Genomic DNA, 66,236 nt, shown 5'->3' on the forward strand with positions numbered 1-66,236 from the left:
TCCTCAGGAAATTCATTACCATGTGCTTTGAGACATTTGCCCAAATAACTATACAATTTGCAAAACAACAAGAGTTTCAGAGAGGATCTTAACAAAAGCTACAAAAATTCAGAGGGAATGAGAACATCTTCCAGCAGGGAGGATGAGTGACCCTTTCCAGATCAGGAGGACATTCTACGGGGAGGAAAGTTGTGAACAATTGCCTCGAAGAAGAAAGTGTAGAGGGTTTCCACCAAGAAAAGTGATGCAAAATGCTAGTAAACTGACTTTTAAAACTAAGCAGGGAAAGAGAAATAAATTTGGGAGAATGGGGATTAGTGGGTGGACAAAGTTTGATAGGCCTTCTTAAGTTCACCATGATGGATGGTGCCAGAAAGCACTATACAAGACCAAAGGGGATAGGGAAGCCACAGATCACCACCAGAAGATAGAATGTGATCATCAGTAGAAAGCACACACCACTTGGCAGTTAAAGGAAATGAGATCTACTTCCTTCTCTTCCTCCTACTAGTCCTGGGGAGATGTTGGGCAGTTCTCTATGCTTTTCAGGACTCCACTCATGCCAACTATAAAATAAGAGATTGGGATTAAATAATCTCCAAAAACCCCTCCAGCTTCAGTATTCTAGGACTCTGCAATTTTGCTAAGAGCTGAGATGCCTCCCTTTCGGCCCTGCCTTTTTGCCCACTCACATACTTTTCCCAACCCTTCCATTCCTTCATTTGTGCACAGGGAGATAGGACACAAATAACAACATACCAAGAAATAACCCCAAAGTGAAACCATCAGCAAAGAGTTAAAAGTATGAAAAGCAAAGGTAGAGATTGAAGTTGAAGACCAGACATTTCTGTAGACAGGATGGGAATAATTTTATGGCAAGGCCACCTTTTCAGGACCTTCATGACTTGAAAGTAAAGCTATTAAGTAGCTCAAACCACTCTTTTTTAATGAAGTGGTTCTTTGGATAAACACTTCAGGCTAAGAGGCAATGTTGCTGCAGCTAGAATTGGAGTGTTCTGCAAAGCATTAACACAACCTCTCACTGTCCTTTATCCTACCCACTCCATGTGAAGTTGAGATATTCGAATTAGTATTCAGCCAATACCATTTGGAGTCCTTGTGTTCCCCAAGTTTCTCAATATTTGACTATGTCACTTCTGTTGACATTATTAACTTCTCATTAACTTTAATGGAAGCTGTGGGGAGGTGAAGTCCATTTAGTTATTTGGGACTTTTGCTTCTTATGGGTAAGTTTTGAGCTTTATTGAACTCATCGTTATAAATATACATTAGGTAATGACTACTAAGGGACAGTAGCTCCTGAATAAAATGGAACATCTCCATCCAATTCATTTAATAAACTAATAGATGTTAATGAATAGAAGAATAACAAAGGTCATTGAGTCCTGCCATCATTTGAATCTCCTTTTAACATTCTTACCAAGTAGTACTCTAGTCTCTGCTTGAACAGGTCTAAAGGCTGAAAGCAAACTTCTTTCAAGTGCTCGTTATGTGACAAATATCAAAGATATCACCATTCTGCTTACCTTCATTTGGGCACAGTCCTTTTTGTATTCATGGTTCCCAGTTTGCCATGACCAATGTTTTTCCTAAGACCCATTTTAAGGTTGCCATTGACCTGCTTGGGTCAAGCCCAGTCTTGGAGAAGAAGACCTTGAGAGTGCATCCATGCCTTAGTAATGATCATTTGGTCTTAATCTGTTGGGCAAAATGTAACAATACTCATGGTCAGCAGAATAACTGCTCTCTCCAAAGATGTTTATGTCCTAATTCCTAGAAGCTGTGAATATATTGTCTTACATGGCAAAAGAGACTTTGTAGATATGATTGTGTTAAGAATCTTGAGATGAGAAAATTATCTTGGATTATCTATATGGGTCCAAAGGACAAATGTCCTTATAAGAAAGATGCAAGAAAGTCAGGATCAGAGAAAGAGATATGACAGAGTGATGTGGGGCCATGAATCAACAAATATGAGAAGTCTCTAGAAGATGGAAAAAGTAAAACAAAAGGATTCTTCCCTAGAGCTTCCAGAAAGAACATGGCCCCACTGATATCTTGAGACTGATTTCAGACTTCTGACCTCCAGAACTAAGATAATACATTTGTGTTACTTTTAGCCAATAAATTGTGGTAATTTGTTACAGCAGCATTAAGAAATGAATACACTAATAATAATAAAATCAATTTATGCCTTAATTGGGTGAGTTCACCTAGAGGTAGATCATGTTCTATGGAACTGACCCAAGCTATCCAAATTCACAAGGGTTTGAGAGTACAACCTGACACTAATTTTCTTAATTATGATATATTGACATTGTTTCACCCAAGATGCCCCATCTCTAGGATGAGGATCCCTGAAAATGGAATTAATCATCAGAAGGTTGTCTAGTGATGGAAGAATCAGAGCAGAGGAAATCAGATTATCTTTTCAGATATTTTTTTCTGGTATGGAGAAACTTAATAAATTTCTCTGACCTGTTGTTGCTCAGGTCTGGAGAACAGATTCTGTCTCATTTAGAAAGTACTATAATCATTGGTCAAATTTCCTTCTCCACTTTTCCTTTATTATTTGCCCTAGTCAGTCACAAAAGTACCCTTCACCTTATGCTGGTCCGAGTCACACCTAAACACATCTTCCTGAAAGACAAGACCAGTTAGAAGCTCCAGGCTACCATGCATCTTATATATGTTTGAAACTGGAATCTCTGAAATATCTTAGAGAAATAGAGAGGGAAAAGCCATAGTTTCACTAGCAACACTCATCAGTCATCTCCGAGTGATTATGCCCTGGAAACATTCCATGTACAATAAATGTCATACATTTCTTCTAAATTAAATTCCAGAGACCAGTATTTTTCTGACATTCTCCCCAAATCCTTGAGCTATGCCTTGCTTTGTTCTTATGGAGTACTTATCTCAGTATAGTTTTGAACTATAAAAGAAATCTGTGTGCACACACTTTGGTAAGGAACCTCAGACTAATTCCTCTCCTTAAGGTCTTATGTCTGATTTGTCATCAAATCCTGTCATTTTTTTCCTCCAAAATGTCTCTTGATTTGTTCTCTCATGAGGTCAGGCCTCCAAATCTTACACAACCCAACAATCATTTTGGATATCTGTCCTATCAGGTTGCCTTGAATTCAACCAGTGGATGCTGGGAGGGGTTTTAGAAGTGGCTTCCCCATCTACTGGCACTTTTGCCTATTCCCTGACCTATGTACTCACTCCTCTACCCATGACCATTTAAGAGGTGGCTTTAATTTCACACCAAATCCAATGTATCCAACTGACTTACAATTGGTTCTCCATCTCTTAAACTTTATTTCTCATTATTTACAATAAGTATGTTAATCAAATTGCTTTCCAACAGACCCAATCCAACAAGACCCCCTAGAAAGTTGTCTGTGCTGGATATCAATCCTAGACCCACCTAAGTTCAACAGGAAGAGATGCCCGAGGGTAACGACTCTTATCTGATGCAGAGTTGATGACAAAATATAGTGCTCTGAGGTCAAATATAGCTGGATTCCTGTCTCAGCTCTGTCATAACCTCGCTGAACCTCAGTGTAAAGTAATAATACTTATTTCATAAGGTTGAAAGGATTAAATGAGAGGATCTGTGCTGTTGTTATTTAAAGTCCTGTGCTCTTTTAACTTTATCGTGTGGATTCTTAAATAGAAAAACAAGCAAACAACAGCAACAAAAATTCTCAGGACTCTGAAACTTATCCAAGTTGCTGACACTAAAGAACCTCTTAGATTCAAGATATGTTAATGCCTTATTGGTTTTTGTGTTTTGTTTTGTTTTGGTTTGGTTTTTTCCCTTACTGGTTCATTATTGACTCCACAGAGTTAATGAGAAGACATACTTCTGCAAGCCCATGTAGGGCTAGAATAAACAGAACTCAAAGATGGGTGGTTATCCTGTGAGTTTAATGACAGCAAAGTAGGGCAGCCAGTGATTTTATGACAACAAATTCTTGGAACATAACAGGGTCACTCTGATATTAAAATAAAAGTCACTTTAATGATAGTCTTTGCAGTGTGTTACCACATAACGCAAAAGAAATATTATCTCATACTAAAATCTAGTAATTAACTCTGTCACTAACTAATCTTTGACCTTATTTCCAAGATCTGAAGGATAGAAGACAAGGCCTTCTGTCCAATGTATTCTACCATTTAAGTTTCTTCAGGTTTCCAATGCTGCAAGAACTATGAGAGAGAAAAAGAAGGAACAAGGGAGAGGGAGAGGGAGAAAGGGGGCAAAGAGAGGTAGGTAGGCTTAGAGTTAAAAACTGTCTGCAAAATTGAATTAAAAGCTAAGGTTTATTTAATTATGTGAGGATAGTAATGACATATGCAGAATGATCTTCCTAGTCATCTTAGAGCTGCTTTAAGTCAAGACTTTAAATCATGACTTCTGTTTCCAATGATTACCTCACCTTATAAGATTTGGTTACCACAGGATTTGGGGCTGCCTCATGAGACAAGTAGCCCTGGAAAACTCCAAACTCTAGGATATCTTCTTTGTGTCAAAATATGAAGTTCCAGGCAGGTTCCCTGGCTCCAACTTTGAGCCAATCTTTGAATCAAAAGGCTGGAAGGCAAAGCTGAGCCTATAGATTCCACAATCCCTAGAGGCTAGAAGAAGGAGACTTGTGCTCCTGTGAATCAAGAACACTTGAGGGAGGTCAAAGTCTCTCTACTCCAAGAAATAGCCTTAGGCTGACAGGTTTTTAGCCTAGTTCTGGGAGAATCATTTCTTACCTGAGTCACAGAGAGCACTCAGGCTGAAAGCTCGCTTCTCATGCAGACCCTGTTCTTCCCTTCAATATCCACCTCCTTCCTTGATGGTAAGATGTGCCTGATGACTTAAGAACCTTTGAAATCCATCTCTCAAAGTCTGAGCTAGAACCTAGTCCTTAGTTCTTGGTATTGAGCCTCCAGAACTGGGGTTCTCTCCAGCATCAGGCATGGTCAGCCAAGGAGATCGAGCTTCATGTGGGAAGCCTGGAGAATGGGAGCAAGAGACGGGAAGAAGAGCAGGTTTGTGGCACATTCTAGTCCTTCTCTAGTGAAACCTAAAGATTTAAGGTATTTTGTGATCAATCTGGGGTCTTATGTCCCACGAAAGAGGAGCTCAGCAGAGTTCCCGGTCTCCCTGAAAGTTCTGTCTTTTCCAGTCATTCTGCCATCCATCCAGAAAGAATAGCGGTTGTTTCTGCCATCTAGAAAGAATGAAATGAGCAGCCTGTGCCTCAGGGCTTTCTCTTTAATGTTGCCATCAGAAACTAATAAAATGCATCAGGGTATTATTACTAAATACATTTATTCTAAATCAGACTGGTATGGAGGTCAGTGATTATGTTCACTTGTATTTAAGCAAAGAGAAATTGTATATTTGGTGTAGATTGAGACAGAAACAAAAACCCAGACACTAGAACCTGTGTGTCTAAATCCCAGGGCTGAAAGTGTTTTCTTTCTTTTCTTTTTTTTTTTTTTCTATTTGTCCTTCAGCCTAAAAAAATATACCAAGAGTGACAGGAGTGCCCTGTATTTGTTTCCTGTGTCTGTTGAAAAATTACCATGAACTTTGAATTAATGAAACTAATGAAACCATGAACTAATGAAAAATTACCATAAATAAGAAAACACATACTTTATTCTCTTATAGTTCTGGAAATCAGAAGTCCAGAATCAGTTTCACTGGGTCAGATCAGAGTCTCAGAGAGGTAGTGCTCCTTACAGTAGCTATAACCTGTGTCTCAGCCTTTCCAGCTTTCAGACCTGCATTCTTGGCTCATGGTTCCTTCCTTCCTTTGCAAAGTCAGCACCTTGCCACCTTTCATCAGTATCCCCTTGCTTTCCTCTCTGTCAAATCTTTCTCTGCCTCCTTCCTACAAGGAAACTTGTAATTACATTTAGGGCCCACCCAGAAAATTCAGGATACTCTTCTCTTCTCAATATCCTTAACTTAATTAAATCTGCAGAGTCCCTTTTGTTACACAAGAAAAAATACATGGATTCCAAGGATTAGGACCTGGATTTCTTTAGGGGGCACCCTAAGAAGTAGAAAAGGGTGATGAATCTGACACTTTCCAAAGTAAAATTAATCTGAGGGCTCACCAATGTGATCCTAGGTCAAAAAGCCAGCAGACCCTCTTTCCCAGAGCGTCTCCAAAGGCTACTCCAGCAGTAGGTAAGATTCTCATGGAGATCCAGCACAGCCACTTGGCAAACAGACACACTGGTCAGACTATGGCAATGAGCAGGTAGTAGCACTCCAAAGCTCTGTGCAGTGGGACCTCTCACTCCCATATCTGAGAGTTTGTGCCCTTCCTGGAAAGCCTAGATTTGACTTTAAAGCCCCCTTCTAAACCTAGTGACAATTTCTGGTCTTTCCTCGTTCTGAACCTATCCTGGAAAGAGTGGAAAATAGCAAACATGGTGCTGTAACATGCTAGATGCTCTGGTCGCATGTCTGGCTATGAGCCAGTGTCTCAGGGACAACCAAGGGCAGATGCAGGGATGATCAGGGGCTCCAGGGAGCTCATCAGATCCTGAAGCAGGTGGATGCTGTCTTAGTGTTGGAGCCATGAAGACGACCTTCTGGAACATGTTTGGAGGTTCCTGTGTTTCCTGGGTAACTTCAAAACAGAGCCACTTGTCTGAGCCAGTGCCTTTTCTAGTAGAGACCTTTGTCACAAGATCTCCAGAGCCCGCTCCCAGAATCAGGTAGTCCAGACACAAAGGAGAGGCAGAGGAGGGCACACCCTTAATTCTCAGCTCCCAGGCTGAGATGTATTCTTCTTGCCTAGTGGATTCTATTTCTGCAGGCTCTCTACATTTGAGATCTGGACCCTCTATGTTCACCCTGTGCAATACCTATGTTCCCTCCAACACCCAGGGAGCCTGAGAGCTACCAGAGTCTGTGGTTGGCCATGGTATTCCTCCTCTCTAGAAAGAGAGATGACCTTGCCCCTGGGGAGCTGTTGTCCCCTCCGGACTCCTAAAAGCATTTTTTTTTAAACTCCTTTTATCTTTCTTATTGGAATACCCTTACTCTTGCATGTCTAATATTCTGGGTCCTGGGGTTGCATTTAAATCGAGACTTCTGACTGGCTTATTGGGTCCAGCATTTTAATTGCTTTCCTTTTCTATTATTTGATGGCTTCTTTTTATTTAATGACTTCCAAGGGCTCCCGTGACACCCAGATTATATAAGTGCCGGGGCCGAGATAAATGACGCCAGCAGCTTTACAGCCTGGAAGGAAAACATTTAAAGTGAATTTAATTTCATTCTCCTTTTATTTTAGCACCCAAAGACTAGAGGAAAATGATGTGAAAGTTTTCTGTTTTTCTTGTTCTGCAACAAGGGTAGAATTTGCAAATGGAAAAGCTTTTTTCTAATATCAGTTTATTAATTTTTTTTATAAAAAGCACTCAGAGTATGGAGTGATTCTGCTAGCCATTTCTTTGTTATTCTCAATTTGAACATTCCAACATGATTGCTTTTAAATGCATCTCCAGGGTTTCAGCTATTTTTAATTAGTGAGGCTTCTTTTCTTTTGTCTTTTTTCCTTTTCTTTCTTTTCTTTGTTGTTATCACTCTAATTGATTTGTTTTCCATCTTCCCACTCCACCAGTCCCTGCCTCCTCACCAAACTCATCTGTTTCCCCATCATATCCACTCATGGTTTTATAGAAGCTGGTAAAACTCTGCATTCTCTGCGTCTCTAAAGGTCTCTGGTTTTTCCTCAGGGCCTCTCATCACCTCTCATCCTCATGCTTAAGAACAGAATCAAAAGTTTACAAGGACGTGTCTTTTCTGCAGTGAGGAAAAACCCAATATGCTGTGATACAAAAAAGAATCATAAAATTAGACATGGAAGACTAAACATTTTAGCCTCTCTGCAATTTTACCAGAGAGGAAACTGAGCCCCAGCCTCAGGCACACTTAAGTCCGAGCTGGCCTCTATGGGGTATCTGCCAGGAGAGGCCAACGCAGTTGCCTCCCAGCCACCTAGGACTCCCAGCCCACTCCTGGCAGGGGCAAGGCAGTGGTGGTCACACACCTGTTCTGCAGGTTGGGTCATCCCCTGGGCTCCCATCTCTCCCTCCACAAGAGTTTAGTGGCAGCTCTGGAATTTCTCTGCCAGAGCCCTATTGTGGTGGTGTGCAGTTGAAAAAGGGCAGGCTTGACAGTGAACAAAAATGTCAGTTCTAGTCTGATCTTTGACACTGATCAGCTGTATAAATTTGGATGAGTCATTTCAGTCTCCAAATTTCAGTTTCCTCTTTGTGAAATGGAAAATAAAATCTACCTGGCCTAACAGCATAAGAAATATGGCCAATGTCTTGTCATAGGGATGTAACTGGACACCTGGCAGCTACACTCACAGTGAACACAGCATAATGTACAAGCTTGTCAATTCCCTAAGTTGTACACCTGAAATAAAAGTAACATCCTGTGTCATCTGTACTAAACCAACAAAAACGAATCTACCTGTTCTATAGCACAGGGTGGTGATAAATTCCCTCTCCAAGAGGGAATGTGTGTGCTTCCAAGACACACATCTTTTCTGGTTTTCTCACCTCCATGGCCTTTCCTTTCAACCTCCTCTCTGAGGTCTTTTCCTTTCGTGCACCTCCTACTGTGGGGTCCCCTCAGACAGCTGGCTAGGCTAGCCCTACTTCTCTGCTGACTCTGCACACTTTTCTGGGAAAATTTCACCCCTTGGTATCAATGACTACCCATGAGTTTGACTCCCAAATCTTTTTTTTTTTTTTTAAAGATTTTATTTATTTATTTGACAGAGAGAGATCACAAGTAGGCAGAGAGACAGGCAGAGAGAGAGGAGGAAGCAGGCTCCCTGCTGAGCAGAGAGCCTGATGTGGGGCTCGATCCCAGGACCCTGGGATCATGACCTGAGCCGAAAGCAGAGGCTTTAACCCACTGAGCCACCCAGGCGCCCCATTGACTCCCAAATCTTATCTCCAACCCAGAACTCCCTCCTGAGGGATTGTCTGTCTTATCTGCTCCTCCCCCCTCAGGCTGTCCTCAGCACCTTCCTTAACTCAGCATGCCCACTGCAACCTATCCTCCTTCCCCTAAGCTTCTCTTCCTCTGTTGTTTGTCTTGGGGAATGGCACCTGTGTTACTCTGTTGCTTCCATCAAAAAAGTAGTAATCATGGGGTGCCTGGGTGGCTCAGTGGGTTAAAGCCTCTGCCTTCGCCTCAGGTCATGGTGCCAGGGTCCTGGGATGGGGCCTGCATGGGGCTCTCTGCTCGGCGGGGAGCCTGCTTCTCTTCCTCTCTCTCTCTGCCTGCCTCTCTGCCTACTTGTGATCTCTGTCTGTCAAATAAATAAATAAAGCCTTTAAAAAAAAAAGTAGTAATCATGTTAGCTTCCTTCTAGTCACATTGAGTAGGCTACAATACTCTCTCCTTTCTTTCTCCTGAATTTCTTTCTTTTATACCATTTTATCCATCCCTGTGGTCTAGTCAAGGCTCTGATTGTCTCTTACCTAAACTATTTCCACTACCTCTAACTTGCTTTCTCTTCTTTCAGTTTATCCTCTATCAATTCATCTTCTACATCACCACCACACTTAACTATCCCAAACACAGTTCTCATCATACTCTCAGAATTTGTAAAAGTCCCTCATCCTCTAAAAAAACACAAAAAGGGCCAAACACTTTCACAATGTTCTTCATGCCAACTCTTCAAGTTCCTTGATCTCCCCTTCTCCACTAACACACACACACACACACACACATACACACACACACACACACTCCACACTATACCAGTCTTTGGCATTACCAAAATTCTTAACTCTCATTAGAGGTCTCAGACCAGCTTGTAGCAGACCCCTGTTAGAATCTATTTGCAGTCTTCAAGCCCTTTTCTTTGACGCTTTCACTCACAGTGGAGAGCCTTGGAAACCATCTTTGTACCACTTGATCTTCCCATTCTGGTCATGTTGATAGGGCTGGCATAGATTCTGAACCCAAGCTCGGCCAGATTTTTATTCTTCACTAGGATTTTAGAATTTAGATTAAAGGCTATAAATTAGAGACCTACGGTTCAGCAGGTTCTTTTTCTGTTCTTATTCGATCCCGTTATGTACTTGGCAGTAACCTGCCTTGGCATCATGGGATGCCCAGGTTCCCGATCGGACATTTCCATTCTTGTTTAAGCAAGACGGAATGAGTTTCTTTTACTTGCCACCAAATGAGTCTAAGTCACTTATCAACGTGTTGAACATCTGCTTTTCCTCTGACTGAATCATCCTCCGATTTTTTTCCATCTTACAGATTTTTATTCATCCTCAGGACCAAGCTCCTTTGCAAAGTCTTCAATACTCCCTCTCTTAGAAACAAATTTATTTGCTCCTGCTTGTGAGCTATCCCTGTATTTGCTATCACATTTAGTCATAGCTATGTTTTTAAGGCTGTTTTGCCCCTAAGCGCATGAGTTCCTGATGGCAGGAACTATGTCATATTCATAGGTATATCTCTACCACTAAGGGAGAGCTTCACACCTAGAAGACACTCACATTTATCTTTAATCAGTGAGTTGATACTTATGAAAGGCGCTCTGTAAACTCTTACGGTCTGTGCCAGTATTAGCTGGAAATTCCAAAAGGCAGCTATTTTCTCCCTGTATAAAACACAGACCTTCCTTTTCATATAATCATTAGGCGACCCCATAGGTCATGCCCTGAGTCCTAAACTCCTGATTAATGCTTTGTCCTGAATTTTATATTTGTCATAGATATTATCAAGTGATCAACTTTTCATAAAAATTAAGACAAATACAAGAAGAAGGAAAGGGACTAAAATAGCCAGAAATTTAGAGAAATAAAAGGCTACATGCTAATAGATCAGCCTTCCAAATAGCTCTCTGGCTTTTACTTGAAGTAATTTTAAGGTTGACTTTTCAAAAAATATTTTGACAGCCTACTTCAACATTTCATTTTCATTTTAGAGTTGCAGAGTATGGCAAAAACTTTTATTTTTATCCCTAAAAATGTTTCTTAGTTTCAGAAAGAAAGTGAAAAATTCTCACATACTCTCTCAAAACAGAACTCATTTATCCTCCATTCATTTCAGAGAAAGACTTGTGTCCCTGCATCAACCACCTCAAAAAAGTATGAACAAGCAGCAGCCTAAACTCTTCTTTGAGGTCTAAGAAAAATTCTAGGACAGAGTAATACATCTTAGAACTGATTTATCATTCTCGAAACATATTCTGCATTTTCCCACCTTTGCGTATTTGCTATCTATCCCCTTGACTTGGAATAGCACTCACGTGCCTCTGCTCCACCATCTATGAAAAGCTTAGCTCCTGTAATAACTTCTAGAGTTAACGTATGTCTGACTGATACTTATGAGTACTTTTGGAAAGATGGTGTAATGAGTACCAGTAAAAAAATCAGGAGAAGTAAGCTTTAATCCTGAATGTAACATTGAATATGATGCTTTTCCTCCTTAAACCTCACTTTTGTCATTTATAAAAAAAAGAGTCCTCAGTGTTTGGGGAAATGTCTTCCCATGATTTGGTAATAGTAATGGAACCAAAAGCCAGTGCAGATTACCTTTCATTTCAACCAACAGCTAATCAATGTAGCCAGTGTACCATGAGGCAGAGTCCGTTGAAAAAATAAATTGATTCATTTACCCTTGTAGTTATAATCCTTCTTTTCTAGACCTTTAGATTGTGTTTTTAAAGACTAATGATATACTATATGTTGGCTGGATGAACACAATAAAAAATACTTTAAAAATATTTTATTTATTTATGTGAGAGAAAGAGAGAGTGCACAAGCCAAGGGGAGGGGCAGAGGGAGAAGGAGAAGCAGACACCTTGCTGATCAGGGAGCCTGACCTGGGGCTTGATCCCAAGACCCTGGGATCATGACCTGAGCCAAAGGCAGATAATCAACTGACTGAGCCACCCAGGCACCCCTTTAGAATATTTTCTTACTCTCAGAAAACAAAAACAAAAAAATAGACCACACTCAAGTTTGTGCAGATGGGTTAAAGAATTGGAGTACATGTTACATGCAAAAGAAAAAAAAGAAGAGCAGGAGAAAGCATTGAGGTGGCTAGGAGGGAGAAGAGAGTATGTGGGTATAGTGAGGGGACCAAAACATGGGTTTTCCTGCAAAAATTTAGAGGGCTTTCTTTGAAGCAGTGAATAGATTTGCTCTGTCTAGCCCCAAAGTTCCTCAGGAGGCAGTAAGACCTTCATCACTAGAGGAATTTAAGCAAAGTATAGATGATTTGTGGATAGGTATATAGTAGAGCAAGTTCAAGTATTGAATGATGGGTTAGCACACAGCCCCTAGGACAGATTCAGGTTCTGAATGATGGATTAGCACATAGCCAGAGAATGCTAAGATTCTCTGTTGTCCCAACCACATGTGGCTCTGGGGCAGCTCTCAGGCCAGAATTGGAAGGGCATTGGTGAACCACTAGGATGCCATCAGGATTGCTACAGCAATGAAATATACTAGATATAAGTTTACCAGACTCCCAAAGAGGGATAGCAGGTAATACAGCCTTGGGCTATAATGGTCATAGCCTAGCCCCAGTGAACAACCCAGACAAGGAAAGACTTGGCTGTTTAGTCTCCTAGGTCAGTCTCTCGATTCAGCTCCTTCCAGGTAGAATATTAAATAGCATGTTTCAGCTTTTCAAAACTGGTGTCTTAATTGTTCAGTTGTCTGTCTCCCTGGGACTACCTAATGGGAACTTACACTAACAGGAATCAAGGGAGTTTGAAACACCTGCTGAGATGCAGAACATTCTCTTTATAGTCAATTTCCGAAGAAGCAATTTCAGTGTGGCCAAATCTTGATGGGATGAATAAAGACAGAGTGGCAATAAGGAGACTGACTTCATTATACATACAAATTTTTAAATGTAACAAATTATAATGTTAAAGTTTCCCGGAAGCACGGAATCCTTATAGCTTAATGACAGGGACTGGGAGGCCAGCAGAATTATTTTGCTTTTAGTTTTTTTCTTTGGTAAAGAGAGATCACCCAGTCTCATAGCACCAAGAAAGATCTAAAGACAACAACAGCTTCTCTTCCCTGCACAAATTTGAAAAAAATTAAATGTTTATCAATAGGGGAATGCATAAATTGTTCTGATAAATTTATGCAATGAAATACTATGCAAAAGTTAAAATGACTGAAAAACACAATTGTAGGCTTTCAAAAATATGTAAGCTGTTATTCATAAAGATGTTTAAAACACAAAGCAACCCAACATATTATTTATGATTGTCTGCATACATGGTAAAAATATAAAACTATGGGCAGGAAGAGTAAACACTGAATTGATGATAGTGTTTATCTATAAAAGGAGAGAGGAAAGAGAACATAATTGCAAAAAAAATAAAAAGGAACCTCAACTTCATGTGTGAATTTATTTGATAAAAACATTGGAATGAAATTTAAAAATTAAAAAAATAAATATTGGGGGGCACCTGGGTGGCTCAGTGGGTTAAAGCCTCTGCCTTCGGCTCAGGTCGTGATCCCAGGGTCCTGGGATCGAGCCCTGCATCAGACTCTCTGCTCGGCAGGGTGCCTGCTTCCTCCTCTCTCTCTGCCTGCCTCTCTGCCTACTTGTGAGCTCTCTCTCTGTCAAATAAATAAATAAAATCTTTAAAAATAATAAAAATTGGGGCGCCTGGGTGGCTCAGTGGGTTAAGCTGCTGCCTTCGGTTCAGGTCATGATCCCAGGTCCTGGGTTCGAGCCCCACATCGGGCTTTCTGCTCAGCAGGGAGCCTGCTTCCTCCTCTCTCTCTGCCTGCCTCTCTGCCTACTTGTGATTTCTCTCTGTCAAATAAATAAATAAAATCTTTAAAAAAAAAATAAAAATAATAAAAATTAAAATTAAAATTAAAAATTAAATATTTTTTATCAAGGTGACTTGCCTAATACATTCAAGCCCCTTTTTTCCTTATTGGCTCTCAAAATTTAGTGTGTATCAGAATTGCCTGGAGGGCTTGTTAAAATACAGACTTTTGGACACATTCCCCAAATTTCTGACTCAGTATACCTGGGGTTGAGTCCAAGAGTTTGCATTTTGGACAAGTTACCAGGTAATTCTAATGTTCCTGGTCCAGGGCCACATTTTGCAGACCAATGTCTCATCATATAGCTACTTAGCAGTGAATATGCATTCAGACTTTAAACTGCCTAAGGACGGAGACCTTTAGCTTAATCTTTATAGCTTCCACCTAGCAAATAGACTATCAATAAATATTTTGTAAATTGAAAGAACTCATCATCTAAAAAATTGCAGACACACATGCGTGTGCGTGCACACACACACACACACACACACAGACAGACATACACAGACACATTTTGCACTATGATAGCCACTCAGCAGGATGCAAAATAAACAGTATATTAATGGTAATAACTTGGCAATTTTAGAAAAGCAAATAAAATGTTACCTAGGATGGTAGATCCTCCTCAGGGAAGGCCTCAAGGTATGGTCAACAGTGTTCTCATCCCCAGTATGTTATACTTCTCAAGTCAGAGGACTTGAGAAGTTCCTAGTGAAACCCTAAGTCAAGAGAGTAGATAAAATAAGGACACTATGTCAGAATACTGCAGTGATTTTTTTCATGTAATATCCACTCATTCACCTCCTACTTACAGTCCATGAGAAGATGACAGTTGGACTCCCTGAATCCAGTGGGTGGGGTGAGATCCTAAGATGTGAGGGACCAAGCAGTGGACTTGTGCCTACCATAACAAGCAGCAGAATGAGAGCAGGAATCAAGGAAGTTTGATCTTCAGAGATCTTTAAAATTGCTTAATTGATCAGAGTGTCCCTAAAACTGAAATGGTTGAGCAGCTTTACTTGATTTGTCAGAGGAGCTACATTTAATTTTATAAGCTCTGCCATGTGAGTCATCTATGGCTTTGGCCAAGTTACTCAAACACTCTGAACACCAGTTTTTATATTTGTAAAAAAGCAGAGGTATAAACTTTGCCCTAATGCCTAGTTTATGAATTATAAAATGTATGAATATTTAATGAGATAACATTTGTATAATACTTAAATAAATTAAAAAGGATTAAGCAACTGTAACCAACTCTCACCTTTATTATCAACAATATCTGTTAAGAAACTGGTATAAGCCTGTGACATAATGGGCTTCCAAGAAGACACAGTCTAGTAGAGTCTAAACTTCTTCCTCTCAGAATTTTTATTTTAATAGGGAAGTTAGGATAAGCATAAAAACATAAATAGCTACAGATACATAAACAAAGACATAACCATGGAATCATACAAGTGTGCATGTGTGCACATGCACAGACACACACACACACACACACACACTGCTAACAATATGAGGTAGCATTAATGTCTATATAAGAAAGTCTTGGTTAAAATAAAGGAAAACTAAACTCTTTTTTTAAAAATTAGGAGAATTTATTAGATCATACATATGATAAGTACAATAAAAATGTTGCTGTTGTTATCATTTGGGATAAGCTTAATACTATACTTTGACAAAGTCACCAATGACCCCCTGTCCTTACATGACTGCACTGTGCCTTCTGCAGTGCAGACCTTCAGACAACACTGCCAGTCTCAATATGATTGACAGAAGCTTTCATCCTTCTTTATACATAATCAGCAGAAAAATATGTCCCAACAGTGCCCAAAAGAGTCTTAAGATTTACTGTGATTGGCCGTGTGCCTAGCCATGAACCAATGTCTAGGACCATGGGATGGTACATACTAAAAGACTTAATCCATTCTAAGATCAATACTGGGCTGGAAGTGGAGTTGATCTTGTCCAATTTGGCTGACAAGCACAGGAGACAGTACACCAAAACAATTCAAGATGCTACTGTCAGGGAGGGAATGGGCATCAGAAAAGGACTGGGGAGAAAAAGGAGAAGAAGGACAGCAGCAGCGACATCAGGAATCTGCCCCCTCCAAAGACAAACAGGTGATCCATAAATACGTGTTTTGGTAAATCACAAGAGAGGAAAAGCATGAGAGTCAGGAAGTTCCAAAAGACACTGTGAAGGTTATAGACCTTGCGTGGTCTTATGAGTACACCATGCTGTTACATGTATAATAACAAAAAAAAAAAAATGATGATGAAGATGTTGGGGAGAAGTCTGGTAAAATCATTGCCTTTTGTCCTTGTTTTGGGGAGTGAATGGGAGAATGTTGATGGGAAAAAAGGAAGGAAGAGCTATGTTCTAGTTAAATTTGTAAATCTTGATTTTCTTAATGTGTATTTTGTAGTCAATAAATTTTTGCCAGGGACAGCAATTCTAGTGTAGTTTAATGCATTCTTTCCTAAAGTGTGCCATCTGACCTTAATGTAGCATTGGAACTGAAAATGTACTTTTATATTTTTATACAAGAAAGATATAATTAACCAGCAATTAACTGAGAATGCATTATCTTTCTTAACTATTTGAACTCTACTTTAAAAGCCTGAATATCCTTGAAATATTGCTTATTTTAATAAAACTATTTCATATCTGGATAACAATTTCAGTGTCTTAATGGACGCTATTCCAGGGATGTGTGAAACATAGGAAAGAGAGTACTTACGTGACCTAGAATATTTATCTGAGACCTTGAGAGCTGTATCAGCTTCAGTGGCATAAAAGCCTACTTAGCAAAAGTTGACCTCATTTGTACATTTCAATGAAATTTCTCGGGTCTGCAAATCCCAGCCTCAAGACCACTTTTCACAAGATATACATACAAGAGCAGAGGTAGGAAGATATGGCCACTACCTAGTCATAAGTGAGGCAGATTCCATGGCTTGTAGAATAAAAATGGGGACTAATAGATTTGTAATTGCTTCAGGGGAAAAATGCCCAAGCCTGAGTTGTTGTGAAACCTGTGTGTGAGGAATTGAATAGAAAAAGGAGTGCTTAAATCTGAGGTTGTGAATTTCATTTGTTTGTTTATTCGTTCACTTAACAAAACTCCAACAATGACGTTAAACGTATGAAAGGAAAGATGGCAAACAGTTCCTTGGAAACAATGCCCCTAATTAGGTCACAAAACCAAATCTCAACCCCAGAACCTAAATCCATTTCTCCTCTGACAATAACGAAGAAGTAATATCCATGTGTGTTATATACAAAAGAGCTATATTTAGATGGTCGGGAGCTGAACTGCTCTCAATTTGCCCAGCAAGTCATGATTTCCCTGTAATTCACTTCTTTCCCCTAAGATATAGTGGGGAGAGCACTGGATTGGAAATCAGGCAACCTGGTTTCAACTCCACCAAAAACCAGCTGGTAACATCTTTGGGCAAATTACTTAAACTCTCTGATTCTCGGCCTCTTCATACGTAAAAGAGTATTAACATTTTCAAACCTAACTGAGATCATGTTGCGAAAGTGTGCCTTATATCATTAGACGTATAATTTATTAATTCCATCTAGAATAAAAGCATTTAGACCTTCAAACCATAATTTAAAAACTAATAAGAAGAATAACTTAAAGAAAGAAAAGAGGGAGTTGCTGACACCTCTTTTCTTTCCTAGTACTCTAGGTGAACTTCCATTATAGTATTTGGTCATTTTTAATGACTATGTCTTACCTACTAGACTCAGTTCCCTGAAAACAGAGACGTCGCCATACAAATTCTCTCCCAGTCTCCAGCAAGCCTTTGACACTGAGGCACATTCTAGGTAATGAAAAATTGTGCCTCTGGAATCAAAGCACTCATGTTCACTCCTAAAGAATTTGGGGTGGTCCCTGAAGTGTATGCTGCCTAGTCTTGTAGGTATGGCTCCTGACTTCTCTGAAGATGGCCTCTCCAGGCCCAATTCCATCTCCTTGGTGTGAGTGAGAGTCCCACCACTTGCTGGGACAGCCTTGACATCTTCATTCTAAGACAGATTCATTGTTTGCTTTTGGGGGCTAATTAAGTGAAAGACTATCTCCTTTGAGTTTTCTTTCCCCTTCATCAATACTGTTAACTGTTTCTTCCTATGTCTTTCTATAATTATAGGAAGCTATTTTGTATCAATTGCCTTGTCCTCTCTCAGATGCAGGTCTGCTGCATAGCTGAAGGTGAAGAAATTTCAGGGACAAAGTTACCATTCACATCAGAAATACACCAATTATTTAGATGTGCAGATTACTTAGGGGAAGTGTAGTAGAATAAGAAGTTAGAGAGGGGGAATTTAGGCTTTGCCCCATCTCTGCCCCATCTCTGCACCTTTGGTACTCCCTAGGTAGCTTTGGAACATAATTTCACCTCTCCTTATGTCAGCCTTCAATAAAATGAATAGCGAGCACCAGATGACCTTTGAGCCCTCTTCCGTGTCTGACATTTAGAATTAAAGGTTTATTTTATGTCACCATAAAATAGAATTATCTGTATATTGAGAATAGTCTGAGCCAAGGCCAAAATAATTGGTGCTGCATTAGAATCAAACCTGAATGTGCATGATCTTGAAATCACAAATGTGTAAGAAGTGTTGGTGAATCTTTTCTTGGTAAATGTAAGCCCCATGGTTGGTTGATACAACAGCCTAACGGGGGAACTTTGTAATATGGTTAAAGAAAGCTCAACTGGGGGCGCCTGGGTGGCTCAGTAGGTTAAAGCCTCTGCCTTCAGCTCTGGTCATGATCCCAGGGTCCTGGGATTGAGCCCCACACAGGCTCTCTGCTCGGGGGGGAGCCTGCTTCCCCTCCTATCTCTCTCTGTCTGCCTCTCTGCCTACTTGTGATCTCTGCCTGTTGAATAAACAAATAAAATCTTTTTTAAAAAGAGAGAGAGAAAGAAAGCTAAACTAATTGAAGCTTCCAAAATGGATGAGTCTTCTAATCGCATGCTGCTATGGCTATTAAAATCAAAACCATATGCTGTATCTTTCTAGTGTCATGCCAGCATCACATAGAATAGCCAGTAATGTCACTTTCCCCTGCCAACTAAAGCATTAAGAAAGAATGTTGTCACCTAGTAAATAGAGATTTGTGTCACTTAAGATTCCTCATGGACCATTTATTCTTTAATGAACGCTGAGAACCTACTATGTACAAAGCATTCTATGAGATACTGAGTGAACTATACTTATGAACCAGATGTATATCTACTCACCGGAAGTTTACACACAAATACTTATTCTCCTACATACATTCATACTGTCATGATAAAGGGTAAGAAGGGATAAATAAACACCATGGAAGAGATGCAGATTAAGTATTCAGAGAAAGGAGCTATCCCAACCGAGGGCATAAAGAAAGAATTTTATGAAGCAAGAATATAAAATAAATCTTGACTGTTGGGTTACATTTGGACCTGTGGAAATGACAAGACACAGCAAAAATAAAGAAAGAGGAGCTAGAAAGCATATCCCAGTGACAACAAAATTACCGCCATTAACATTCAATGTTTACCACTACTTATTACATACTACGAACTTCCAATACATGGTCTATTGAATCCTCATAACTCTAAGGAATGGGTTCCATTAGTATGCCTATATTTAGATAGGGAAACTAAGGTCCAGAAAAGAGGAGTACCTTAGTCAAGCCCTCCCGTTATTAGAAGTAGCAGGTTGTTGAGAATTGCTGAAGTCTGTGGCTGTGGCAGGGAGGAAGGAAAATATAACCTAAATGGTTCATTGTGGCTAGCTGATAAACAGGCTGGAATGTTAGACTCTTTCAGTGAATCAAACATAGGAAGAATGCAAATGAACTAGATAGGAAGTAAAAAATAAAAACTTCCATATATTAAAAAAGAGCTATATTCCATTTATTAATTAAAATGTAAGAACTCAGTACCTCCCTGGCACATTTGTCAGTGTTGAAGTACAGAATGTCAGTCACATCTGGAAGGGATATGACTCTCTTTCCCAGTATAACCCTCTGCTTGTGAAGGTGGTAAAACTGAGGCTGAAAGATAATTAACCTTGATCAAATGCTCCATTCAGTTTAGGCTTTAAATAAAGAATAAATATATATGTAGGCTCACGACTGCATAATTCTTGCCAATTATTTTCATACTGCTGTTGGGAATTGACAACTGAAGATGATACTAGAAAGTTAAGATCCCCAGGCACTCATACAATCTATGCGCTGCAAAGAAAACAATTAAGTTGTATTCTCTTCTGTGCTTTAATCATAATAATGTGATTCTATTATTTCACTGAGTTGATTGGTAACCAGATGTACATAAGGCGTTTAACACAGACAGATCTCCTAACTGGACACACATTAATTCCCTCCTAAATGTCTTGTAAATAAAAGATCCACCAGAACCTCAAAGGGTCTTCTATTTTCACAGAGATTAGTAAAGTGGCTCAGATTCTCTCTTGTTTGATCAGCTGTTCAGGAATTAATTCTGCTAAGCCACATTCATATTAAAATGTATATCGTCCAACAGAAATATTTTCTATAAAGTCCCTCTTAGATGTTTATACGCTGCCATCAGTAAGCTCACACTATGGGGATCTATATTGAGTTTATGTATTTATATTGGGTTTATTGTTCTACTGCAGCTACTCAGAAATACAGTTGACAGTTAAAACAGACTTCCCCGAAGGGACATCTATTTAGAGTCTCTGTGAGTTAAATTAGCAACATTTTAATCTCTGTCTTGAGTGGTACCATTCAGTATGTCATTATAATATTAATAATATTAGCTAGCATGTATTATTTTTATTATAGTTTGCATTTTTATTTGATGCTTTCTCTGATCAAATCAAGAGAAGGCTTGAGATCTCTTCTTCAATTACCCTGCAATTATAATATTGTGCTCCAATACCTTCAATAGATAGCATTCACTGGGTAAATAATACACATGTTTTTTTTGCAACCCATATTACTCTCATCTGAAAATTTAGAACAAAAGTAATATTTTCCCCTGAGAAAAAAATTTAAGAGCTTCCTTTTAAAATATGGGCAGCCTTTTAGCCGTGTTCAGTTATGGAGAGGATTGTCAAAGAAGATATAAAGGCAGTGGTGTTTCTGTAGATAAATGTCCACAAATAAGAAACAATTGTTAAAGGCTCAATACTTCATTTTAGCTATTTAAGCCAGCTTCTTTCCCTCAGCTTCTAAATGATTCCTCCATTCCATTTTTCATGTATTTTACATATTAGCCCGGTGGATAGTTAGATATCTCAGCCTGCTTACCCATTTACCCATAAATACTCATTTCAATATCTAATTTTAATTGTATTTAATATGTAATTGATATTTGCTGCAGCCTTATCCAATTATTGCCACTGGGTTAAAGTTAGAATTCATAGAGTTATTTGAAATTATTTGTTTGAAATGACCCAAACTATAAGGCTTTCCATTTAGGGCAGAACTTTTATTACCACTGTGAATTTTAAATATTATGTCTGTGAGATTTAGAGTGCCTAACTCAAGTAACTTGACTGAAATCACAACTGAAACTAATCCCATATTATTGAACAAAAAGATACACAATGAGAAATCAAATTTTTGTTTTTCATAATTTCACCATAATTTTATTTTGTATTTACAGTCTTCAATCTCTAATGCAAGGGTCTTGCTGAGGACTGGGAGATTAGGGAAGAGGGATGAGGTTTGGAGGAAAGGAATCAGAGGTCTTGTATGGACAACAATAATTAATAAAGTTAACAGGATGTGAAAGTCTTCCAGAAGAAATTCTTGCAGCCAGCTTTGCGTTCTCGGGGTGCCATGGCAGGGTTTGAGTTAGCAGATCTCTGCAGTTCCAGCCTCATTTCATCCTGCTCAGCAGCCTGGGACAAATCTTCAGGTTCCAGGGCATCGTTCTCTGTCTGGTTGGGTTCAGACAGCAGCTCCGCCAAGAAGTACTTGGCCAGTTCCTGTAGAGGGTAGAAAGGATATAGAGAGAAGAGATGAGGATGATGATGGGTGATGGAGAAAAAGAAATGGCAAAGCCTAACTTGGAAAGCAGATTCAGCTACACCCCAAACCCAATCTTCACAGCTGTGCACTTTTGCACACTTAAAATCAGTTGAGGATATAAAAATAAAGGTAGTTCCTATATCACTGAGTTACACAGATACACTAAAAATACTCAAATGTTTCTGCATGTTTCCTGCCTCTATAGATGTAACACACGCATACACACAGAAATAGAAGATTGTTAATACAGTTTTGCAAAGATAAAACAGTGCCAACAGTTTAATTCAATTTCAATTCCCAGCTCATGAGCTACACACTGGAATTGTTCTTACCGTTTTTGCTAAGTTAACTGTGGAGAATGAGACCTTTCACAATCTTAAACATACTGTGTTTTGTCTGCAGGGTGCCCTTTAGCAACCTGGAGGGAGGAACTCCTCAGGAAGGGAGCCTTCAGAGGGCCGCTCTTTTTCAGCACCTGGGCCAGCACCTCCGCTTTCAGCCCTGCCGGATGGCTGCCTCATCCCTTCCTGTTCAGCTACCCCGGTCTTGGGATTTTCTTCAATGCCAGAGAACTTACCTGAACTGTGACCGACTGCGCTGACCAGGAAAAAAGAGAGGTAAGAGGAGATTCTGGACTTCAAAAGTTTTCCTGAGAGCTTTGGGAGCTGAGGGACCCAGAAGAGCTCCGAAACTCTTCAGAAGCACCTCCTAAATCCACCCAAAGGGGTAGGGTAAAGGCTAAGAGAAGATTGAGGGATTCGGGAAAGGGAGGGGAAGACGTCGAGGAAATCTCCTTACCTGCTTCCCCGCGGCAGCTGCCAGGGACTTCTGCAGAAACTGACGGAGTCGGGGATCCGAGGGCGCGCCGGTGACACCGCCCAGAGCCAGGACAATGGACAGCGCGGCCAGCGCGCACTGGAGGCGGCAGGACAGCATCTCCGCGCCGGGGAAGCCGAGCGAGAGGACGGTTGGTCAAACTCTAGGAGAGGATCCGCAGGCAGCAGCGATAGCTCTGAAACTCGCGACTCCTAAAGCGGCTTGTGTGCTCTCCACCGGCTCCCCGCTTTTTAAACTCTCTCTCTGACGTCAGACGAGGAGGCGCCCCCAGATCTCACCAGCGCTTTTACGCACCATTACCCTCGTGAAATCAATCACAGAAGTAAGAGGAGGCTACACAATCCAAAGTGGTTTACTTAAAAAAAAAAAAAATCATAATCCTTCACCCACATAGGCCCACATGATTTTACACATACCACAGTATCTATACAATCTTTTATATTGTCACTGCTGTGCACACGTACATTCCATGATTTCACTCATACATATGCACACGCACACACTAAATTACACATACACTCAAACCCCCAGCCTTGGAAGAAGCAAATGCTCCATCACACCCCTGCAGACACAGAATGTACCCAGACAACTCTGTCTTTCATCATACTCAAACATTTTAAGAGGGTCAGACAAATGGAGAAGTATTTGTGTGGGAGAAGGGGGGATTCAGAATCATTCTTCTAAAAACAGATTTGAGATGGAATGTGGATGTTAGGAGTGAATCATTTCTTTCTCCATTATCTCTGTGAAAAAGTCTTGGAAATTAAGACGTGATGGATTCTAAAAGAACTTCAGTTATCTCTACAATGGTGGAGAAAGTACCTTAGCCTCACCCTCCATCCCACTTTCTCAGCAGCTGCAAGATTTCTGGTCTGCCTGCCTTTCTTCTGTGACAAAATATATTAAATATTTAAAAAGTGAGCCTGACTTCATTTTGGTGCCTCAAAACCTGGAGCTGGAAAGCGATCTCAGAAACCATCTACTAACCCTCAGAGTTTGAGTTGCTGAGTCTAGGGATGGGTAGTGCAATGCTCTGGCCCAAATATTGCACAGCTTCAGCAAGGGCAAGATCTCCACATTTCAATACCAGGGATCTTTTCACTCAGCTCTAAGGTATCTATCAGATCCCTGGCCAGGAGGATCAGTTTTAAGTCAAGGACCCCCACTCTGGACATGCAAAATCCAAGAACCCCCTGAACACATGTGACCACTATTCTGTGTCTATGTGGCAATAGAATCAATAGATTCTTGGTTAGATCCAGAACTCCCCTGCTCCCCACACACATTAAAAGGAAAGTTAAGAAATACTGTCCTAGAATTGTGGTTGTAGTCTGGTTGGATGTTTGGTCTCCAGACCAGAATTTCAACAGCTCCCCCCCCACCCCAAATAATTTGTTATCAAGGAAGAACTAGCTAATGTCCCGGCATGAACTAGATGATCTCTGCAGGCTCTTCTAGGGCTAACAGTGTATGTCCTTCAAGCTCATCAAAAGCTAAAAAGATATTCTCTGTTTCCAGGAATCAAGTGAATCAAAGAACTTGACCAATCCTGTCCCCAGCCATGCATCTTGTATATATTCTCAATACTGAGACCAAAAATACCATGTTCAAAGGCAGGAGGGTTTGGGAAGTGTCCTGAATGGCTTGGAGAATTGTGACCATGTCCTTTTGTGTCTGTAAGCCAAGGCTGTGAGAAAGTCCACAAGGAGTGTTAAAGTTTCCAGGGTTTGGCAGGTCCAGACAAGGCCAGCCACAACTGGGGCATTAAAAAGTCACTCACATGTGTTGGAATAGTCTAGGAGGGCAATGAATTTGGGACAGAGGAACCCAACTTAGGAACTATATGTTATTTTTCTCTATATATCCTGGAAACTCCTTGGCCCCTGACAGGAGACTCAGAATCTAGTTATATCAGCCCAATTGTCCACAGGCACCATGCCCCCCCACCCCCTCCAAATAAGCTCATATCTCCTCTGGCCAAGACTTGGTCCTTGGCAGCCCCACTGAGTAGAGAAGAAGAGTTTTCCTATAACAGCAGCTAGCCCAGGAACAAATTACAGCCCCACTCCCTTGCTCTGTGCTCTGGGATCTCTATGACTTCCCCTCCCCAGACTCCTGCTCCTCTCTTCCCATGTCCTTATCCTTTGCCTCTGTCCTTGCTTCTCATTCTTCTTTCTCCTTTTCCCTAACCTTTCTCTGACTTTCTCTCAGGATCTTTCCTATTCTATCTTTTTGTTTTCTCTTTATATCCCCTCTCCTCACTCCTCTTTGCAGCTCCCCCTCTCTGCCATCATTTTCTGACTTCAGTCTGGTTAGATCTGGCTCTTTCTCTCCTTCTCTGCACTTCCCTTCCCATCCAGCCTGGCTGATATCTATCTACCCTAGCCTCTGCCTCTAGCCTCTCCCTCCCTCTCCTGATTCTCAGGAAAAGTACTCAAGGTCTCTAGCTATGTAAATAGTTATATGGGAGTAGTTGGGTCTTGTTACTTTCTTCATAGCCCTGCTGAAGTGCTAGGGCTGTGGATAAGTTGATTTCTGGGATTTGTTTTTGTTTGATTTTGTTTTATAATCCTTGCATTGTTAACCATCTAAGAACCACTGGAGAAGACAAGCCAGGACAAAAGAGGACAGGAATTCTTCCTTAAAAGCCTCCATGATCAAGCTTTGCATAAACATTGATGTAGCCCAGAGGAACCTCATACCTCCCCAACCTAAGCCCTCTGCAGCCAACCTCCAGGGCTTCTCTTCCAAGTTCCAAAGCCTGGAAGGGGGAGAGGTTTGAGGTTGTACTGAGGAGCTATTTCAGCCCTTGGTCCCCAGGAATCACCTCTCCCCATCCTTATGCAGCCCTCTGTGGTTCACAAAGTACTTCCTCATCTGCACATTAGGGCATGCTAGCCCAATCTCCCAAAGAAGAAAATTAAGGGCCTGAGAGCATAAGTTTTTTCACAGAGGCTTGCAACCAGGAAGTGGCAAGTTCAGAGGGAAGGTGTTACTCCATGTTAGAACCTTTCACACCCCCCTCCTTGTTCTTAGGATGCAAGAGATACCTGGCTGAACATCCTGCAGCCAGGAGCCAAGTGTCTACAGAAAGCATCCAGGTCTCTTCCATGTGATAGATACCTGGAAACAATATTCCACCACCATATGAAATGTACATTTGGGGGTGACTACTTGCCAATATGAGGCATAGAAACCCATTTTAATGAGAAAGAGTAAATTGTGAGCAGATATAGATGCTCAACCTTCAGCAATGCAGGGAAGTACAAAGTGTCTGTACTGGGAGTTGAGAGACCTACATTCCAGTTCTGGATCTGCCGTGATCCAGCTGGTCATTGCTTTCCTCATCTGCAAGATAAAAGCCTTGATAGGTAATTTTTGTGGTTCCTTCCAGCCTTAAAAATCAAAGAGTTTAAGTTTGAAGAAATAAAGGGACAAACTAGACTGCATTGTGATATAAAAATGCTGTTTCTTTCGCAAAATGAGGACTTTATATGGAAAAAGATTCTGGCTTTTATATAATATGAAGGAGGAGGCCAGAGCAGTGAACATTTCATAGGCCTATTAGAAAGAACATTTGCTCTTGAGTCTTGCTTCTGCTACTGACCTGCCCTCCCCACTCTGGACCTCAGTTTCTCCTTCTGTAAAATTGATTCACTCAAATTCTTTGCACACATAAGTACTGAGAATCTGCACTGCTGAGAGGTCAATGATTTAGCAGTGAACTAGATAGACAAAGTCCTACTAAGGGAGACAAAACATAACCACATCAAATAATTAATTAGTATGTGTCCAAATTGATAAACATTAATGCAAGATATAGAGTGTGAAGGTTAGAGAATATCTTTCTGAGGAGGAAATATTTTAGCAGATACCTGAATGAGGTGAAGGAGCTAGCCATGCAAATATCTGCAACAAGATATTTCCTTGTCAGGTGGAAGGACAATCAGTGCAAAGGCCCTGAGGTGGAAGCATGCTTGGTACATTCAAATATAAGCAACTAGATATCTAGTTGCTAAATACCTAGGCAAGGGCACTAGAACAGAGTAGGTGAATCAGAGAGGGCTAGCAGATGAGGCCAGCCAGCCAGGCAGGAGTCAGATCACATAGAACCTTGAAGGCTCTGGTAAGGAAATATTTCCTGGGAAGGTAGGTTTGAGTAAGGGACTGACCTGATTTGATATTTTGAAAGTAATGCCTTCTGCTAAGCAAATAATTAATTGTAGAAGGGCAGGCATAGAAGCAGAGACATAGCCCAAGAATCATTTAAGAGAAAAGAGGAGTCAGAATGGAAGAGACACATTCTCCTTTAAACAGGAGTGGCCCAACTGGTTGGCTGAACATAAAGGCATTTCATACCTCCCCAACCCAGGCCTCCAACAACAAGCCCCCCAGGGCCTGTATCCTTGGAAGAGGAGGTAGTTTGCGCTTGTTATTGGGAACCATATTCCCCAGACTAATTCAGGCAGGAGAAGATGGTATTCAGGGCTGGAGTGATAGCCATGAAGGAAATGAGGCCAGATTAGGTTTGAAGGACATGCTGATGGCTTGTTTGGATATCAAGTTAAGGAAATGAGAAGAACCACTGGTAATCCCAAAAGACTAATCCAGACATTCTCTAAAATGTCTTCAAATCCCACAAATTCCTGAGAGTACAGGAAGTGAGTTTCTGATGAAGATTCCTGGATATTTTGCAAATGAAAAGATATTTTATTTCCCAATCAGAAGAGGGTGAAAAGGGCACCTGGGTGGCTTGATCAGTTAAGCATCTATCTCTCTTGGCTTTGGCTCAGGTCCTGATCTCAGGGTCGTGAGATGGAGCCCTGCGTTGGATCTGTGCTCATTGTGGAGTCTGCTTGAGATCCTCTTTCTCTCTCTCTGCCCTTCCTGGTTGTGTGCTCTCCCTCTCTCTCTCTCAAACAAATAAATCTTAAAAGAATAAGGGAGGAGGAGGAGGAGGAGGAGGAAGAAGTGGAGGAGGTGGAGGAGGAGGAGAAGGTGAGAATTTCAGGCTGTGGGAAAAGCAACATGGAATCAGAATGGAATGGAATCATCCTGGCTCGGATGTCTGAGGCCCCTAGACCTAAGTTCTCAGTTTTCTCCTGCTTTGAATGGGTGTGATAATCCTTGCTTTTGCTAAAATAGGATTTAAGAACCAGCTCAGACAATATAAGAGGAAGTGCTTGGTAACCTATAACACATGGTAAAAAATAAAGGCCTATTATTGTTGTTGTTACTCAGATGAACACAGCCAGTTGTAAGCCAATAGGTGACAAAAATGAACCAGGTTTTGGGTGCTCATTGCCCTGCTGATGCTCTGACCTGCCAAGGGAACCAGGCCTGCCTCACACTGAGCACATGTGATTTGAAGGCCCAGGAAGATCTCTTCCATAGAAATCCAGCACACAGATACTGGAATTAATTCATTAGAAAATAGTCTCTTTTCTTTTATATACTTTTCCTTGGAGACATAGACATCAAAACTCCATAACTATTAACACTTTAGTGTGAATTCATTTATTGAATTGTCTCAGATTTATAGCTGTCTCAAGGTTTGACTTAAGTTGGGAGGAGACCAATTTGGAGTATATGACCCACCCAATAGAGGGCAAACTTGGTGGTTTGTGGCTTGGGTGATGAGGCAGTCTATGGTGAGCCTGCAGACTTCTTGCCAAATGGTAGAGTACAGGAGAATTCCATAGGTACCTTCCTTCTATAGCAACCTTATCACCATGGAGCCCTAGAATGAAAATTTACAATCCTCTAAGGGATTCTGTTGAGCTGCACTTCAGCTAGCGCAGTCCCAGCTTGTGCTTCTATAGATGCTGATGGTAGAGGAGTCAGACTTTCCTACCAAATTGGCTTTCACCAACTTCTACAAAGCCTGGCCTAATGTGACTGTATTAGATAATGAAGCATGAGTGTGTTAATGAATGAAGGCTGTAAGGTTAACTTTTTCCATGAGGAGGACTGGGTGGTGACATCTCAGACTGGTCTCTTGCAGAATTTTTCTATCTGGTCTCTATCCTGTCACTTTCCAGCTCAAAAGGTTTCAATGACTCCCCAGTACCAAGCACTTCAATTCAAGCAGATCAGCCTGACAGTCATGTTTCCTCAGCCCCTGACTTTCCCGGTCAGTGTCACTCTGTGTCGCTCCCTGTATCCCAGGCCTCCCAGTACCCTTGGCCACCTGCTCTTCCTCTACACACCCTGAAGTCTCTTGCATCCATTTTATGTGCATGCACCTCCCTCCACCTGGAACACATCTCTGTTGACATAGGACAACTTATTCTAAGATGTTTACAAGAGTCTTTTAGAACCAATATGGCCTTCTCCTGTGCTCCTAGTAGAGACTCTCACAGATCATTTTATATTTCCATTATTTGGGAATCTGTAAGAAGAGGAGAAACCTTGTCTCAGCTGTGTTTGTATCCTCCTCAGAGACCATAAAAATGTGAAGTACAGAGTAGTCCATAAAAAATATATGTTGGGATGAAGATAAACTTCTCTCTCCTTCTATGTGAGGTCTCTATGGATTCTGTAGGTAGGATAAACATCATGAACTTCACATAACTGTGACTACTAGAAGTTCTAAGACTATTAGAAAACAGTCTCTTTTCTTTTATATGCTCTTGTATACCCCAACCCTAGACTGCTGACACTCTCAGGAACACATATCCATGGAGCCCTTAGTCCTCCCTGAGCTTCAGAAAGAGAAACCTTTAAACACTGCTCAGTATAATTATTCCTATATGCCAAGAATGAAGTGAAGGCATAATACAAAAATGTTAATATAGTTACTGAAATTTTAAGAGTTTTTACATCTCTTGAAAGGCCTAAGGAGGACACATCCATGACCACTGACATGGGCTTATGTCCATGGTGCACCATAGGAGTGAATAACAGTGTGAGCCCATGTCTGCATCGTGTGTCACATTTGATGGAGTGTGTTAGTATCAAGCGGACAAGGCAACAGAGGGCCCAGGTTACACAGTATGCAGCTGGGCTGATGTCACAACTCTTTCTGCCACTCCAACATTTCCTGTCGCACTAGAGGTAGGTAAGGAAACTTTGTCCCTAATTGTCCTCTCAATTTCCCTTTCTCATCGTGGGTCCATCAATCTTTCCAGAAGCCTCCCACTTGTTGATTTATGACTTCTCAGCAGGGCTCCCCAGTAAAGTGACAACTGAGCTCTGCCCCACTGTGCCACCCAGAGAATGCTTCTCCATTCTCTTTTCCTACCTGCCTCCTAAAAACAAGGTGTTAAATCTGGGGTCTTCCACGCACCTTCCCAGGGCAGCCATCCATGGAAGAGCTGGGTCTGAGAAGTGAGGCGAGAAGCCAGAGCCCTGTCCCGCAGAATAGTGTAGAACAGATGGTGAAGCTCCTCTTCAGGCTGATCCTAAGACCTGCACTTTGAAGTGTGTGGTAGGGGCTACACAAACACAGAGCTGTCCTGTGGAGGGAAAGTAGCCCTACAGCTACTCCAATTTCCTCACACTCAAAATTACAAATATTCGTCTAGACTAATGATTCTTGAGCCTGACTTCACAACACGATTGCCTAGGAAACATTTTTAATGCATAGATGCTGGGGTCCCCTCTGCAAAGATTCTGATGCAGAGCCTGTATCTTTGAAGAACTTAATTCTAGAAAATGCTGGAGTCATAAACCGCTACCTGCCACTCTCCCTCTCACCTCTCACTCTGCTCTGCCCCTTCTCCCTTTCTCTTTCTCTTGTGTTTTCTTTTCTCGTCTATCTTCCTTGGTCTTGCCCCTGTCTACCTTCTCTCTCATCCTCTTAACTCAGTCATCCCCAACAATCCTTTTCACCTCCTGGGCCTGCTTTGACTGAGCAGAACCTGAGCACAGTGGGCCTAGCTTTGCCTTTGAAGGGTTTACTACTGCCACCAAACCTAAATCCTCCTTAGACCCGCTTTGGCGATTAATGTGTCAGGCCTTCATGCTTTGTGTCTCCATCGTTTTCTGGTTGTGCATTTCCTAATCCCATGAAACAAACAGACCTGCTCTCGCTGCCCTGGCTGAGCATAGCTGCTTTGGCTCCGGGAGACGGAAGATGTTGTTAAACTGAACTCTTCTTCCCTCTGCTGGCTGTATTGGTACATGACAGCTTCGTCTACAATTTCAGGGCCGGGTTTGATTCATTTAATTCTGTCAACTTTTTAAAAGCACTCACTTTGCAAAGAGCACTGTGTTGGTCCCAGAGTTGCAAAGAACTAGGCAAAAAAGACTCACTTTCATCAAACACTCGATTACTGAACACTTTGTAACAGGTGCCGTGCTAGGGATTCAGAGATGACTAAAATTCAATCTTGGCTTTGAAAAGAAGTCACAATCTGATAAATGACACAGAATTTTGCCTGAGCCATAGAATCGAAGAATTTGCCCTAGAAGGGACCACAGATACCTTCTGAACCAGTGTTAGTCATTATAGGCTTCCCAAATTAGGCTTAGAGCTTGCCGCACATGGGACTCAGGGACAGCCAGGATAGGCAAGGGCATGTTGCAGAAATTCTTTCTGGACCTCTGCACAGGATTCTGCCACAGAGTTTCATAGCTACAAAAGACCCAAAGGGAAAACTAAGTTTGGACATTGCAGATCTAATATAAACCACCCTCCTGCATGTAATCCAAATTTCCTCCAGCCTCCTGAACTGTACTCACAATCCATTTCCCATTTATAGCTGGTCTCAGAATCATTGACCTACATAATCTCCCTTTTCACCCACTTGTAAGTACATTTGCAAGGTTCTTTCATGAAGGGGAGACCCACCAAGGATATCTCATGTGTGTCAGGAGCTCCCTTTTGTAGCCATTCCCATCCTCATTCACTGCTGTGTCTGTCCAGACCCATCTTTCCCAGCATTATGCCCAGGACCAAGGACACTTCCCTGGACCATTGCTCTCTCCATGATGCCCCCAACTGCCATTTCCTTATACCGGTGATTCTAAAACTTTTGACTGCACCAACACAAGAAAAACATTTTACATCATTATCCAGTGCACACATACACCCCTGCACATATTCCTCAGAACAATACTTACCTATAATACTGCAAGACCCCATCCCACCCTCCTTCAGACAGACATATCTGAATCAACTGAATTGCACTTATATATGCAGTGGAATTTTTTCCCTGGGAAGTTCCTCAATGTCTGCATATGTCAGTTGGTCAAACTGGAAACCAGGCCTAGGATAGCAGTAGGAATGGTGGGTGGGTGTGCTGATAAAAGCCTGGAGGAGTGCAATGATTTGCCCAAACCACACAGTGAATTGGTAGCAGGTGGGTACTTGTCTGAATGCTGACAATACAAATATGGAGGGTTTGGGGGTTTTGGGATTTTCTCTTTCCCACAGCATCATGGGAAATCCACTTAGCTTTCAACCTTTTTACACCACCATCTTCTTGTTTGGCTCTCTTCCCCTTGCCCTACTTCTGTACTTCCTAGTCATAGATCTTTTATTATAAACTGATGAACCAATGCCATGCCCTGAGGAAAAAATAAACCCTTTAGCTAATCAACATGTGACAGCAGGGGTTAAAGGGAACAGAGTCAGCTTTGGGTTTCTAAAAGGACTAGTGTAGCAGGAAAGCTCCGTTCTTAGATCCAAGGAGAGGTGAAAGAGGTAAGAAAAGATTTCTGCAACCAGCAACAACCTTCTAGTCCTGTTCAGTCCTCAGATTCCATGCCCACCTAAACCTATGTCTTCCAGATCCTTCCAAAGTCCCATTTCCTTCTTTAAAAGAGGTGGGGCATTTTTGTATAGATCTACTTCTGGCAACTCAAGAGGACTGATGCAAACCATATATGGCTTTGTTCTTCTAGAACCCATAACCCAAAGCAGCAGACCTGCACATCTAAATAATTCTGAAATAAGAGGACTATTTGTGTGTTGTGTTGTTTTGTTATGTTTCATTGTGGTAATTACCTTACTCTCTAGCAATATTTTGTTTGCATGTTGGGCTCCTGGCAAAAGGGTTTCCTCAACATCAGAGACTATGGCCGATTGCCTGGAATGTATGAAATATTCACAAAATGCTGGTCAAATATTGAATGAATGTTGACCCTACTGTCTTTGACTATCACATTTACCCCCCCAATAATGCCTAAATTTACTTCTTCTCATATCATATTTCTCTCCCTCTCCTTTTTGATGGCACATTTAAGTAATCACATCTTGTGAATTCTATAGGTCTACATTTTGTTTTTGCTTCTCTCCATTGCTGTCATAGTAGGCCACCACTCTAATTCAGGACCATATTGTGTCTCTTGTGAACTATTTTTAAAAACTTCCTAACTGGCCTCCCATTGTTGGGTCCCATCTCCAACCCCCAACCCAGTTTCTTCAAATATACTCTACACACTTGGCCTGATTCAACTTATAAACACATATCTGATGATATCATTTGTCTCCCTTCAAACCTCCAAAAAAAAAAAAAATCACTGCTTCCTAAAAAAAAAAAAAAAAAAAAAAAAAAAAAAAAAATAAGTCCATGATCCTTATTCAGGTTTTTGAGACTGTGAGAAATGTGGTTTCAACTTCTTCAAGTTTGGTTCGCACCAATGCTTCACCCTCTAGAAAATACATGGGCTCACCAGTCCCTAAACTGGCCATTCACTTTAGTCTCTCTCTTTTTTTTTTTTTAAAGATTTTATTTATTTGTCAGAGAAAGAGGGAGAGAGAGCGAGCACAGGCAGACAGAATGGCAGGCAGAGGCAGAGGGAGAAGCAGGCTCCCTGCCAAGCAAGGAGCCCGATGTGGGACTCGATCCCAGGACACTGGGATCATGACCTGAGCCGAAGGCAGCTGCTTAACCAACTGAGCCACCCAGGCATCCCACACTTTAGTCTCTCTTAAACTGCTCATCCTGTTCCAAGTGTCTGCAGGACCTGTGTTCACATTTCCTTCTTTCAATGTCTACTTGCTCCTCATAGAACATTTCCCATTTCATATTTTCCAAGGAAAAAATAAATCCAGAGACAGTGCCCTCTCTAAAAAAAGAATACAAAATTATGAATACAAAATTCTCTCCTATCATCAGGGAGAAAGTGAATAGAGATTCATAGAACAAAATTATTGAGCCTTATTGAGCATGAGGGACACTGAGGTGGGTGCTCTGGAAAACTGCCAAGCGGGAAGACAATAAAGATAAATGTAAAATGCTTCTCATGCTCAAGAAATTTATAAGGCAGCAGGAGATTCCAAGATATGCTAACAGCTGTCATTCAAGATAGTGTGGATTTGTTAAGTGTAGGCTCACAAAACAGGGTGAGAATGTGCTGGATGACATCCTTAATTCTGTCTCTAGGCATCTGAGACAGCTTTCTAAAAGATGAGCATTTTTTGTTGTTGTTGGACTTGAAGGAGGGGAGTAAGCTAGTTGTTGATGAAGAATGAGGACCAGAGAATTGCAGCCTTGGACATCAAGAACACCAGGGACACATGGTGAGTTTGGGAGGAGCACTTGATGCTATGTGACTCAGGCTCCAATGTGCAGACTAATGAACTAGGACCCTGATGTGTTCCTGGTGGTCTGGTTCAGCTCCAAGTGACCCAAAATTCAAAATAGTCATGGGTGGCTTTAAGAGCTAGGATGTTTATTTCTCTTGTGCATAAAATTTCAGGTTGATGATCCATGGTTGATAAGGTATTTGGTGGTATTAGGTACCAGGTAACTTCTATCTGTCTCTCTGTCATGTGTGGTTTTGGCCTCATGACCACGGGTAGCAGATCTTTGTTGAGGCAGCTGGCTTAACTCCTCCCCCGCCAAAAAAAAATTCAAGGTGAGGAGAACAAAGGACACATGGTCATCATGGTCATCATCTGTAGGAATAACAACAGATCCCAATCCATATGTTTTGCTTTTGGTGTGCCTTTGACACACTCTTATTGAAAGGTGAGTTATTTACTCTCTCTCCAAAACTGGGAAAATTTTGTGATTGTTCTGACTGAATATGGTGCACTGACACTATGTGATTGCCAAGCTAAGTCACAAAAGAAATTTTAAACTTTGCTTTCCTCACTGGGATTCTCGTTCTTGACACCTTCAGCCTGGTGGCCCAATAGCCCACATGAAGGAGACTCAGGACTCCAGGAAAATAGTTACCCAGCCAGCCCTCCATGCTTCAGCTCCAGCAACTGAGTGCAACTGCATGAGAGACAGCCAGTCGGAAGCCCTCAGTTGAGTTCTTTCTGCCCTCAGCAGCCATGAAAGATAACAACTATTACTATTGTTTTATGCCACTAAGTTTCTATTAAACAGCCATCTGTAACCTAAACACTGTCTTTTAAGGAAGTTTCCCCAATGCTTTTCATCTGTAACTTCTGTGTAACTTATGTCGTATTGGCCAGAACTTAGTCACAAAGACATAACTTACCTGCAAAGGGTCTGAGATAAGCAGGCTTTATTCTACGAGGTTGTGTGCCAAGCTAAGATCCTACTACTGTGGAAAATGGGACAAAGGATTTTAGGAGAGAACTAGTGGTCAGTCACACCTAAGAAAAGAACTCTTTGAAGGACCAGAGATGCATGAATACAATGTACTATTTTTTTTTTTAAATGGTTACTTAATGTCACCTAATATGTATCTAAATCTATATAGGTTATTTATTTAACTATCTTGATCTAGTGAAGATTCAAGTAAATTTACAGGAGTAGAATTTTAAAATCCAAATTAGAAGTTATACCTTCAGGTTCAAGGTGGTACATGTCAGCCAATGCACCTATTCTCCAAACCTTCTAAACTTCCTAAATTCCCTATGGCATAATCAAATGTAAAGTAGAGAGAGAGAGATCCGTATTCACTGGGAACCACAAATGTTACATTCCCAAAATGCTGAGAGATATATGTATGATACCGTGGTAAGCCCAATGCCACTGAATGTGGACCAATCTGTGGATCTCCATATGCAAAAAAAAGTTCACCTCAGCACTAAGAGGAAAAGACCACCTCTCCTAGCAGAAGAGTACTTACTTATCTTTCCAGGCTTGGAGTGGCAAAGACAGTGGAAGGACAGTCAAAAGGGGCAAATCTCCACCCCACTTCTGGAACTACACCCGGTCCCCACACAGGAAACATCTAGTCACTGCTCTAATTTGGGATTAAATTTGCAGAAAAGTAAAGCAAGGGAATACCACTATTAAAGTCAACTCCTAATAAGGTATTCCTGGAAGTCAGCGAGAGAAGCAATGACAACAAATAAGACAACAAATTGATCTGCCACAAAATACAGAAAAGGACAGTTTTGCCATACTCCTATGGCCATGCAGGGTAGCTACATCTAAGGGAGGCTCCTTCCCTATCAACCCCTTGATAACATGACCTCTTCTAGTAAACCAAACTTCTAGGAAATAAGGCATTTTTCTTCTCCTTTTGTCAGAGACCAAATAATTTGAAGAGACATGACAGTCTCTAACAGAACACTCCCTCCATCTCCCTGCTGTAAGCATCGGGGGAGAAAAGTCATTAAGTGTATGAAAAATTATAGTTCAAACACATAAAGACTATCTAAAAAATCAGAATAAATGTCTCCCTCTCCTCTGTGGACTATGTTACTACAAGAAATAAAACAAGCAAAACCTCAGAAACTCTCTGGACTGTATTCTCTACAAGATTTGTGAGGCTATTGTACACACACACACACACACACACACACACACACACACACATACATTTTACATTATATCAGGCAATGTAAAAGAAAGGAAAAATTAGGTTGATAACAAAATTTTTCTCTGTCTCAATAAGCTCCAGAAGACATTGAAATGATGCCACCAAGTTTTGAGACAAAAATAAATAAATAAAATATTATGATCACAGAATATAATCTTAGCCAAGCTATTCTGGGGGAATAAGAGCAACAGAAATCTTGGACAGCCAAACCAACCACAGACCCTCTCTGAAAATACTTCTCACAAAAGTGCTTCAAATGAAAGGAAGAAAATAAATAAAAATAACGACCTCAAAAGTGGGGTGGGCTTTCATAAAGACGGTGAGGAGAAATAAAATTTAAAATTTAAAAGTCAATTTCTAAATTAATATTATGAAACATAATGCATGTATCTAATATAGTTCTTGAAAGAAAACATATAAGCCATAAAGGATTTTCTTAATTTAGTAATAAAATATTAGCTCATTCTAACAAAACTGGAAATCCAAGTTGGCAGGGAAGAGGGTATGTGAAATTTGTCCCTATTCTACCAAAAGAATTAATAGCTTATGTAACATTCTTGAAATAGATTTAAGAATATGGGTAAAAATACATTTTCCAAAAATGTGAATATAATCAGTACTAGAATAGACATTTGTTGTTTAAATTTTTTTTTCTTTTTAGAGGAGGAGGAGAGAGAGAGAGGGCATGAGCAGGGTGGAGGGCAGAGAGGGATGGAGAGAGAGAATCTTAAGCAGGCTCTACACCCAACATGGAGCCCACTGTGGGACTCGATTTCACAACCCTGAGACTGTGACCTGAGCCAAAATCAGGAGTCACATACTTAATCCACTAAACCACCCAGGTGCCCCTGTTGTCTAACTTTTTATGGGAAGTAAAATTTTTAAAAGTCTACCAATACTATAAAACAGGTTGTTAAAGGATTACAAAGCATGAAAATAGAAATAATTTTTACATGAAGTCGCACTCCTTAATTTCTAAGTAAAGACAAATACATATATTTCATTTTTATCCTAAGATTTAGAAACACCCTTTTAAAACTTCTAAGTCCTTAAATTTTATTTTACTTGGTTAATTGGTTTTCTCAGTTAAATATCTCAGAGTCAGAAAGAACTCTTTCTATGTATTTCTGTTTTTGAGTTCACGGAGACATCTGAACACCCCATGGATACTAGAAGAAGTGATATATAACCTGCTTGTCAATTTCCAAAGACCACCAGAAACACACTTGTTACCGAACAAAGTTGGGTTTTTTGATTGATTGCAAAGAGCAAGGATGCATTTAGCAAACTTGAAGCATCTCAGTAAGAGGGCATTAGAAAAGACACACTGTAGCACTGGGGCATGTGACAGGTGGGGGAAGGTTTGTGTAAATGGGCAGCTCTCTGGAATGGATATTATCAGAAAGTGGGGATAATTCTATGATGGATATCTTAATTATTCTTATCTACAAGGCCAGGAGATATGACTGGTAAAGAAATAGTGGCCATTCATATTAGCCACGATGGGGGGGGGGGGTTTGGTCATCTTTTGCAGTTTGAACAATGTGCATGCTTCTGTTTTTATTCAGATACAGTTACAGAGTGATCTTATGCTTGCCTTGACCCAGCATCACCCCAGAATGATCCGGCTGAGGTTGGTGTTTTATGAAGTGTTTGTGTTCAACAGGTGAACACCACAACCAGCTGTGAAGGTTAAGGCAGCTCCCAGATGCCAGAGGCTGCTTTTCTCCTTCTCACCTTTTATATAAGCACTTACTGATGTATGAACACACACACACATCAAAAGTTTTGCATATTTTATTCTGTTAGAAACATTTATTCTTGTTCAATGTATCTATGATGGATATGGACATATGTATAGTCAAATATTTAAGGAAGTAATTTGTTTGAATTGTAGTTATAAAAAGGAGCAAAAAAGGAAAAATCATTTGTACCATAACTGTCCTCAGTTGAATTCAACATATGTGAACAATTGGGACCAGAAACTAATTGCCTACTTTCATTGATTATTAAAATAGTTAATTGACCTTATTTCAGTATTGAATAAACAACATTTTCTGTTATGTCACTGAAGTTAATAGTTTTGTGATCTGCAGCCCAGATTCTCATTGCCTGCAGAGCACTTGAAGACATCGTTCATGTCTATCCCTAAAGCAGAGGCTGAGAGTCTTCTCAGCTGCTGGGGAGAGAGAGAAGTGTGGATGGAGATTGCAGTGAGGGGAGGTTAAATGCTTCCTCTCATTCACAGGTGGTGTCAGGTACAACATCTGCAGCCATTCTAATGCTTCTAGGAGGCACCAGGGTAAGATTGCTGTTCAGTATTATCTTTTCATTTTCTTTTAAAGACAAGTTCTAGGGGTGCCTGTGTGGCTCAGTCAGCTAAGCATCTGCCTTAGGCTCAAGTCATGATCCCAGAGTCCTGGGATCAAGTCCTGCATCAGGCTCCCTGCTCAATGGGGAGTCTGTTTCTCTCCCTTCCTCAACCTCTCCCCCTGCTCATGCTCTCTCTCTCTCTCTCTTGCTTTCTCAAATAAATAAATAAAATATTTAAAAAATTAAGACAAGTTCTAAAACTAACATTAAAATGTTTACCATAAATCAAAATATTCCTCCCTCACTCCTTACTTGAGCCAGGAAAACCATTTTCACCCAATTCCAGCCTACCTTGTTTTCCACGTTTTTGCTAGCCTTGTTCCCAGATTCCTCTTGTGCTCCATCCTCCTGACTTCTTCTTGGTACTTGGTTGCTTACCGCTTCCTGGATATGAAATGGGTTATTCCTGGCTCCCTGCCAGCCCTAGTCTTGACCTCCCAACCACTTCCATACATCCTTCAAGACACACCCACTGCATGACTCCTCTTCTAAGAAACCATTCCGAGCCCCGAGCCCCTGAGACATGATTAGGTTGTCTTCTCTCCTAGCATAACATTGATTAGCACACATTATGGGCCCTCCAAGTCAGAAACTGTCTGATTACCTTTGTGATCGTGGGACTTAGGACAGGCAAGCAATCAAATAGAGTAGATGTATATTGACTTATGGAAGAAAATATAACTCTATAACCATAGAATATACCTCATACCATTTTTTCAGGGATTTTTAATGGGTTTATACTGATCCATTCCACTGTATCCTTGGACTAGTACCCAGATCTTGAGTCTTGGTATCACATACTTTTGCATGCCTTACTGTACTCTTCATCAGGGAGTCTGCAGACTGCCAACCAGCAGCCAATGAATGCTATCTGTGCTATTCAATGGTATAAAATCACCACAAAGATGTACATGGGGGTTACAGAGCATTACCTTCCTATAATTCCTAGTACTTGTAGGATATACACAGATGTAGTTGTAGCATATACACAGACACCAAAAACTAATAATAAGAAGAAATATCTCTTTCCAGGTCACAAAGGCCACATGAGAAGTGGGGTACAAATACTCATTCCCCATAACAGCATCAGAGGCACATGATCATGGGGCTAATCTTACACTGAATGTCTACGAGAGGTCTCCTAAACTTCCTGTCATCTATTCCAGTAGACAAATTTTCTACATTTTTCAGACTTCTCTGTTTCCACGTTTCTAGAAATCCAGCCTCCCTTTCTGTCTTCAGCTATTGGTCTGAAGTCCAGATGTCATCCAGATGTTAGAGGGTGGCTCTGCCCTCTGGGCAAGGTGCTGGGGGTCTCAGTACCTGTCATGTTTTAAGCCATACAGGCTTATTTCATTTCTCATTTGTTGGCCATCTGGGCTCCTCCACTAACCAGCTCCAAGCCTTGCAAAACTAAACATCTTGCTCAGACTCATTTTCCCCTCTGTAAGTGTGGATAATTATAGCGCCTATCTCAAGAGTTGTTAGTAAGGGTTTGAAGTTGTACATAATAGCTGGCAAAAGTCAGTATGTCCTTCCCTCCCAACTTGGGGGTACCACAGTCCACAAAACATACGCAGGATGGTTCTTGGTGAGAGGGAAGGTGTGGGAGATATTACCGCATCCAAGACAAGAAATTAGTCCATCAAACTTCTGATTAAGCAGTTATTGTGTGCCAGGTACTGAGGAGAGGTAAGTTAAAAACAAGTGACTGTGGTGAGCAGACACACATGCAAACAGCAGTGACAACACAACATGACAAGCACAGTAGCAGAGGTAGTCCCACAGGGGTGAGACGCTAAGGCTGCCTGGGGCTGTGAATGAAGGCTTCACACAGGAGCTAAGGCTCCAGCTGACCATCCCCAGGAACAGGATAGCCATAGAATTGGCTGAATGGTACTTTTATTCAGGATGGCAGAGGAATATCTCCCTGCATTGTGTAATTAGTGGTAATTAGCTGTAGCTCACACATTCCTTTAAAACACAGGAATATATTCTCCAAGACACCCCCCATTAACCCCCCCCCCACACACACACACAGTGAAAGTAAGAGAGATTGAGCGCCGTCATCTTGTGGTGAATTTCAACAGCGTCCTCCTTCCCAGGAGATAAGTTTAGACAAGACTGGGAACCACAAATCCCAATCCACTGACAGCCAAAAACACAGAGATTACAAATTTATTTGTGTATCTCTAACACATCACATCCCTACCTGTCCCCGTCCCTAGAAGGCTCCATGATACATCCTTTAAACCCATGCCCCCCTCTAATTTTTGTGAATTCACATACATTGAAGTGAGACTTTCAAGCTCTAGACTAGTGCTGTCCTGTAGAAATTTCTGTGATGATGTTCTAGGTCTACATAGCTCAATATGGCAGCCTCTCACCACACATGGCTACGGAGCACTTGATATGTGGCTGGTGCAACTGAGGAAATGAATTTGTAATTTTATTTCATTTTAATTGAAATGTAAATAGTCTCATAAAACTAGTGACTACCAAAGTGGACAGTGCAGCTCTAGCACCAAAGTCGAAATCTGCAACTTTCAGAATGGTGGGAGCAGACTCTCCAAAAGAGGGACTAAATCAAGATGCACTGAGTATTGATGTATGGGAGGGATCACTGCTACTCCAAGGGGAACAGTGGCAGGTCAGAGGCTGAACATGAACCTGAGATGAGGCCAGGGCATGAGAGGACCTACTAGGGTCCCAATGGGGTGTGGGAGATGGAAATGGAGCGAAAGGTGGGGTAGAGATGGGGGCGGAGGAAGTGGAGGGAGAAGAGACCTCCCCGTGGGTTTACTACTACCACGAAGCCTAAATCCTCCTTAGAGCCCCCCCCTCTGTAAATTTTAATGGAAGGAACATTATATATCCCCGAAAGCAAACCTCCCATTGTGCAGAGGAATAAACTGAGGCCAAGAGAGAGCTGTCCAGAGCATATATTGACTGCAGAAGAATCACAACCAGAAGGGTTTCCCCCACTCCCAGCCCACATGTGCGGCTCCACTAAAGGAAGGAAGAGCCACGGAAGGAGAACTGCAGGTAGACAATGAGCAGGCAAAGGGAGGCCCCGATGAGGCACCAGCGAAGGGAGAAGAAGTTAAAGCCCGAACCCTCCTGGGTGCTTGGCTTGGAGGCCCCTGAGAAGGTGTAGGTGGTCGCCTCCTCCTCCAGCAGCTTCTCGCTGGGCTTCCAGTGCACGATGCCCTCCTGGCAGGCCTCACAGAACTCGCTGCGGTGCGGACCCCCGTCGGGGCGGCTGGCCACGTGGATGCGGTACTGGCCGCCATCTTCATCGTAGCACTGCTCGCGCAGGCTGGTGATGAGGTTGTCCACCAGGCCCTCGATGTTCTCCTCCAGCATGCTCGACTCGTCCAGCCGCGCGGTTCCGCACTGGTGGCATAGCTGCTTGAAGACGCGCATGCGCACCGAGCCCGCCCGCTGGGCGCGGTCCAGGTACATGTGGAAGAGGATGACCACGTTGGCCGACTGCCAGGTGTGCCAGCACCAGGAGCAGTGGAACCTGCGGGGAGGGGAGGGAAGGATGGAGAGCGTCCGCCTCCCTCCCAGCGACAGCCTGCCCTGGAGGAGCCCAGAAAGAATGAGTCCTGTGTGCCTGTGCCTAGAGGTAAAGGCTGTTTGTTGGCTGTCCCTTGGGTTCCTTAGCGCTCCATACGCTCTGTCTCCTCCCAGTGAGCTCCCCTGGGACTCGAGCAGTGTCCTCAGGAGCCTGGCACTGGAGCCATCTGGCTTCTAGCAGTCTCTCCAGCCTTCCCCCTGCACACCTTCCTGTGGCCTCAGCTCCCCTTAAGCCTAATGAACTCGGGACATGCACCTGTACCTGCATAGGGCTTACCCCCCAAATCTGAGCCTTATTTTTCATCTGTGAATTGCAGGATTATGGTGTCCAATAAGGCTTCTTTCACTCAGACCTCCCCTGCCTCTACCTGTCTCACTCATGCATCCTGCCTGCTCTGGGGAGGAAAGGAGATGCCTCCAATGACTTGAGCATGGACCACCAAGGATAATTCAGAGAGTAACCTCCAAGAATCCACCAGATGGACTGGTGGAAGGGTGATGGACCGATGGATGGGTGATGGACCAACAGGGGGAGGACTATAAAGTTTGGTCCCTGTACCTTCACAAAGAACACCCTCTTACCCCTTGACAAGTCATCCCTAGACCCCACCCTAGCCTTGCCATAGAGACTGGAAAAATGGATGCTAGTCTTCAGCCTCCTCCACACACATGCACAGGGGCACACTTACATACACACAGGACACACTTGAGACAAAGTGGGTCCCCTTGAGTCCCAGCCTTAAGCATAGTGGGAGGAAGTGGTCTAGGTCTCATAGCCAAGCCCCACTCCCTCAAGTGTCCCTTGTTCACCTTCAGTGATGGAACACTCATTACCTCCAGGACAGTCCCTTCCTTCCTGAGAGGAACCTCTTCCAGAACCTGTTAGAACTGCTTTACAGTCGAGCATCTACTGGGTCTGGCCTCACTGATGACTCTCTCTGGGTCCCCTGTATAAGGGCCCAAAGGACTTCTGATGAGGAACTCCATTCAGTGCAACAGACACCACTTAGCACCTATGTTATGCCAACCACCACACAGTCCAGGCTATGGAGTAGAGATGAAGCCAAACCTGACCCTGAGGCCTGGATCCCACGGACAACATAAGCACAGAACACTTTCAGTATAGCCCAAGGCCAGGCTGGCCAGTGAAACAGCCTGATTGGTCCCCACTCATGCTGGGCCAGAGCTGTGGGGCACCAGGATTAAGCTTACAAGGAGACTTACAAGGAGAGTGAGTCTGTGCATAGAGTAACATAAGAGCCGCAGTTCTGAAAGCCTGCCTGAGGCCAGCTGGGAGCCACAGGTCACCAGCCAGGAACAGGACCAGCGGAGACTTGAGGCAAGGAGCAGCCACAAGCCCGTGGAGCTCAGCCCCTAATCCCCCAGGCCCCTGGGCTCCTGGGCCCAAATTCCCAGCCCGTTGCAACAGCCAGCTCAGGAGCTTCATGTGTTCTGTCTCCTTCTTTTACAGCTTTTAAATCAAACCAATGCAGAGTTGTTTCTTCTCCCTCAAGCTAGATCTCAGATCTTCAATTTCTAAACAGCAGATCTAGTGCAAGGGGACCTTAAAGATCATCTAGTCAACCTCATTTTATTGTGATGAAACAGAAGCAGAGAGAAAGAAAACTATCCACAGCCAGCCAGAGACAAAGCCAGGACCCAGTGTATAACAGGTGCACAATAATGTTTCCGGAATTGATGTGAATTGAAATAAACCAACCAACCTCTGCCTCTCTGTCTTTTGTCCCAAAGACAAGTTCATTCTAACATTGATAGGTCTTAGAACAAGAGTACAAACAGAAGCTCCCCACCCACAGCCTACCCCCTAGTGCCACCCCCATCAGCATGCCTCACCATAAAAACATGCATGAATAACCCACTCTTTGTGTCCAAGTTCTGTGTATCCACATCCCCTCCCTGAGGGCCTAGGGGTACCATCTTTCCCTGAATCAGTGGACTTGGGGAAGAGGACTACATAGGCCCTGAAAGTGAGTTTGAAGCAGCTTGGGCAGGGAATTCTGTGGTTCTGATCCCAAATCACAGTCTAGAAGAAGGAGAGGCATGTGGGCTTCAGATGGATATGTCCCCTTAGCCTCAAGGACTCCTTGCACTATGGAAAGCATGAGATTCATATGAGGTATAGGTCCCTGGACTTTAAGGACCTAAGGGAAATTGTGTCCCAAGCTAAGTCTTTTTGTTGCAGACCCATAGACAATAGAGCTGGAATGGTTTTAACTGATCACCTAAGGCCAACTTTCTGGTTTTGTGAATGTGAAAATTGGGGGAAAGGGAAAGGGACTTTTTGCCAGTTCATAGAATTAGTTAGCCATAAAGGCAGTTTCTAGAACATAGCAGGTGGACAAAGGTACTCAGGTCAAATTAGACAAAGTTGACTAAACAGACCTAGGAGCAGAGCATAGGCCGCAACCCTAAGCTAAAGGTTTTCTTAGTGGACCTCATGGCCTCTTCCCCTCAGTCCCCATTATTCTTTAAGAGATTATGAAAATGTGAAAACATCTAAAATGTCAGAGATTGTAAAGACATTTTAGCTCTTTGTTTAGTAGAAAACCAAGACCCAGAGACAGAAAACAACTTGCCAAGGTCACCCGGGGAGTCAGTGGTACAGCTGGGATTAGAACCTAGGCCTCTTTGACCCCCTTGGAAGTTCCTTCTCTATCCTCTAACCAGAGCTGACCTTAGGACCAGGCTCCATGGATCTCTCTGCCTCCCCTTGGAAGATGCCCCCAAGGCTCCCTGCAGGCCCCTCCCACCTGGGCTGCTCACCTGCCCGAGGCATGCTGTTCCAGGTACTGCTTCCAGCCCAGGGCCAGCTCATTGGGCTTGAGGTTGGGATCTATGATGAGTTCCCAGCTATCAGCTGGCTTGGCCACCTCCATCTTCTCATAGAAGACTTTCTTCCACTCACAAGTGGTCAGGCTGGTAGACATGGTCCTGGTGGTAGGGAGGGAAACTTGAATTCAGCCTGAGTGAGCACACAGAAAGAGCCCAGATCGATGCAGAGCAGTTCAGTGTCTGTGGTCTGAAAATCCTCATCAACAGGACTAGGAGGAAACAGGACCCAGCACTATCCTTTGTCACCCTGGCACCTGTTTCCATGGTAGCTGGGCTGGGAGCCAAGAGCCAGGCCTGGGGAGGAGGGAAGTCCCAGGAGAGAGCTCCAGGGACCGGAGCTGGGCTGGGAAGGCAGGGTTGGGTGGAAGGGGCAGGGTGGGAGGCTCAGACCCAGATCACAGCCACCCAGGCATTCAGGGGTCTCCCCCTCCTGCTTCCCCTACTGCTTCACCCCACTGCCCTTCCAAGTATCTTGTGCATTGTGTGCTATAGTGACTATGACACCGTAAGGAGCCAAAGAGAAGCAAGGGCTGAGGAAATGCAGAGCCTGCAGCTCACACACCTCCTGATGTGTGGGGACCATCATTCGCTATTTACAATTCATCAATTGCTTGACCTGTGTGCTGGCCAAAGTGGGAATTAACTCCCCCTCCTTTCAGATCCAGAAACTGAGGTTTACATGGCTCTAAGAGCCTCATCCAAGACTCAGATCCAGGCCTTCCAAAACCAAACTCATTTGTTCATTTATCAGAGTACTACTGAGCTCTTAACACGTAGGGATTGAGATAGGAGTAAGATGCCCTTGCTCAAAAAGATCTCAAGCAAGTTGTGAGATAGAATACAATCTGACATGCTGTAAAAAGCACAATGATAACATTTCAGATTCCTAGAGTTTTAGAATTGTTAGAGTTTGCATTTGGTTTCTGGTCCCAGGCCATACAGAAGAAGTTGCTGGAAGAACAAGTTTGTTCTGTGCTGCAGGTTTCTGCTATCTCAGCTGCTGCTGAGAGAGGCCAGGCAATGGAGCACCCACAGTTCCCTAATGCTTGATTTAAATACTTTAGAGACTAGGAGGGAACCTGACTCCAGATTTGCATAATCCACTTGAAGGCACAGACAGCAGAGGGAGGCAGCCAGGGCAGGAAAATAACCAGGTTGTTTGGCACTTTGTCCAGGCTCTGAGCAAATCTGCTTGGCCTCAGAACCCAGTAGTTTCCCTCAGCGGACTTCCATCTTCCCACCTGCACAGGAGAGCCTGGCTAGAGAGTATCTACAGTCTCTTCCAGCCATAATCCGCCCTGATTCTTTAACCTGGAAACCAGATCCCTGGAAAGATGGAGGCACACAGAGGAACAACATGCAGCATGAAAGAGGTTCATTGGAGCTGGAAGAGACTTTTCAGTGTTGAGTTCCAGTCTTGGCATTTGTCTCCAAGTGGTTTTTGCATGGGGTGAGGTCAAGGACAACACCACTGCATCATCTCTTAGAATGGGGAAACGTTCTCCACTAGCTTTATGGTGAGAATGTCAGAAAGGACAAAACTATGTCTTAGAGCCCTTGACCAAGAGCTCTAGAAGAGACGTTTTCTAAAAATATGGTTTCTTCATTGACTTCTTTATCTCTTGCTGTTGAATGCAGACACCTGAGATTCAGAAATGGGAAATTAACTTGGCTTCTCATACTGGGCTCAGGACTGGGCTGCTCATACCTCCCTGGGGTCAACTACCAGCCCAGGTGAGATGGGGGACATGTGGGTTCCCTGGAATTGAATGACTTGAGGAGTTTAAGGCCAAGTCTGGAGCCACATCCAGAATGAATCTGAAAACAAATGACAAAGAAGGAAAACCAAAAAAAGATAGAGGGTGGAAATTGTCAGGGTTTATCTGTTTGTTTTTACCCAAATGATGCAATCCCCTTAGGTGTGTAATTTACATCAGGTGTAATTTAGAGTGGGAACCCTCTAAGCAAAGACCAATATAATTCATCTTTCTGTGCAACAACCCTGTTTCTTTTCAAGAAAAAAATGTGCTTATGATCCAACCCAATGAACAGACTACCTCAGTTTTCTGTGATGGCACTGAGTTGTACCAGAAGCCACAAATTAGGAGCTCACTAATGTAAAAATGTGTGCAGCTGTGGCCATCTCACATACTGGCCATTTCATTATACATCACTGCTGTCTTTTTAATCTAGATAGTATTTTTTAATAAAGGAAATTTTATTCGTTTATAAAATAAATTACTATGCACCTGTATTGTGCAAACAAAATCGGCAAAAAGGAGAAGGATAAAATATCTAGTCTCCTCTCCAATTTGGAATATGGGTTGATAAATAGTAATAAATACTTTTGTAAAGTGTTCATTACTCAAATGTTACTTACTCAAATAATACAAGGGATGGCATTGTAGAGTCTGGAATTTGAAGGTAATAAAGACTTGGGGGTGTGGGTAAGTATCACTTGAAGGCTTTTGAAAACTGTATGTAACCCTTATCCCCACAGGTTTCAGTGCATGGTCTTGAGGGGGGATATATCCCTTCTACCCACTCCAGGCCCAGGGAAGAACCCCTGTCATTGGCCACCGTTGTTACTGATGGGAATGTGTTGTTGTTCTAGAGGTGTTTGAGGGCCCAAGAAGAAAAAAAAGAAAGTGAAATAAAAGTGAGTTAGTACAATTATGTAGGATAATTGAACATAATAAAGAAAAAAAAAGTGAGTTAGTGGTTCCGGATAAGAAGCAAATCCAGAGGAAATGCAAACTATGTCCAGTCTTCCCCCAGCTCTCTGCAATTCAAAGATCCATGGAAGGTGCTCCAGGACAAATGCCAGGTTCCCAGGGAATCTTTTTCAAGGGTGGTTAAGAAGGCCTCTCCATCCCCAGGATGTGGCACTTGGAGGCAGCCCGGCCCAGGCTCTACTCTTTGAGCGGAGGTGGACTCTGAATCCTGGGAGCGGTCACACGGTTGGAACAGCTCTCAGGACATACAGTGAAACTGCTTCTGGGAAGTATTTCAAGTCACGCTTTTATCAGTTGGCGCCAATCAGAATAACTGCAGGCAGCCTAGATCCTTTTCCTGCTGGTATTCAAGGGTCCAAATTCTATGGGCCATGCTGTAGATACCCCGAAGTCTGTATTAAAGGCGACCATATCTACTGTCACTTTTTTCAGAACCTTATTTTCCTAGGCAAAAATTTCATGAAGAATTGTTACACTATGTAAGGGAAGTACATAAACAAAAAAGAGTGCTCCCTGCTAGGGAAAAAAAAAAAAAGAGGATGGGGGTCGACTAAGTGAGTTAGTGGTTAGGAAAGAAGAATACAGAATTCTCTGCTGAGAAGAGACAGTCAAAGTCGGAGGGTCTGGAGAGACTTTCAGTAGATAAAGCCTATGCTGAATTCTGTCCAAGAGGTTGAAGGCCTCCATCAGAGTTCCTTAGCTATTCTCAGTGAACCTGCTGGTTTCTGGTGAGCTGAGGCTCAACACACACACACACTCACACACACACACACACACACACACACACACACACACACGTAAATAACTAGAGCTCCTCCCTGGGACAATTCCAGGCATCATGACAGAGTGATGAGGAAGCCTGGGGAAGCTTATATCAGCTGTTAAAACTTGCCTTCTAAAATGACATTCGTCACTTTTCCTCACATTCCATTGGCCAAAGCAAGTGACACAGCCAAGCCTGCAATGGCACAGGGAAATATATCTTGCCAAAGGTGAGGTGGTAGGGGTTGCTTTATGGGGTGGCCCTGAATATTATGAACAACAATAAAATCCATCACAGGACCCTCCTGAATAATGGGCACCCTCCTAAAACAAGGTAGCTGAACTGGTTCTATGGTGCAGGGTAGTTACGGATATGACATATATTTTTTAAAAACCGAGAAAGCGATTGTCACCATGTCAAGATAGTAATTGTCTCTGTGCAGACAGGGAAAGGTGACTGTAATAGGGGATTATTATGTATTGGGGATGGGAGGGTTTCTAGGGGGCTGGCAAAGATTTCTCTGACCTGGTGTGTGCTATGCAAGTTTTTGGTGCATTATTATCCTTCAAATTGTATGTGTATGTTTTATTACTCCCCTGTATACATGACCCATGACACAATATAAAGAAAATGGATACTACCTCTGCCTTTCCCCTTTCCTCAGATTGTCCCAAAGTATCAGAGTCTAGCAGTGGCCCTTCTGAACATTAAAGAGGCCTAGAGAAACCATCATGTCCTTACCCTGAGAGAGGTTTTAGTTGGATGAGCAAAGGAAGGTCAAAGAAAGAAATTATGAGACACAGTATCTTGTAATAGTAAGCTCTTGGTAAATGTCCCAGGATCTCGAATGCACTTCTTCTCAAGCCCCTGCCGCAATATCAGTACATTCCCTCCACAAGACTGTCTTATTCATCTTGTATGTTTTCTCCAGTGAGTATCAAAACCTGAAACTCATAGTAGGTGCTAAGTAAAATCATGGTTTAAAAAAAAAGATTTTATTTATTTATTTGACAGAGAGAGAGAGATCACAAGCAGGCAGAGAGGCAGGCGGGGCGGGGGATGGGGGAAGCAGGCTCCTGCTGAGCAGAGAGCCCAGCGTGGAGCTCAATCCCAGGACCCAGAGATCATGACCTGAGCCAAAGGCAGAGGCTTAACCCACTGAGCCACCCAGGTGCCCCTAAAATCTTGTTTAATGAGTGAGTAGAGGCAAGACTTTACTGTGTGTATCCTTTACCTTGGAGGCTGACTGTGAATTCTAAAAACATAAGAACCATATAATAAGTCTCCACAGACCCAATAGCACATTATAGGCACATTATAGAAGTACAGTAGGTGTTGTGATTTCATTCAGTCCATAGCGGCAAAGATTTGTTTAATATTCATGATGTGCTAACATGAATGTTAGTGCAGAGAGGGAAACATTAACACATGATCTTTCCATGAAGTTTCCCCTCAAATTCTGGGACTGATGGGGAATTCCAGCACTTCTAGCTTCTTGGAATTATGTTTACAGTCATAAGTCTAGTCTAGGATATCATGTTTTCTGTCACTATAATCTCGACATAATGCCAGTTATCAAAAAGAGGGGAGAAACCCTAAATCTACCCAAACTTACCTTCAAGGAGGGTATCTAATTTTTAAATAGACGTCTTACTTCCCTCAGACATATCAGATATATTGGGCACCCTTTTAAGAAATATCAGAAACCATAATCTGTATGCTGGGGCTGCAGATCAGTCATGTGCTAGGGGTGATGTTATTCACAAACCATTTAAGGAGATGAGCTTGAAAAGATATATTTCATTAAGTTGTAAGTTCATACTGATATTTTCCAATGGGGTTTTAACATTGTTGAAAAGTATTTTTATCCCAACTATAATTTCAGCCTTTTCTTCTTATAAAATGATGCTATAAGTTATTTAAATTAATATAAATAATTGTTTTGTCTGTCAACTAAGAGTTCATTAGCACTGGATACTACCATTAGCACTGACTATAAAAGCACTAAATAATTAATAATTAGGTTAGATCATTAATTTTTTGTATGCCCCACTGATTATATACACTCAAATCACTTTATTTCAAGTGAGGAGTAATGCGTTATTTACGCCTTGGTGATTTAATCACTTCTACGACAAATTGTGTGCTCTGGTTTTATTTATTCATTCAACATTCAATAACTATTGAGTACTTGCTAGGTCTCCCTCCTTTCCTAGGTGCTGGGGATAACACGGTGCAAAAAAGACAGAAATCCCTTCCTTCATGGTGCTACATTCTACGGAGAGAGATAAACAATAAAATAATACTGTAGTAGATGCTAATAGGACAGAATTTTTAAAAAAAGTCAACAGGAGAGGGAGATCGAGAGTGTATGGATGGAGGGGATGAGAGAGGATTACAGTTTAGACAGTATTGGAAGAAAAGGTCTCAAACGAAAGCCATATTTGAGAAAAGCACCAAAGAGATAAGAAAGGGTGTCCTACCAATGGGCAAAAAGGCACTCCAGGTGGGGCAGACAGCAAGTGCAAAGTCCCTGTGCTTATTTCCTGAAGCCACTGCACAAATTTACCACAGATTTCATGGCTTAAAATAACAGAAATTTATTGTCTCACAGTTCAAGAGGCCAGAAGTCTAAAATCAGTATCACTAGGCCAGAACCAAGGTGCAGAGCCACATTCCTTCCAGAAGCCCTAGAGAAGACTCACTCCTTAGCTTGTGGCCTTATCACTCTGGTCTTCGAGGTCAGCATCCTGGAATCTCTCTCTGGTCTGTCTTCACATTGCTTTCTCTGTGTGTCATAAAATTTCCCTCTGCCTCCCTCTTATATATGTGATTGTATTTAACCATCCCCTACCAATCATCCAGAAAAATCTCCCTGTCTCAAGATTCTTACTGTAATCACATCTGTAAAGACCATTTTGCTATGTAAGGTAACATCCACAGGTTTCAGGGATAGGACATGACTGTCTTCAGGGGCCATGTCTCAGCCTCTCACAGCGCCTCAGTGGGAGCACCCCTGTGTATCCAGGGGAACAGTGGGCAGGCCACCGTGGCCCAGTGGCTTGCTCATAAGCCAGCGTAGGAGTTGGAGAGACCAACCACAGAACATCAGGCAAGAGCCAGCTGGCACATGGCCTGCTAGGTTTTCACAAGAGCTGGCAAGAAGACTTGGATCAGCAGAGTAACAGGATGGAACTTAGATTTGAGTAGAATCATCCATATGCCAATCTAGGAGTAGACTGCAGGGGACAAGCAAGGATGCAGGGGAGGAAATTAGGATGTTCTTTCAATATAAGAGAAGACAGATTGACAGCCCTGGGGACAGAGCGGTGGGGTTGGACTCTGGTGAGAGGGCCAGATTCTGTACATATTGTAACAGGATGTACCGAAGATTGGATATGGAGTATGTGAGAGAGACGGAAGGGTCAAGGATGACCTGGGCACCTGAGGGGCTATCACGGAGGGAGGAAGAAGGAGGAACAGCTTTGTGGGGAGATCAGAGGCACAGTTTGGAAGATGCTAAAATCTGAGAAAACCAAGCTGTTATGTCAAGTTGATATTCACATGTAGTTTGTTTAATTTATTGTACTATAAAGGCTTCAGAATTTTAACTTGTAATTCTTACCTGGCAAATGCTTCCAGTTACCGATTTTTTCGTTGGTCCCAGCATTTGGTTACTGAGGGGAAGGAAAGATGCTCAGAAAATGCAGTGTGTCCCCTGGTGATGTATGAGGGCCTTTCCCACTCCTTGTCTGTAATGGCAAACGCACACTGACACGTTCAAGGTTTATCTACGGGAGTCCTTGCTGCCTAAACCCCACCTGGTTATCATGGTCTAGAATGGACATAGACCTTCTAGCATTGCTATTGAGAATCTTGCAAGTGTAGCACCCAGAGCTCTTGGCTTTTAATGTGGGGCAAACTACCAACAACATTATAGACCAAAGAAAAGGTAAGACAAAGACATGTGCTCTTGAAACACCTCTTTTGGAATGTATCCAATTCGACCTCATATTTATGAAATCCTTTCTCATCTTGCCTTCATATTAAAGATTTTACATTTATCTTTCCGCTTTTACGGCACTACCAAGGGTTTCCTCTGAGTGCACAATGTATTTGGATAAACACGTGCACCACACATATTTAAAAGAGGCTTCCAGAAGGAATGCTGCATGAATAAAGGCTTGAAGAACCAGCCATTGCAGTTAAACAGAGGCAGGGAGTAAATGTATCCTAAGCAGCAGGAACGCTCAGCAAAGAATTCAAGAATAAAATAATATAGAATCATTCTGGACACCCTGAATCATCTAGTACATGGGCATCACAGAGAGGAGTGATACAGGTTGAGGCCTGAGAGGTGTGTGGGGCTGGGATTGTGAAGGACTTTTTTTTTTTTTAAGATTTTATTTATTCATTTGACAGAGAGAGATCACAAGTAGTCAGAGAGGCAGGCAGAGAGAGAGGAAGAAGCAGGCTCCCCACTGAGCAGAGAGCCCGATGCGGGGCTCGATCCCAGGACCCTGAGATCATGACCCGAGCCGAAGGCAGCGGCTCAACCCGCTGAGCCACCCAGGCGCCCCTGTGAAGGACTTTTTAAAAACATTTTATTAGGGGCGCCTGGGTGGCTCAGTGGGTTAAAGCCTCTGCCTTCGGCTCAGGTCATGGTCCCAGGGTCCTGGGATCGAGCCCCGCATCGGGGTCTCTGCTCAGCATGGAGTCTGCTTCCACCTCTCTCTCTCTGCCTGCCTCTCTGCCTACTTGTGATCTCTGCCTGTCAAATAAATAAATAAAATCTTTAAAAAAAAAAACCATTTTATTATTTTTATTTTTTCTAGATATAATCGCTCTCCATTACTGTAGAAGTTTAGGTGTACAGCACGACACTTTGACTTGTGTATAGTGTGAAATAATCACCTCTGTAAGTTGAGTCAGCATCCATCATCTCATACAGATACAATAAAATGAGAAAGCAAAAGAAGAAAAGGAAATTTCTTCTCCTTGTAATGAGAACTCTTAGGATTTTCTCTCTTCACAACTTTCCTATGCATTATCCAGCAGGGTTAGCTGTAGCCACATGCTGTCCCATCCATCCCTAGTGCTTATTTCTCTTCTGCCTGCAAGTTTGCACCTTTTGCCCATTTTTCTCCTAGTCTCCTTCCCCCTCCCCCTGCCTCTGGTAATCACACATCTGATCCCTTTTTCTATAAGTCTGTTTTTTGGTATCTGTTGGGAGCTTTTTTATTTTTTAAGATCCACATGTAAGTGAGATTATATAATATTTGTTTTTGTCTGTCTGTCTTATTTCACTTAGCATAATGCCCTCAACATCCCCCCATGTTGTTGTAAACGGCAGGATTTCCTTATTTTTTTTTAATGGCTGAATAATATATTTACACACCACGACTTCCTTAGCCATTCATCTACTTGATGGACACTTAGGTTTTAGGTATTGTAAATAATGTCTCTATAAACGCAGGAACGCAGGTATCTTTTCCAGTTACTGTCTATGAAAGATCCTTCAACACCGTGTGAAGAGTTAGGATTTTGTCTTAGAGGAGATACGGAATGACAGAACTGTTTTAAGACTGAAGCATGTGAGCAGATTTGCCTGTTGGTAATCAGGTATTCCAAGCCCTCGCGCTCTTTCTCCCTTTTCTCCATAAATTGGCTGGTGTGTCCAGTACTGTTCTCGTGACACTCTGGCTCTAGGTTCTGATCTACTTAGCTTCTTGCAAACCCAGAGCCCTCTGCAGGAGGGTGACAAGAAGCTTCACTCCATTGGACCATAGAGTATTCTGTTGTGCCCAGCCAACTGAGACCTACTGGATTAAGTGCTAAGCAAATGAAGAAATAAACAATCTATATTGCTTATACCGGAAAGCATTGAATACTCCAAATCTGAGTATTACATGTCTTTAATGACCTCATTTTGTCAATGAAACTTCTACGGACCATTTTCCCAGATGAAGTTCCTATGAACAAGGAATGAGTAACTGTTATTTCTAAGGTGGCATTTGTCAAAGGAACACAGACCCTCTCAGGAGATAGCCATCAAATTGCCTTAAGGCTTCCACTTCGTTTTAAAAAGATGATACAGAGGCACAGGAAAATCTTTTTTTTTTTTCCCAAAGATTTTTTTTTTAATTTATTTATTTGACAGGGAGATAGAGAGAGCACAGGTACATAGTGCGGCAGGCAGAGGGAGAGGGAGAAGCAGACTCCCTGCTGAGCATGGAACCTGACAGGACTCAATTCTAGGACTCTGGGATCATGACCTGAGCTGAAGGCAGACACTTAACGACTGAGCCATGCAGGCGCCCCAGCACACAAAAATCTTAATGTGGATTCATGCTGGTAGGCAGGGGAAAGAGGGTGTTTAAAAAGAACTTAACAAATAATATACTCAAGAGTACATTCTATGATACAGTAGAAACTGCCATTGCCAGATGTATAACAGTTACTTAATCTGTCTCACTCCTTTCAAAGGCAATTAAGCAAATCCAAGAGGGTTAAGAAACTCTAAGATTCAGTCCAGAATGGTTTCAGTGTCCAACGGGACCTACTGATGGAAACTGGTCAGAGTACGACACCAAGCTCACAGGTAGCTGCTGTTTCCACATGGGAGCCCAGGTCATTCTTCCAAGAGATGTATGATGCAAGAAGTAGCAGAAACTGCAATGCACTTCTGGAGGCCCCAGGAACTGGGCAAGGAAACGGCAGATTATTTCCTCATCTTAAAAATTCATTGGGAAGAAAATCCTAATAAAATTTTATTATAATAAAAAAGAATAGTGATAGAACACTGACTTTACTTCGTGTGTATTTCTAAATACTTTACGAATATTCATGCCTTTTGGCACACAAGAACACTATGAGGTCCGTACTATAATTACTATCCCCATTTTACAGGTGAGGAAATGAAGCACAGAAAGGCCAAGCCGTTTACTGGTGGTTGCATTGTTACTAAGTGACAGTTCTAGGATTTGAACCCAAACAACATACCTCACTGACTGGATGCATTTATCCACTGAGCTTTTCCCTAGATCCAGTTTTAAAAGTAACAAACTCATTGTAAAATTTCAAGCAATACAAAAATATAGTAACAAAGAAGCAAAAATTCCATATGCTCTTTACCCCACCTCTCCCTGCCCTTCATTTTTTGTGTCAAGTTATTATGGATAAAAAATTTAGAATTTATTTGATTGTGGAATGCATTTGATTAAGAATGGATCCTAATGTTTCAGTGTCTATAATTTGTAAGACTTATAGCATCGGTGTCTTTCCAGGGTGGTACATGCTGATTTATGAGACAAAGAGCCTTTCTGTGAGCCTGTGTTAGTACTGGGCACCCAGCTGAGGCCAGCAGCACACCTCCCCAGCTGCCTCACATCGGAGTTCACCTATGTGACTGCAAGGCAGCAATCCTTCTGGGGCACCTGAGTGGCTCAGGCGTTAAGCATCTGCCTTTAGCTCAGGTTATGATCCCAGAGTCCTGGGATTGAGCCCTGGGTCCTGGAATCTGAGCCCTGGGTCCTGGGATCCAGCCCCAGTCCTGGGATGGAGCCCCAAATCGGGGCTTCCTGCTCAGTGAGAAGCCTGCTTCTCCCTCTCGCACTCCCCCTGCTTGTGTTCCCTCTCTCGCTATCTCTCTCTATGTCAAATAAATAAACTTAAAAAAAAAAAAAGCAAAAAGCGATCTTTCATCAAAAGAAGGAGGAAAGGGGTGCCTGGGTTTCTCAGTGGGTTAAGCCTCTGCCTTCAGCTCAGGTCATGATCTCAGGGTCCTGGGATCAAGCCCCACATCGGGCTCTCTGCTCAGCGGGGAGCCTGCTTCCCCCTCTCTCTTTGCCTGCCTCCCTACCTACTTGTGATCTCTCTCTCTCTCTCTCTCTCTCTGTCAAATAAATAAATAAAATCTTAAAATAAAAAAAAGAAGGAGGAAACTGTTAAAAGTTGAAAAAGCAGTGAATTTATGATGTGAGGTCATGTTTTGGTAACCCATGACGCTCTCTAAATGTGACTCCAGTAAAAACCAGAAAGCCTTCGCAAATATTTCTGAGTTTCTGACTCAGGATCCAGGAAAATCGAGGCAGTACCCACCATGGGGACTATTTTTAAAAGGCGTCCATTACTAAACAGTCACTGACTCCACGAATGCAGAGTGTCAGGTGAGGCTCTGAGGCTACTGGGATGACCGGAAAACATTGCCTGCCTCCTGGACTCGGTCCAGGCCTCTCCATATATCTCCTTTGTTTACAGTCTTGAAGCAATCACACCTTCACCTCGTGGCCTCCTGTCCATGAACACTTGCTCCCTTGCTGGGAAAACTGTCTTCTTCTTCTCTGATCCACAAGTTGTTTAGAGGTAGAAGTTTTAAAATTTACAGACAAATGAAATTTTTCAAGCCCCCATTTTATCATTGATTTTCTCCTTAATTGCATTGTCTTGAGAAGATGTGGTCTGTATGGTCACAATCATTTGACACCTTCTGAGGCTTCTGTTGAATTACACTTTTCTGTGTTTAGTTTTTAAAAATTTATATTGAATCTATTTAGAAAGGTAGCATACTATTATAAATAAAGGCTAATAGAGCAAGATATGGAATTTAATCTCAGCTCTGCCAGTTATAGTCTGAATAAAATTAGGTGACTATCTCAGACTCCACATCTGAAAGTAGGGGTATTGATAGAAATCATGGCAGTGGGTTTTTGAGGGGATCAATGAACTCATAATTGTATAGGGCTAGAAAAAATTCCCAGCCCGTAGTGAATGTTCAATACATGTTATTTACTATTTACTATTATCATGCCATTATATTGCTATTATTATATTCCATGTATATAACATTCTTTTTTTTTTTAAGTTTTATTTATTTGACAGAGAGAGAGATCACAAGTGGGCAGAGAGGCAAGCAGAGAGAGAGAGAGAGAGGAGGAAGCAGGCTCCCTGCAGAGCAGAGAGCCCAATGTGGGACTCGATCCCAGGACCCTGAGATCATGACCCGAGCTGAAGGCAGAGGCTCAACCACTGAGCCACCCAGGTGCCCCTAATATTCTTTTTTTATTAAAGAGTTCTTAATTTGTTCTAGAGAGAGAGAAAGAGTGCATGAGCCAGGGGAGGGGCAGAGGGAGAGAGAGAAAGGAAGTAAACTCCCCATTTAGTGGGGAGCCCTATGCAGAGCTCAATCTCAGAACCCCAAGATCATGACCAGAGCTGAAACCTAAAGTAGAATGCTTACCAGCTGAGTCACCCAGGCACCCCTCTATATATGTATAATGTTTTTGTTGTTGTTGTTGTTGTTTGCCAAGGTGTGTTCTCCAGCATTTCTATTTATTTGTTTGTTTATTTATTTATACTAGTTTCAGAGGTAAATGTAGTGATTCATCAGTTGCATATAAGACCCAGTGCTCATTACATCACATGCCCTCCCTTAACACCCATCACCCAGTTACCCCATCCCCCCACCCACCTCTCATCCAGCAACCCTCAGTCGGCTTCGTAGAGTTCAGTGTCTCTTCTGGTTTGCCTTCCTCTCAATTTTCATCTTCTTTTATTTTGCCTTCCCTTCCCCATGTTCATCTGTTTTGTTTCTTAAATTCCACATATGAGTGAAATCATATGGTATTTGTCTTTCTTGGACTGACTTAGAACATTCTTAAATGACAAAATTATACAGATGAAGAACAGTGGTTGCCAGGGGGTAGGGCTGAAGGGAGGGGTAGGGCTTAAGAGACTGTGAAGGGGTAACACGCATCCGTGATCTACACATGAGATAAAATCACATGGAACTACACACACACACATACACACACACACGCGCGTGCACACACACACACAGGAGGACATGCAAAACTGGTGAAATCTGAATAAGATCAGTAGATTGTAGCAACTGTGTTGACTTCCTGGCTTTGATGCTGTGCTGTGGTTACCTAAGATATTACCACAGGGGTAAGCAGGGACTTCTCTGTACTATTTTTGTAACTTCCTGTGAATCTATAATTATTTAAACATAAATTTTAAAAAACTTCCTGGAACATTGTGAATGTTCAAGAAATGTTATTTAGCATTATTATTTTTGTCAGAACAGTTTTTCAAGTTTTTGTGCATTTAACATACATTAATTTTGAAATAAAATAATGTTATTTTTAACATAAAGATTTGCAAGTTACAAATGTTAAATATATAGGAACTCGGAGTCCCTTGTGAGCTGTTAGGTAGGCTGGAGTTTGTGATAACTAGTGTTTCATCCTAAGCACCTTCTGAACAGTAAAAATGTTGGGAGGCATGTTGGAAGCCCCAGATCCTGGGTCTGTGAATGTTGATCCAGTGGATGCAGAAAACACTGGAAACAACAGATGAGAAAAGGCGGTCCTCCAGCAATTATTGCCTTCTGCTGTCTCCATGAGTGATTTCTATTCTCAGGACACCCCTAGCAAGAGCAATCACTGTCTCCCAGTTACTTAGGCTGGAAAAGTCAGGGTCATGGTTTCTAGAAGGGGCCTTAGAGATTCACCTGCGCAGTCTTCTCATGTATAGTCAGAAACTGAGGACCCAGGGGAAGCAGCTTTCTGACCAAGCCAAGTGACCTTCAATCAAGGTCAGAGCCGCTGGCCCCGGCCAGCAGGGCTTGGATGATGTCCCTCCCTGTCATGTACTCAGGGTTACCGAATATGATCGAGAGAGGAAAGCTCAAGGGGCAACCCCGGGTCCTCAGCATGGAAGGGGAGGAGCAATATACTCGGGGTGCAGCCAGTCCACACCTGGTACCAGGCATCCAGAGCTCAGGGCGACACTGTGATGCAGAGGCAGAACTGCGTGACATGACCTGGGAGCTTCCTCTCTAACATTCAGAGTTTGGGATTTTGACCCAGAGAGAATTCTAGCTCTGAAATTCTTTTTTTTTTTTTTAAGTTGTTATTTATTTATTTGAGAGAGCGAGTGTGTTCGCACTAGTTGGGGAGGAACAGAGGGAGAGGGAGCATGGAGCTAGACGTGAGGCTCCATCTTAAGACCTCCAGATCATGACCGGAGCTGATGACAGACGTTTAACTGAGTCACCCAGGTGCCCTTCCAGTTCTGAAATTCTAAACTCTCTCCTTAACTGTGCTGTGTAGTTGGAAAAGCCATGCACTGGGGTGCATGAAGAAAGGGGCCCCTTTTTGTAAATTCAACAGCCGACACACAGAGGTAGCCCCTGTGCTAGCTGAGGCCCTCTCTGCAAGTCGGAAGGTAAGAGCTGCATCCCCAACTTTGTCACTTACTAACCCCCCGTGTGTTCTTAGGCTGTCTGCTCTGAATCTTTTCTTCCTTCATGGTCAAGGTTGTGGTGAGGATTAGGAGAGCTCTTGGCAATGACAGCCCCTGGAGATTCCGAACGTTCAGTTCTATTTATTGCTACTGTCATCTCATAAGCCCCTTCTTCCTCCAGCGTTCTATTAGGGATCACTTGCTTTTGCCTGAGAATGGAGACCCGAACTCTTTTTTTACCCCAGGACAGCTGCAAACTTGAAACAAAGCAATGACTTTCAGAGTGGAAATTCACACACCCAAGTAGATCTCTAAAGGAGAGATTTGGGGGCCACAGGACCTCAAATCACATCTTAGAGGCCACCAGCCGATCCCATGGGATGGTTTCGCTGAGCTGAAGAAGGGACTTATAGGAAAGGAGCAGGCACAAAGGCCCAGGAAGGCAACTAGAAGACATAGCACTAACACCATAGACACCTTCCTGCTTCCCTGGAACCAGTAAGCAGGGCATGAGCCTTCGAGTGCGGTATGCCCTGCCACCTTGTGGCTGTTTGCTAGACTGCCTCAAATGTGTAGGTCCCGGAAGAGCAATCAGACCAACTGGAACCCTAATCACCCCTCACTCTCTAGCTCCATCCTTCAACAGACCTGTACCGATGCCCATGATGGTTCCGGCTGAGGAAATTCCTGGATGGTTGGTCCTGAAGGAGTTCCTGGGGTGGAGTGCTGAGGGAGAGTAGGAGAAAAAGGACATGCTAAGTAGAGGGCATGGTGTATACACAGATTGCAGCCTGGATTGTTGGGGAGGTGATGCATTTCTCCACTCCCGTGGAAGACAGGGGATCGAGGTAGAAGTAGTGAGAGGTGAGACACAGTTGTACTATCAGAAAATGATGTGTGTGAAACCCCAAGTCAGGGTGGGCTGGGAAGAAGATGGACAGAAGCCACCCCTGGAATGCAGCTCAGTTCAGGGATACAGGAACTGTCTGGCTCTATACAAAATGGCCCCAGACTTGTGTGGCCATGCCCTTCTTTCTTGAGGGTCATAGCAGACCCCTCCTCCTGTCATCTTCCTATGATCCAAATGAGTTTCTAAATGGGATGGGACCTCAGAGCATCTCGAGCTTGAAAGGGGATCTTAGGGTCACTTAGCCCAACCCTTTCCCCACATCATCACTGTCAACTGGTTCTGTATCTTCTGGGAACTCACCTCAGCAGTGAGCTCAGGAGCCCACTCAAAGCCCCTTCCATTTTTTAAAAATTTTTTATAAACATATATTTTTATCCCCAGGGGTACAGGTCTGCGAATCGCCAGGTTTACACACTTCACAGCACTCACCATAGCACATACCCTCCCCAATATCCATAAACCCACCCCTCCCTCCCAACCCCCTCCCCCCATCAACCCTCAGTTTGTTTTGTGAGATTAAGAGTCACTTATGGTTTGTCTCCCTCCCAATCCCATCTTGTTTCATTTACTCTTCTCCTACCCCCTTAACCCCCCATGTTGCATCTCCTCTCCCTCATATCAGGGAGATCATAGGATAGTTGTCTTTCTCTGATTGACTTATTTCGCTAAGCATGATACCCTCTAGTTCCATCCACGTCGTCGCAAATGGCAAGATTTCATGTCTTTTGATGGCTGCATAGTATTCCATTGTGTATATATACCACATCTCCTTTATCCATCCGTCTGTTGATGGACATCTAGGTTCTTTCCATAGTTTGGCTATTGTAGACATTGCTGCTATAAACATTCGGGTGCACGTGCCCCTTCGGATCACTACGTTTGTATCTTTAGGGTAAATACCCAGCAGTGCAATTGCTGGGTCATAGGGTAGTTCTATTTTCAACATTTTGAGGAACCTCCATGCTGTTTTCCAGAGTGGTTGCACCAGCTTGCATTCCCACCAACAGTGTAGGAGGGTTCCCCTTTCTCCGCATCCTCGCCAGCATCTGTCATTTCCTGACTTGTTAATTTTAGCCATTCTGACTGGTGTGAGGTGATATCTCATGGTGGTTTTGATTTGTATTTCCCTGATGCCGAGTGATATGGAGCACTTTTTCATGTGTCTGTTGGCCATCTGGATGTCTTCTTTGCAGAAATGTCTGTTCATGTCCTCTGCCCATTTCTTGATTGGATTCTTTGTTCTTTGGGTGTTGAGTTTGCTAAGTTCTTTATAGATTTTGGACACTAGCCCTTTATCTGATATGTCATTTGCAAATATCTTCTCCCATTCTGTCAGTTGTCTTTTGGTTTTGTTAACTGTTTCCTTTGCTGTGCAAAAGCTTTTGATCTTGATAAAATCCCAATAGTTCATTTTTGCCCTTGCTTCCCTTGCCTTTGGTGATGTTCCTAGGAAGATGTTGCTGCGGCTGAGGTCGAAGAGGTTGCTGCCTGTGTTCTCCTCGAGGATTTTGATGGATTCCTTTCTCACATTGAGATCCTTCATCCATTTTGAGTCTATTTTAGTGTGTGGTGTAAGGAAATGATCCAATTTCATTTTTCTGCATGTGGCTATCCAATTTTCCCAACACCATTTATTGAAGAGGCTGTCTTTTTTCCATTGGACATTCTTTCCTGCTTTGTCAAAGATGAGTTGACCATAGAGTTGAGGGTCTATTTCTGGGCTCTCTATTCTGTTCCATTGATCTATGTGTCTGTTTTTGTGCCAGTACCATGCTGTCTTGATGATGACAGCTTTGTAATAGAGCTTGAAGTCCGGAATTGTGATGCCACCAACTTTGGCTTTCTTTTTCAATATTCCTTTGGCTATTCGAGGTCTTTTCTGGTTCCATATAAATTTTAGGATTCTTTGTTCCATTTCTTTGAAAAAAATGGATGGTACTTTGATAGGAATTGCATTAAATGTGTAGATTGCTTTAGGTAGCATAGACATTTTCACAATATTTATTCTTCCAATCCAGGAGCATGGAACATTTTTCCATTTCTTTGTGTCTTCCTCAATTTCTTTCATGAGTACTTTATAGTTTCCTGAGTATAGATTCTTAGTCTCTTTGGTTAGGTTTATTCCTAGGTATCTTATAGTTTTGGGTGCAATTGTAAATGGGATGGACTCCTTAATTTCTCTTTCTTCTGTCTTGTTGTTGATGTAGAGAAATGCAACTGATTTCTGTGCATTGATTTTATATCCTGACACTTTACTGAATTCCTGTACAAGTTCTAGCAGTTTTGGAGTGGAGTCTTTTGGGTTTTCCACATATAGTATCATATCATCTGCGAAGAGTGATAGTTTGACTTCTTCTTTGCCGATTTGGATGCCTTTAATTTCCTTTTGTTGTCTGATTGCTGAGGCTAGGACTTCTAGTATTATGTTGAATAGCAGTGGTGATAACGGACATCCCTGCCGTGTTCCTGACCTTAGCGGAAAAGCTTTCAGTTTTTCTCCATTGAGAATGATATTTGCGGTGGGTTTTTCATAGATGGCTTTGATAATATTGAGGTATGTGCCCTCTATCCCTACACTTTGAAGAGTTTTGATCAGGAAGGGATGCTGTACTTTGTCAAATGCTTTTTCAGCATCTATGGAGAGTATCATATGGTTCTTGTTCTTTCTTTTATTAATGTGTTGTATCACATTGATTGATTTGCGGATGTTGAACCAACCTTGCAGCCCTGGAATAAATCCCACTTGGTCGTGGTGAATAATCCTTTTAATGTACTGTTGAATCCTATTGGCTGGTATTTTGGCGAGAATTTTTGCATCTGTGTTCATCAAGGATATTGGTCTGTAGTTCTCTTTTTTGATGGGATCCTTGTCTGGTTTTGGGATCAAGGTGATGCTGGCCTCATAAAATGAGTTTGGAAGTTTTCCTCCTATTTCTATTTTTTGGAACAGTTTCAGGAGAATAGGAATTAGTTCTTCTTTAAAAGTTTGGTAGAATTCCCCCGGGGAAGCCGTCTGGCCCTGAAAGCCCCTTCCATTTTTACACATCTGTTCAGAAATCCTTTCTTTCACCCAATGGAGTTCTGCAATTTTATAATTCCCAGCCATGGGTCCAAGTTGTGTTCCTCTAGGGTCATACCAAGGAAGTGATTAGAAATATGAAGCTATTTGAGGAAGGCAATCATTTAGGCGCTGCTCTAAGGTTTCTGGTAATAGAAAATCATGTCAGCATAAGGCAGGGGTTTTAGTGGAAAGAACACTGGCTTGGGTATTTGGGGAGCTGGGTCCTCCCCCTCATAGAATGTCTTTGCTAAATGTCGCTTGGCTTTTTTTTATGCATGATGAAAGAACTGTATTAGATTAGAGATTCCCAACCCTGGCTGTACATGAGTGTAACTGGGGGAGCAGTCAGCAGAACACTTAAATGCTCCTTATGGCGAGAGCTGCTGGATTAGACTCAGTCTCCAGTTCTTGTTAAGGGGCTTTTATCAAACCTGTAATAGTCTGGGATACACATTCTTAGCAATTCCTATTCCATAGGGACCTATGTGAATCCAGATTTTTCTCCCTTATGCTTAACCGAAGTGTGGTTACTGAGCACAGTTACTGTGTCCTCTAATGTTTTTCTGATGTGAGACCCACCAATGATATGAGAAGCACGGTTGGGTAGAGGAGAAGTGGAGAAGCATTGCCTGACCTCAGCCAAGTGACCTGGTCTCTTTGCATCTCATCCTCCTCACCTGTAAGAGGTCACCCGAGTCCCACTCCATGGGTTGTGGTGCAGGTAACTGAAACCATGGGGGCAAAGCCCAGTGCCTGGCCTTGAGAACATCCTCAAAATCTCGGTTCCCTTTGCCTTTGGCAGCAGGGAGAAAGTAAAAAGGGAAGGTGAGGATGGTGTCACTTCTGAGAGCATCTCACTATCTATCCCCTCTCCTACCAACAATCCCCGTCATGGGTTGAATTGTGTCCCCTCAAAATTCATATGTTGAAATTCTAACCCCAGGAACCTCAGAATGTGACCCGATCTGGAAATAGGGTGGTTGCTGATGTAATTAGTTAAGATGAGGTTCTTAGAGTGGGCTCTACACCAGTTTGATCGATGTCCACATAAAAATGGGAAGATGAGACACAGGGACATACACGCAGGGAGCATGTGAGGGTGAAAGCAGAGACCAAGGTGATGCTTCTACCAGCAAAGGAGTGCCAAGGATTGCCAGCAAACTGCTGGGAGCTGGGGAACAGACTGGAATAAGCTCTCAGAAGAAACCAATCCTGACAACACCTTGATCTGAAACTTCCATCCTCCAGATCTGTGAAACAATTCCATTCTGTTGTCTGGGCCACACAGTTTATGTGACAGCAGCTGTAAGAAACTGAGCCAACTCCAGAGGCGGCTCCTATGGGTGGCATCAAGGAGGACAGTTTTTTCTGGACAGAAGGAGGCACTGCAGTCCCACAGGAAGGAGGGGGACGTGTGAAAGCCCTGAGAATGTTCCTGCTGGATTCCAGCTCAGCAAGCTGTCTGCCTCGTTCAAGGAACAACTTGACATTCTGAACCTCACCCTGCTCAGGACTGTCACTCATTAGCCATAATGTTGTATCCCTGTGTTTCTTTGTGATGTTACCTCCACATTTCTCCATGTTTTGTTGTCCCAATTTGACCACACACTCCTTGAATGCTGGGATGATGCCATAAAGAAAAGTGAGAGTCAGGGGCCCTCGCTGATAAAAATTCTTGGTGTGAGGCACCTGCATGGCTCAATCAGTTAAGTGTCTACCTTCAGCTTAGGTCATGGTCCTGGGGTCCTGGGATTGAGCCCAGAGTGGGGAGCCTGCTTCTCCCTCCCCCTCTGCTACTCCCCCTGCTTGTGTTCCCACTTTCTAATAAAATCTTAAAAAAAAATTCTTGGTGTGACCTTAGGGACACATCCCTTCTCCCTTCTGTACCTAGTGTCTTCATCCGAGAGATAGGTGCATAATCTTTAAGGCCCCATCTAGTCACCATATTCTGTGATTCTGACTCTTAGCATCCTTGTTATTTAACCAACCTGCTTGCTTGGGATGCAAAAGGAAGGGAGACTCAGGAAACGCATCTTGAGATGTGCTGACAAGCCAGCCTTTTGGGGTTAAATGTGTCAGACTCATTTAATGAGAGGGCTGGACCCCAAGGGCTCAGGGGTCAGTATGTACTGCAGTGGCTCCCAGCCCCACTGGGTCCCCCTCCTAGGCTCTAGGGCTTCCCACTTCAACACCCACCTGTCTATAAATCCTCTCCCTTAGTGATTGCCGATGCTTCCTCCTTATACTGTGC

At 42.5% G+C, this 66,236-nt stretch overlaps 2 protein-coding genes across 2 annotated transcripts; both read right to left on the minus strand.

The window, feature by feature from the left end:
- Positions 1-21,512: 21,512 nt before the first annotated feature.
- SST (somatostatin) lies at positions 21,513-22,983 on the minus strand. Its single transcript, XM_047697824.1, has 2 exons — positions 22,725-22,983; positions 21,513-21,883 (listed from the first exon to the last, which is right to left on the minus strand). Exons 1-2 carry the CDS (start codon positions 22,860-22,862, stop codon positions 21,671-21,673), a joined length of 351 nt encoding a protein of 116 aa, XP_047553780.1. The 5' UTR covers positions 22,863-22,983; the 3' UTR covers positions 21,513-21,670.
- An 18,860-nt stretch (positions 22,984-41,843) lies between these two features.
- On the minus strand, positions 41,844-45,470 carry RTP2 (receptor transporter protein 2). The gene is made up of 2 exons (XM_047697952.1): positions 45,201-45,470; positions 41,844-42,360 (listed from the first exon to the last, which is right to left on the minus strand). Exons 1-2 carry the CDS (start codon positions 45,362-45,364, stop codon positions 41,844-41,846), a joined length of 681 nt encoding a protein of 226 aa, XP_047553908.1. The 5' UTR covers positions 45,365-45,470.
- Between the last annotated feature and the right edge of the window lie 20,766 nt (positions 45,471-66,236).

This window comes from Lutra lutra, chromosome 1 (genome assembly GCF_902655055.1).
Source record: "Lutra lutra chromosome 1, mLutLut1.2, whole genome shotgun sequence".
Lineage (NCBI taxonomy): Eukaryota > Metazoa > Chordata > Mammalia > Carnivora > Mustelidae > Lutra > Lutra lutra.

Coding starts and splice junctions, on each gene's coding strand:
- SST (XM_047697824.1), bottom strand. CDS start 22,862: ATGCTGTCCTGCCGCCTCCAGTGCGCGCTGGCCGCGCTGTCCATTGTC. Junction 21,884..22,724: donor CAGCTGCCGCGGGGAAGCAG/GTAAGGAGATTT, acceptor TACCCTCTACAG/GAACTGGCCAAGTACTTCTT.
- RTP2 (XM_047697952.1), bottom strand. CDS start 45,364: ATGTCTACCAGCCTGACCACTTGTGAGTGGAAGAAAGTCTTCTATGAG. Junction 42,361..45,200: donor GAACAGCATGCCTCGGGCAG/GTGAGCAGCCCA, acceptor CCCTCCCCGCAG/GTTCCACTGCTCCTGGTGCT.